The 72,089-nt window shown below is 40.4% G+C and overlaps 1 protein-coding gene across 4 annotated transcripts; it reads right to left on the bottom strand.

Moving 5' to 3' along the window:
* Positions 1–19,363: 19,363 nt before the first annotated feature.
* On the bottom strand, positions 19,364–54,048 carry DDX6 (DEAD-box helicase 6). Of its 4 annotated transcripts, none has more exons than XM_045556341.1 (14): positions 53,945–54,048; positions 50,186–50,659; positions 46,738–46,801; positions 44,738–44,842; positions 35,971–36,100; positions 34,471–34,617; positions 33,101–33,195; positions 31,013–31,135; positions 30,210–30,338; positions 28,653–28,769; positions 27,379–27,442; positions 25,471–25,572; positions 24,752–24,934; positions 19,364–23,714 (listed from the first exon to the last, which is right to left on the bottom strand). In XM_045556341.1, exons 2-13 carry the CDS (start codon positions 50,383–50,385, stop codon positions 24,759–24,761), a joined length of 1,452 nt encoding a protein of 483 aa, XP_045412297.1. In that variant the 5' UTR covers positions 50,386–50,659; positions 53,945–54,048; the 3' UTR covers positions 19,364–23,714; positions 24,752–24,758. The 4 variants fall into 4 exon arrangements, with proteins under 4 accessions (XP_045412297.1, XP_045412294.1, XP_045412296.1 ...); XM_045556338.1 differs by lacking the exon at positions 53,945–54,048 and adding an exon at positions 53,447–53,638; XM_045556340.1 differs by lacking the exon at positions 53,945–54,048 and adding an exon at positions 53,237–53,318.
* Positions 54,049–72,089: the final 18,041 nt, after the last annotated feature.

The following is a 72,089-nucleotide window of genomic DNA, read 5'->3' as shown; positions in this document are numbered from 1 at the left end:
CACCTACTGTGCTGATCGCCCAGTGCTGCAACACGACGGTGCAGGTTACAAGTGTTCTGCAATCATGAACCTGGTGTATAGTTCTTGGCACTGGAAGTACATGTGTAATGGAAGGGAACCAGGCTATGAAATGTATGGAGCCAGAAGTCAAACTATGGAAGATGCTTCCAAATCTTACAGCTCACATGTGAAAGAAACTTAATAGAAGTTTCCCTGACATTGACAACAATCCTAAAATTTCACATTTCCAATAACATTTTGGAAGCTGAAAGAAACTTTTCTAAAGTATATCTTAAGAACAATAACAGCTTTTGACTCTGCCAGAAGACTAAATTATCTTTCAATTCTTCATATAAAAAATGATGTTACAAAACTGTCACATAAAAGACAATCAACAGGGAGGCTGAGGCAGTAGGATTGCTTGAGCCCAGGAGTTTGAGGTTGCTGTGAGCTAGGCTGATGCCACGGCACTCTAGCCCGGGCAACAGAGTGAGACTCTGTCTCAAAAAAAATAATAAATAAATAAAATAAAAGACAATCAACAAATTTTACAGCCAAAAAATGTAGGAAATTTAGAGGTATGTTAGGCAGTTGATTAACAAAAATATTATGTCATTTTATGGACTTTGTGGTTTTGGTATTTGTTTTTTAAAATGTATAATTTGTTTTGAATTTTTTTTCTCAGTTTAAATAATTATTTACTTTCTTTACAATTGATTCTTTTTTTTTTTTTTTTTTTTTTTGAGACAGAGTCTCGCTGTGTTGCCCGGACTAGAGTGAGTGCCGTGGCGTCAGCCTAGCTCACAGAAACCTCAAACTCCTGGGCTTAAGCGATCCTACTGCCTCAGCCTCCCCAGTAGCTGGGACTACAGGCATGTGCCACCATGCCCGGCTAATTTTTTTTTTTTCTATGTATATTTTTTAGTTGGCCAGATAATTTCTTTCTATTTTTAGTAGAGACGGGGTCTCGCTCTTGCTGAGGCTGGTCTCGAACTCCTGAGCTCAAACAATCCGCCCGCCTCAGCCTCCCAGAGTGCTAGGATTACAGGCGTGAGCCACCGCGCCTGGCCTACAATTGATTCTTAATTTTGTGTTATTTCATTAAAAGGTGATCCCTCAGATTTTATCATTCTCAGGGGCCCAAAACTTGCCTCTGCCCCGGTCACCTGCGTGCGAAGTTGCCGTAGATCTCTGTGTAGGTATTGAGGGAGGGATCGGGGGAAGGGTTACAGTTCACCTGTGGCTGCATTTCCTAAAGGGGCCTGGCCTGTCTGTTAGGCCAGAGGCCCTGGGCGTCTACACTGGCTTAGATCTGGGACCTGGGTAAGAGATTGTATATTCCTACTTGTCAGAGGAAAAAAACACACTCAAAAGTGTTTTTTCCGCTTCTCTCACTCAACAACAACCAGCAGGGAAGGCTTATGTGACCAAATGTGTGAGGATTTCTCCCCACCAGTAGCAAGCAAGCAACCCTGCAGGGGACATCAGCTGAGTATCCTTCGATTCAATTCTGACACGAATTCCCTCACCCCCTGCCTCTGAAACATCTGATCTACTGGCTGTAAATCTGGGATCCCATGACCTCCTCTTTGGGCTCGATGAATTAGCCGGAGTGGCTCACAGCACTCAGGGAAACACATTTGCCAGTTTATTATAAAGGGTATTACAAAGGATACAGATGAAGAGATGCGTAGAGCAAGGCATGTGGCAAGGGGCACGGAGCTTCCATGGCCTCCCTGGGGGGAACCTCCCCGGGTGCAGCTGTCAGGAAGCCCTCCAAGCCCTGTCCCTCTGGGCTTTTATAGAAGCTTCATGACGTAGGCATGACTGACTAAACCACTGGCCACTAGTGATCAACTTAACCTTCAGCCCCTCTCCCCTTCCCAGGGGTTGGGGTTTGGGGCTGAAAGGCCCAATCCTCTAATCCTGCCTTGGTCTCTCCTATGACCAGCTCACATTCTGAAGCTACCTAAGGGCTGCCTGCCCTCAGTCAACCCGTTAGCATACAAGAAGACATCACTTTGGAGTTTCTTAGGATTTTAGGAATTATATGCCAGGAAACAAGGTCAAAGACCAAATATATGTTTCACAGTATCACACCACTGCAGTGGCTTGATTTAGGCTTAGTTCCACCAGACCCAGAGTGTTTCATCCTACCTAAACCTGTGTCAAGCAGCACTTCAGAAGGTTGCGGTATCTTAGCAGAGACCCAGTGAACAACGAGCCATGACCACAGACCCACATGGTTCAAAACACTCCTCATGATCATTGCGCTTTCCTTGTTTCTGATGGTCACACACCTGGCCTTTCACTCAGTGTCTCCATTGTTCCCACTGAAATTAGGGAACCTAATTCCAGCATCCCTATTGTCATCTCCAACCGCTGTCAGGAAGCTCTTCTAGGATACTGGCACCGTTTCTTATTGCCCCAGGGAAGGGGCATCTTATAGCCCTCCAGAGAAAAGGGTTAAGGGGAGGCTGGGCAGGTTGCAAGTAATGGGGCCATTCTAGCATCCTCACTTCCTGGAGCCTTAGCAGTGAGAAATAAAAATCAAATCCTAAGCCCCTCAACCAACTGAATGTACTTCTCTCTGCCAAACGGACCTCAAAGAAACCTTAAAAACAGTCTGGGCAGGGTGCGGTGTCTCACGCCTGTAATCCTAGCACTCTGGGAGGCCGAGGCAGGCGGATCGTTTGAGCTCAGGAGTTCGAGACCAGCCTGAGCACGAGCGAGACCCTGTCTCTACTATAAATAGAAAGAAATTAGCCAAACAACTAAAAATAAAAAAAATTAGCTGGGCACGGTGGCGCATGCCTGTAGTCCCAGCTACCTGGGAGGCGGAGGCAGAAGGATCACCTGAGCCCAGGATTTGAGGTTTCTGTGAGCTAGGGTGACGCCACGGCACTCTAGCCTGGGCAACAGAGTGAGACTCTGCCTCAAAAAAAAAAAAAAAAAAAACCGAACAGAGTTCTGGCATGATGGGACAGGAGGTCAGACATGCCCCTTATACCCCGTCCCTCACTATCATGAGACTTTCTTTCCTAAGGCTTACACAGAAACCAGACCTTCGGAAAGACTTGCTGGACTCCTCCCTGTTGCCATTTTGGTACAGCAACCCACCAGCATTCCTTCCTGATAAGACACCACCAACATGAACTGACCGGTTCTGGCTGGTTCACAGAGGCTGTGCATAGGATGCCTCTCTGTCCTCTGTTTCACCTCTTGCTGCCTAGAGCCTCATTTTAATGCATTTAAATGTTAGCTCTCTACCCCAAAGTGAACATGGGGCGTATGTGACATGCATTTTGCTTACTATGCATGCATGCACCCCACCTTCATGAATATTCATAGTTCCCCCATAACTTGTTAAATATGTATACATAGTTGTATACTTAGCCAACCTGTTTGGCATAAGTTCCTGTTCTTTCTCTCCCTCCAAGCGCTTGCTTTTGGTTTCTGCCAAAGGCTATGCTTCCCAGTCTGCTAGACGGCCAGCCCACGGCTGCAACACTTTATAAGAAATAAAGCTCTCTTCTCCAAATTCATGAACCTTGTGACTCTCCAGTTGACGGACGTCTTTCCTGACAACCTTATGCCAGAGAAGATCCAGCATTTCAGCCTCATCAGTCATAAACCAGCAGTTCCCAAACTTCACTGGCTTATCACCTGGAGGACTTGTTAAAACACACATTTCTGGGGTCCTCCCCTGCAGTTTCTGGTACAGTAGATCTTGGCTGGGTCTGATAATTTGCATTTCTAACTACTTCAAAGGTGCCCCTGATACTGCTAGTCCAGGGACAAAGTTCCTAAGAACCACCCCTATAGGCTACCAATAAATCCAGGATGTAATTAGCCAATTGAGCATATTACAAATGCTATTTTCGAGTGCTTCAGCCAAAATATTAAATTCTGAATTCTAAGTCACGGTACCCATGTCATTGCTTGTGGCCTGATCAAGTCTTATCCCATCGCCTTTAGTCTAACAACTGAGGATTCAGTCCTGTGTGTGTCCTTGACCCTGGTAACTCTTTGGTGTGTAAACCATCTTCTACTAAAGCAGGCCTTGTGCCTCTCTGGATGAGTTATGTTGGGGTCTGACCCTCACCGTGGCCAGTGAGAGGGACCCCGAGAGGTGGAGCCTGAGGAGAAGCGGAGTCAGCTTACGAGCTTATTTACCTCCCACGCGGTCATTTAAAAGCTTTTGCATAGAGAAACATTTATTCCTTGGCTAGTGGGATTGGGGGGTGCATTTAGGGGAATTTAGAGGCTCCAAGGTTATCTATTTATTTATGACAGACGTTAAGAGATTGTATTGGTCCTATAACATTAGAATCTGACAATGTCTCCACCCCAATGTAATTCCAAGAAAAAGGCATTTATGAGTTTTTTCCATTTTTTAAAAATAAAGTTTGGTTTGGGGCAGGCGAGGAGGGGAAAAACAGAAAGAAAAAATAGAAAAAAAACAAAAATAAACTTTTTTGTTTTAGAATAGTTTCAGGTTTACAAAAAAGTTGCAAAGACAGTACAGAGAGTTTCCATATACCTCAAACTCAGTGTACCCTATTCTTTTTTTTTTTTTTTTTTTGAGACAGTGTCTCACTTTGTTGCCCGGGCTAGAGTGAGTGCCGTGGCGTCAGCCTAGCTCACAGCAACCTCAAACTCCTGGGCTTAAGCAATCCTACTGCCTCAGCCTCCCGAGTAGCTGGGACTACAGGCGTGTGCCACCATGCCTGGCTAATTTTTTGTATATATATTTTTAGTTGTCCAGATAATGTTTTTATTTCTATTTTTAGTAGAGACGGGGTGGGGGGGGGTCTCGCTCACGCTGGTCTCGAACTCCTGACCTTGAGCGATCCACCTGCCTCGGCCTCCCAGAGGGCTAGGATTACAGGCATGAGCCACCACACTTGGCCCCCTATTCTTAATACATTAGTGTGGTACATTTTTCAAAATTAAGGAACCGATATTGATATATAATTAGTAATTAAAATCCATACTTCACTCAGATTTCCTCAGTTTTCCACTAATGCGTTTTTCTGTTCCAGGATCCCCTTGGGGTACCACATTACATTTAGTTGCCATGTCTCCTTAGGCTCCTCTTGGCGGTGACAGTTTCTCAGACTTTCCTCGTCTTTGATGGCCTTGACAGTTTTGAGGAGTAGTGGTCAGGAATTTTGTAGACTGTCCCTCAATTTGAGTTGTCTGGTGTTTTTCTCGTGGTTATAGTGGGGTTATGGATTTGGGGAAGGAAGCCCCAGACGACAGGTGCCATTCTCATCACATCACATCCAGGGTAGACACCATCAGTGTGACTTGTCACTGCTGATGTTAACTCTGACCACCTGGCTGAAGTAGTGTTTATCAGTTTTCTCTCTGTACTCTTTGGAAGGAAGTCACTACATGGAGCCCACTCTTAGGGAGTGGAGAAAGCTCAAAGTTTTTAGCCTGGTTTGTGTGTGTCCACATGCCCCATGCCATATCTCAGAGTCAGACTCCTTCCCCACCAGCATCCTGTGACGGGAGAGCGGTGGCAGGGTTGAGAATTGAGCATTGAGATCAGTGCTGGACTCTACAGCCCTTACAATCAGACCCAGGCCTTGGTCCTCAGCCATAGGTACCCTATGACTACCATACACTCCTTCAAATCTTCCCCTAAGCCCTCTGGTTCTCCCTGCATGCTCTCTTTTTTTTAAAGACTGTTTTTCTAAGGCCAGTTTTAGGTTCGCAGCAAAACTTAGAGGAAGATAAACAAATTTTCCATTACCCTCTGCCTCTAAACATGCATGGCCTCCCTCCTTGCCAACATCTCCCACTAGGATGGGACGTTTCTTACAACGGATGAACCTACATTGACACATCATCACCCGGAGTCCATAGTTTACATTACGGTTTACTCCTGGTATGTATATTCTATGGTTTTGACTCACATATAATGACATGGGTCCACCATTGTAGTATCATACGTAGTAGTTTCTCTGCCCTAAAAATCCCGTGCTCTGCCTGTTCATCTCTCCTCCACCTCTAATCCCTGGCACTACTGATCTTTTTACTGTCTCCATAGTTTTTGCCTCTTCCAGAATGTCATCTCATTGGAATCATACAGTACGTAGCTTTTTCACTTTGGCTCCTTTCACGTAGTAATATGCACTTAAGATTACTCCATGTTTGTTCATGGCATTATAGCTCATTTCTTTTTAGCATTGAATAATATTCCATTGCATGAATATACCATAGTTTAGTTGTCCATTCACCTACTGAGGGATATCTTGGTTGCTTCTCTGTTTTGGCAATTATGAATAAAGCTGCTATAAACATCTGTGCACAGGTTTTTGTGTGGACATAAGTTTTCAGCTCCTTTTAGTAAATACCAAGTAGCACAATTGCTGGATCATGGTAAAAGTATGTTCAATTTTGTAAGAAACTGTCAAACTGCCTTCCAAAGTGGCTGCACAACACTAGGATGACTATAGTTAACCATAATTTATTGTATATTTCAAAAAAGCTGGAAGAGATTTGAAATATTCCCAACACAAAGAAATGATGAATGTTTGAGGTGATGGATATGCTAATTGCCCTGATTTGATCATTATCCATTGTAGGCATGTATCAAAATATCACATGCACCCCATAAATATGTACAGTTATTATGGATCAATAAAAAATAAAATAAAAATTTAAAAATGAAATGTTTATTCCCTTCTTTTTTTCTTTCCTTTTTTTTTTTTTTTGTGACAGAGTCTCACTTTGTTGCCCAGGCTAGAGTGAGTGCCGTGGCGTCAGTCTAGCTCACAGCAACCTCAAACTCCTGGGCTCAAGCGATCCTCCTGCCTCAGCCTCCCGAGTAGCTGGGACTACAGGCATGCGCCACCATGCCCGGCTAATTTTTTCTATATATACTTTTAGTTGTCCAGATAATTTATTTCTATTTTTAGTAGAGATGGGGTCTCGCTCAGGCTGGTCTCGAACTCCTGACCTCGAGCGATCCACCCACCTCGGCCTCCCAGAGGGCTAGGATTACAGGCGTGAGCCACTGCGCCCGGCCTTTTTCTTTCCTTTTTTAAAATTTTCATCTTTACTACCATCAGGGCCAGATTCCAAAAAATAAAATGTTTAAAGAAATAAAAACATACAAACAAACAAAAAAAAAACCACAATGTGGCTGTGCCATTTTTAACTCCCACCAGCAATGGATGAGAGTTCCTGTTGTTCCACATCGTCACAGCATTTGATGTTGTCAGTATTCTGGATTTTGGTCATTCAAATAGGTGCATAGTGGTATTAGCTGCTGTTTTAATTTGCATTTTGCTGATGACATATGATGTGGAGCATCTTTCATATGGTTCTTTGTCATCTTCAGTGAGATGTCTATTAAGGTTTTGGCTCATTTTAAATTGGGTTATTTTCTCATTGTTGAATTTTAAAGGTTCTTTGTATATTTTTGGATACCAATCCTTTATCAGATGTGTCTTTTGCAAATATTTTCTCCCAGACTGTGGCTTGTCTTTTCATGCTCTTGACAGCATCTTTGGCAAAGCAGACGTTTTTAATTTTAATAGGATTCCTTCTTATCAATTCTTTCTTTCATGGGATTATGCTGTTGGTGTTGTATCTAAAAAGTCATAACCACACCCAAGGTCATCTAGATTTTCTTCTGCGTTATCCTCTAGGAGTTTTATAGTTTTGTGTTTCATATCAGGTCTGCAATCCATTTTGACTTAATGTTTGTGAAGGCTGTAAGGTTTGTATCTAGGTTCATTTTCTGCATGTGGATGTCCAGTTGTTCCAGCATCATTAATTGCAAAGCCTATCTTTTCTCCAATGCCTTTGTTTCTTTGTCAAAGATCAGTTGATTTTACTTATGTGGGTCTATTTCTGGGCTTCCTAGTCTGTTCCATTGATCTAATTGTCTGTTCTTTCACCAATACTGTACTGTCTTGATTACTGTAGCCTCGTAGTAAGTCTTGAAGTTGGGTAGTGTCATTCTGTCCTCCAACTTTGTTTTTCTCATTCAAAATTGTGACGGCTATTTTGGGTCTCTTGCCTCTCCACATAAGCTTTAGAATCAGCTTTTAAATATCCACAAAACTTGTGGGGATTTTGATTGGGATTGCATTGAATTTATAGATCAAGTTGGGAAGAACTGAAATCTTGACAATATTCAGTCTTTCTATCCATGAACATTGAATATCTCTCCAATTATTTAGTTCTTCTTTAATTTCTTTCATTAGAGTTTTGTACTTTTCCTCATATAGATCTTTTTTTTTTTTTTTTTTTTTTTGTAGAGATGGGGTCTCACTCTTGCTCAGGCTGGTCTCGAACTCCTGAGCTCAAGTGATCCTCCTGCCTTGGCCTCCCAGAGTGCTAGGATTACAGGTGTGAGCTACCACGCCCAGCCCTCATATAAATCTTATACATATTTCATTAGATGTATACCTAAGTATTTTATCTGGGGGGTGTAATGTAAATGGTATTGATTTTTAATTTCAAATGCCACTGAGTCATTGCTTATATATAGGAAATGATTGACTTTTATATATTAACCTTATAACCTGCAATCTTGTTATATTTGCTTATTAGTTTCAGGAGGCTTTTTGTCAATTCTTTAGGATTTTCTACATAGATGATCATGTCATCTGTGAACAATGACAGCTTTATTTCTTCCTTTTCTTATCTTATTGCATTAGCTAGGACTTCCAGAATGATGTTGAAAAGGAGTGGTGAGAGGGGACATTCTGGCCTTGTTCCTGATCTCAACAAGAAAGCTTCTATTTTCTCACCATTAAGTATGACGTTAGCTGTAGGGTTTTTGTAGATGTTCTTTACCAAGTTGAGGAAATTCCCATCTATTCCTGATTTGTTGAGAGTTTTATTTTATTTTTTTTATTTGAGCATATTACAGGGGTACAAATGTTTAGGTTATGTATATTGCCCTTGCCCCACCTGAGTCAGAGCTTCAAGCATGTCCATCCCCCAGATGGTGTGCACCGTATGTTGAGAGTTTTAATTTAAATGGGTGTTGAGTTTTGTCAAATGCTTTTTCTACATTTATTGACATGGTCATGTGATTTTTCTTTAGCTTATTATTAATAATATGATGAATTACATTAATTATTTTTCATATGTTGAGCCAGCATTGCATACCTGGAATAAATCCCATTTGTCACAGTATATAATTATTTTTACATGTTGTTGGATTCAGTCGCTAACATTTTGTTGAGGACTTCTTGCATCTAGATTGATGAGAGAATTAATTTTCTTTTCTTGAAGTATCTTTCTTCTCTTGTTTTGGTATTAGTGTAACGCTGGCTTCAGATGAGTTATGAAGTAGTTTCTCTGCTTCTATCCTCTGAAAGAGTTTGTAGAAAATTAGTATAATTTTTTCCTTAAATATTTGGTCGAATTTACCAGTGAACCCACTTGGGCTTGGCGCTTTCTGTTTTGGAAGGTTTATTAATTATTGATTCAATTTCTTTGATAGGTATAGACCCATTCAGATTGTCTATTTCTTCTCATATAGATTGTCTGTTTCTTCTTTTTCTCTTTCTTCCTTTAGGTATTCCCATTAATGAATATATTATACCTTTTGTAGTTGTTTCACAGTTCTTGTATATTCTGTCCTGGTTTATTCAGTATTTATTCTCTTTGCTTTTCAATTTTAGAGGTTGCTATTGATGTATCCTCAAGTTTAGCAATACCATCCTCAAGCTGTGGCTACTCTACTATGGCTGTCAAAGGCATTCTTTATTTCTGTTACAGTGTTTTTGATCTCTAGAATTTCTTTTATGTTCTTTCTTAGGATTTTCATCTCTCTGCTTACATTGTCCATCTGTTCTTGCATGCTGTTTGCTTTGTCGATTAGAACCCTTGGTATATTAATTATAATTGTTCTGAATTCCTGGTCTGATCAGTTTAACATCCTTACTATGTCTGATTCTGATGCTGCTCTGTCTCTTCAAATTGTGTTTTTTGCCTTTTAGTATGACTTGTAATTTTTTATTGATAGCCAGACATGATATAGCAGGTAAAAAGATTGCTGCTGTAAATAGGCCATTAGTAACGTGGTGGTAAGAGTATGGGGGAGGCATAGAGCTCTCGATTTCTATGATTAGGTCTCAATATTTTAGGGAGCCTAAGCCTTTGGACTACGAACATAACAAATGCGTCTCGTTTTGTTCTCCTCCCTTAGATGGGACGGGATGACTAGAGTGGGCTAGAGTTGGGTACAGTATGTTTCCCTTCTCCCACGTGGAATGCTAGAGTGGGCTGCAGCTGGGGATTTCCCTTCCGTTTGTCTGTCTAATATTTTCCATCTCTTTACTTATTTTTTGACCATCTGGGATACAGTTAAAACTGTTTTTATGTCTTTGTCTGCTAATTCTAGTATCTCGATCAGCCCTGACTGATTGCTTATTTTCCTTATTATGGGTCATGTTTTCCTGCGTCTTTGTAAGCCAGCTAGTTGTTTTTTTTTTTTTTTTTGAGACAGAGTCTCGCTCTGTTGCCCGGCTAGAGTGAGAGTGAGTGCCGTGGCGTCAGCCTAGCTCACAGCAACCTCAAACTCCTGGGCTTAAGCGATCCTACTGCTTCAGCCTCCCCAGTAGCTGGGACTACAGGCATGCGCCACCATGCCCGGCTAATTTTTTCTATATATATTTTTAGTTGGCCAGATAATTTCTTTCTATTTTTAGTAGAGATGGGGTCTCGCTCTTACTCAGGCTTGTCTCAAACTCCTGACGTTGAGCGATCCACCCGCCTCGGCCTCCCAGAGTGCTAGGATTACAGGTGTGAACCACCGCGCCCAGTCTAGCCAGCTAGTTTTTAATTGGCTGCCGGACATTGTGTGAATTGGACCTTTTTGGGTGCTGGATTTTTTATATTGCTATAAATATTCTTGAATTTTGTTCTGGGATGCAGTTAGGTAACTTGGAAAGGGTTTGATCCTTGTAAGTCTTTCTTTTTAAGATTTATTAGGTTGGACCCTATCAGTGTCCATTTGAGGCCTAATTATTCCTCATTACTGAGGCAAGACCCTTCCAAGTAGTCTGCTCTATTCCCTATCGATCATGCGGTTTTCTAGTCTGGCTGGTGTAAATAGGTACTACTCCCAGATGTGTGTTAGTGTTGGGCGTTGTTCCCCATAATCCTTTTGGGTGTTTTTTCCCTGGCCTCAAATAGTTTCCACACATGTGTGGGCTGATCAATGCTTAGCCAAATACTCAAGGGCCCTCTTCACATCTCTGGAGCTCTTTTGCTGTGCAGCTGTTTTCTCTCGGGCACACTGCCCTGTAAAGTCTAACCATTTGAATCTCCTCCTTAGAATCTCAACTCTGTTTTCTCAACTCAGGTAGTTTGGGCTGCACCTGTGTTCTCCCTCCCTGCATCATGGCTTGAAAACTCTCAAAGAGGTAAGCTGAGTAATCATAATCAGACAGTTTATCTCATTTGTTTCCCATCCTCAGGGTTTACTGCCTTTCATTGCCTGGCATCCAGTGTCCTGAAAACAGGACATATGTTTGGTTGTTTCAGGAAGTGGTTAAATCTGTTATGATGTGGGTGCTTCCTAGAAGTGCAAATGTCCAGGCCCCAGCACAGTCTCTGGGGATGAGACTCAGCAAACTGGTTTTAATAAGCCCTCGGATGATGCAGATGCATGCTGAAGTTCGGGAACCACAGTGAAGCATTTCTAGCAAGCTTGATGGTATTGGTCCAGAGGTCATGCTTTGAGAACCATTATTTCTAGAATAAACTTCTTATTCCATAATATCCATCATGGTTCTGCTTCTTTGATTTAACTCTGCCCTAGAGCACATAGAGGAATAAAAGAAATTAAAAACTAAATACGCAATTAAGAACATGCCACTGGGGGTGGGGAGGTGAGGAGGAAGACTTCTCTGCCTTCCACTTCCTGCCAAGATAGAATAACACATGGGGGACAGACTGGGGAACTAGTGGTCCAGTGGGGTGCTGGAAGCCAGGGAAATAGCACTGTGGCTCTTGTGAAACAGTAGCTTGAGTAAACAATGCAGTGCTTTCAGGGAAATCTGCAAGGGAGACACACCCAGAGGCCAACATGGGATGGGGTGGGAGGAGGAGACAACAGGGAAAGGCTGTTTTCTCTGCATATCTTCAGTCTCTGAATTCGCAGCCAAGTGGCCTGGCAGGAGGTCTGGGGTTGCTGCTGGTCAGCAGAGCTAGCAATCAAAAAGAAGAGCTGGACGTGGGGCAAGAATGAGGACACGGAGCAGCGCAAAAGAGCAAGGAGGAACTGGAAACTTCTGCCGCTTCTGTGTCTGTCGCTCACTGGTGACCGCCAGCCATGATGGTCTTCAGACTGCAGCGCCAGCTGCATCAATTTGTAGGGGAGGAAAAAAGTTTCCTTTCTCCCATCTTAGGTTCATTTGTTGAAGCCCTGTAAACTAGATTGACAAAAGACAGATGAACAAGAGAAAAACAGTTTGTCAACACATGCAGCCTCCAACACATACATCATGAGGCCAAAAACTCAGTGATGAGCAACTCAGGGATGGTTAGAACTTGGACTTATATGGCACCTTGGCAAAGAACAGTAAACTTGCAGACAAGGGACAAGCAAAAGAAAAGGTTTTAGGCTTCCAAGGGTGGTGAATTATGGGAAGATAAATACATGGGGGTAACTAATAGAAGATGAGGGTTATTTATGGAGGTCCATCTCCACACCAACTTCCTCGTGGCCATGAAACTTCCGTAGAACAGGGAATTTATGGAAGTTCTCATTTCTCAGAAGTTTTTGCTTTTAGTCAGCTAGGGAAGCTCTGGGAAGGCCTCTTTCTGCATCTCTTGATCCCATTTGCCTCCAGCTCAAAATAATCTTTATACCAAAGTGGCATATTTTGATTTCCTATAAGTTTTACCTCCTATCTTGTGCACATTTTCTTTTGGCCAACTCTGATCCAGAACCAAACCAGGAAGAAAATTCTAGGAAATGTATTTCCAGATTAGCTAAGTGGACAAATTACAAAACCACCACATCCCACTCATTGTTGTTGTTTTTTTTTTTTGAAACAGAGTCTCCCTCTGTCCCCCGGGCTAGAATGCCGTGGCATCAGCCTAGCTCACCTCAACCTCAAACTCCTGGGCTCAAGCCATCCTTCTGCCTCAGCCTCCCGAGTAGCTTAGACTACAGGCATGCGCCACCATGCCCGGCTAATTATGTGTGTGTGTGTGTGTGTGTGTATTTAGTTGTCCATATAATTTATTTCTATTTTTAGTAGAGACAGGGTGTTGCCCTTGCTCAGGCTGGTCTCGAACTCCTGAGCTCAAACGATCCACCTGCCTCGGCCTCCCAGAGTGCTAGGATTACAGGCATGAGCCACTACGTCCAGCCCCACTCATTGTTAACCAGCATTCCATCACACCTTTTTTTTCCTTCTTGAGACAATGTCTTGCTCTGACTTCCCGGCTAGAGTGCAGCAGAGTCATCATAGCTCACTGCAACCTCACACTCCTGCACAAGTGATCTTCCAGCCTCAGCCACTCCAGTAGCTGGGACTACAATTGCACACAACCATGTATGGCTAATTTTTTTATTTTTTGTAAAGATGGGGTCTCATTATGTTGCCCAGGTTGGTCTTGTACTCCTGTCTTGGCCTCTCAAAGTGCTGGAATTACAGGCATGAGCCACCAGGTCCAGCCTCTTTTAAACCATATTAAAATTTAATCTAATTTAAATTAAACCATATTTAATTTCTAAATAAAGTCAGTAGCAAAATCTTGCTTCTGATTAACATACTCCACTGTTCATCAAAAAATCAAAAACATGCTAACCCTCTCCCCAGAGGAGGATACATATTCCATATGTCACTTTACCTTCAGGTGATGTTCAAGCCTATTTGAGCTGGGTCAAAACCCCCTTTGACTAAGAAACGAAGTTAATCTCTGTTAGTACATCTTATCTTAGATGGCAGGAGAATGGGAGGGGAGAAAAAGAGAATTGGTTAATATATACTTAATAGAGGCCAGGCGTGGTGGCTCTGGGAGCCTGAGGCAGGAGTATTGCTTGAGCTCAGGAGTTCGAGACCAGCCTCAGCAATAGTGAGACCCTATCTCTACTAAAAAATAGAAAGGAATTAGCTGGGCAACTAAAAATAGAAAAAGTTAACCGGGCATGGTGGCTCGTGCTTATAGTCCCAGGTACTCAGGAGGCTGAGGCAGGAGGATCACTTAAACCCAGGAGTTTGAGGTTGCTGTGAGCTAGGCTGATGCCATGGCACTCTAGCCTGGGCAACAGAGTGAGACTCTGTTTCAAAAAAAAAAAAAAATATATATATATATGTATATGCACACACACACATATATACATAACACACTCTTAATAGATTTATAATTAAATAAGGAAAAATACTCATCACTGTAATAGTCCTCATTTCTGCAACTGGTCATGTAGTCATAAATAGTATCTATAACTTCCTCCATCCACTACCCATTCCACATTTCCTTTGCTTTTTGCAAATACCTTGACTAGTTCTGATTCCTTGCCTGGTGGAATGACCCAAAACTTCATTTCTGAAGGGTCTAGGCTGTTAGTAGTCCAGCTTATCCTAAATTGTTGACATTTTCCATTAACTTTTATCACATTTATGGTAGTCCCAGGAGATCTACTGCATTTCAGATATATTCTTCCTTATTCTGTGTGGTCACAATCCAATTTAACCTTTTAAATCAGGATCAATCACCACAACAGCGTTTTGCCTGTTGGTTTATTAGCATGAGCAGCTCAAAATAGACACATGGCAATCTCAATTTCCAGTTTATTGAGGGCACTGCTGAGTTCCCTGATGAAGGCATTCCTCCCTTGGAAACTAACGACCTCTGGACGAGCAGAACCCAAAGTAACCTTATGGCTTGATGAGCCAGGCAACTCCCAGGTCATGATGGGCAGCTCAAGTCATATGGTAACTTGGTAACTCCTGCTGGTCAAGTGTTCAGGCTCTACCAAGGCCAGATAACAAGCCAGAAGCTGCTTCTCAAAAGGGGAATAGTTACCTGCAGAAGATGGCATTGCTTTTCTTCAAAATCCTAAAGGTTTGTGCTGCCGTTCACCTAAAGGAGCCTTTCAAAGGCATTCCTATCTGCCACAGACACTTCAAGATCATTTTATCTGCTGGATCAATAAAGACCCAAGCGGCAGAGAAACCTGTAATGCAGCCTGGACCTGTTGCAGAGCCTTCTCTTGTTCTGGGCCAGGCTAAAAAATGGCGGTGATTCAGATTTCTCAGCAAATTGGTTGAAGTACTACACCCAAATAAAGTATATATTATTCACTAGGCATTGTGCCTCTTTCTTGGTGGCAAGAGGGGCCAGATGCAGCAATTTGTCGTTCACCTTGAAAGGGATATCGCAACATGCCCCAGTCCATTTGATCCCTGGAAATTTCACTGAGGAGGCAGGTCCATGATTTTTTGTGGGATTTCCTACCCTTTGGTATGCTTGAGTTTTACTAAAGTATCCAGAGTAACTACTACATCCTGCCCACCACATCCGTGACATATTGGACAGGATATATATCCATGGGATTCAGAGGTGATTGAAGTCTCTGTAGACTAGAGGGGTAACAGAGCCCGGAGATAGGACAATGAAGTTGTATTTCTGGTCCTGCTCGCTAAAAAAACCCTGCTTTGGGCAGTCTTTACTATCAGATCTGAAGATAAAATCCTTCACTACATCAATAGCTACATACCAGGAGGCAGGGGATGTTGATTTGCTTTGTAAAAAGACAAACAAAACACACTATCTGCAATTGCAACTGCAACTGGAGTCACCACTTGATTAAGTTTATGATAATCCACTGTCCTCCCCATTCCCTTTATATTCTAGACAAACCAAATGTGTGTGGTGAATGGAGATACAGTAGAAGCCACCAATCCTGCATCTTTCACGTCTTTGTTGATGGCACTAATCTCTTCAATCTTTTTGGGAATGTGATATTGTTTTGGGTTTACTATTTTGATAGTTAGAGGCAGTTCCAGTGGCTTCCATTTAGCCTTTTCTATAATAGTCCTTGTTCCATGGGCCAGGGAGGTAATGTGGGGATTCCGACAGTTGCCAAGGCTGTCAATTCCTACTATGTTGTCTGGACCTGGGTTCAGGGACCCACTAGGCCAGCTGTGAGATGCACCCAAGCCAAAACTCCATGGATCATCACTTGACCTGCACAGTCTTTACTCTGACCTATAGTTTGGGTCTACACTACTCCTCAAACGTCTAGTTATTTCCTCTTCCCTGGTCACCCTGGTAAATGCTAACAAGCCCCTTTTAGGAAGGATAGAAGGAGAACCCAGATTCCCTTTTACTCCAGGGACTCTGTGTTGGTGAACTGGCTCAAGCCTTGTTGAAGGGAGTTCAACTGGCTCAAGTCAGAATTCTGTTCATCAGATCTGAAGCTTTTCTGTTTATACAATTCAAGTTAAACTTTCAAAGGCTGCCATCTAGTATATTTCAGTCCGAGGGACACTAATCAATTAGCTAACGCCAAAGATATCTACAGATGACTGCCCTTCTTCGAACATCCCAAGGCCTTCTTGTTCCCTTTGAATGTTAATTGTGTGTTTATAATTTTTCTCTTATTGTTCTGTATGTACTTGAGGGCCTATTGTTGCTATAGTAATTGTCACAGCCCAGTTTCCCCATGCCTTGCCCTATACCTGCACTTCATCCCATGGTGTGACCAAAATTTGAATTGTGACACCACTGTATGCCATGGATTACTCATGTCTCATCTCCTGCCTGCCCTCTGCCACCCCCCATAGAGATTATCACTGAGTTCATTGAATACGACTAACCCAATCCCAGAATCTCATTTTAAGAGTCTGTTTCCCGGGGCCACTTCTGGTACCAATTACTCTATCAGTCTGGATCCCAACAAGCAACAGATGGCACACTTGTAATAGGGTGATGTGAAGAGGGCTTATTATATAGGGCCTATTTACATCTATGTACAAAGGTATGGTCCAGGGGAACCTTACATAGGGAGGAGACAGTTACCAGAAAATGAAGGAGAGTCACGTAGACTCAGCTTTGGTAAGAACAAAGACCTTCAGTTGAAGGACAGAGCAGCTAGAGGCAATCTTGAAGGGAGGAATTAGAGGAATACAAACTCTAATTAGGGAATTAGAGGACCTTACTCTCTTCCCTCTCTCTGATTTCCTGTGGGGAAATCCCTGCTGAGCAAACCCAAATGGAAGCCAGAGAATAGAGGAAATATTAGTGTGGTTCATACAGGTCAATCTCTGGAGACAGTGAGCTTAGAAAGCAGACCCGAGGAGGCAAACAGTTACCTGGTACACTCTGTATTCCACAATTAGACTAATGGAATAATAGAAATGGAACTGAAGATCTAGGAACCAGTACGTGTCCACACAGCATCTATAAGGAAATTTGGCCTTAGATCAGACCGTACTGAAATATTGAGTGATTTTCACATCTGTTCTTTGCACCTTAGACAGGATGGCATGGTCCCCCTACATGTCTTCACAGTGTAGTTCAGTCAAAGAATTAAATTTGGAGACAGGTTACTTTAGATTTGATTTTTCCACGTGCAATCTTTAAAGAGACAGGGTCTTACTATGTTGCCAACCTGGATTTGAATTTCTGGGCTCAAGCAATCCTCCAGCTTAAGTTTGTGTTTCTCCTAAGTAAGCAATCCTCCAGCCTCAGCCTCTGAGTAGCTGGGACTACAGGAGTGCCACCATGCCCAGCTTTCTCCTTAACTGCTGAATTTGCTTGAACTAAATTCTAATTTCTATTATTCTAAGACACTACTTATGCTATATCCACCACATCTCACTCAGTTGATAAGAATGCTTAACAACTGGTCATCAATCTTCTCCATAACATGTTTAGTTTTCTGCCAAACCCAATCAAGGTCATGTATTACAGATTCCCTCCTGTTTTCTTCTAGAAATTTTAGTATCATGTTTCACATTTATGTCTATGACCCATTTTGAGTTAATTTTTGTATAAGGCACAGCGAATGATTTCTGGTTTTGAAATACGGAAATTCAATTGTCCAATATCATTTGTTGAAAACACTATCCTCCATTGAATTGACTTTGCATTGTCAGAAATCAATCATAACTATCTGTGTGTGTCTATTTTGGGGCTATTCTGTTCCATCAATATGTGTCTATCTTTTTGCCAGTAACATCATGTTCTTGATTACTGTAGCTTTACAGTTTTCAAATCAGGTAGTGAGTCTTCCAATTTTGCTCTATTACAAAATTGTCAAGTCATAATTTGCCTTCCCACATAAAATTTTTAGAGACCAGGGTCTCCCTATGTTGCCAGGGTGGCCTTGAACTTCTGGGCTCAAGCAATCCTCCCACCTCACCCTTTCGAGTAGCTAGGACTACAGGTGAGCACCCCCATGCCTGATATTCCACATAAATTTTACATAATCAGCTTGTGGATATGTACAAAAAAGCCTGAGATTGATTAGGAAATGCATTGTTCTACACCAAATTGGCGAAACTCACAGAGCAAGTCTTCCAATCCATCTCATTTAGGTCAGACTTCTTTGATCATTTTGTACCTTTCAGCATATAGGCATCACAGTCATCCCTAGGTATCTGTAGGGAATTGGTTCCAATTGCCACCACCCTGCAACTACCAAAATCCTCGGATGCTCAAGTCCCTTACATAAAAGGGACTTGAGTAGTATTTGCACGTAACTTATGCACATCCTCATATGCTTTAAATCATCTGTAGATTACACATCTAAAGCAATGTAAATACTATGCAGTTATACTGTATTGTTTAGGGAATGACAAAAAGTCTGTACATGTTCAGTATAGATGCAATCATTGTAGGCCCAAATACATTTTCCATCCGAGGTTGGTTTAATCTGTGGATGTGGAACTCATGGACAGAGGGCCAACTGTATCTTATTATACGGAACTATTTCTTTGGGGGGAGAGGCAGTGAGGGTGCCATATTCAGCTTAAGTGTCTGAATTTTTCTATTTAGAACTTTTGATTTCTTTCATCAGTGTTCTGTAGTTCTCAGCATAGGAATTCCATATGTTGTAGTATCGTTTTTGTGCGTGTGTTCCGCTTTACATGTGAGATCAATTCTTATGGGAGGTGATCGTTACTGAAAATAGATCATGGACCAACATCTCTCCTTCCCAACTGAGTATCTTCAGTTCTCTAGGCTTTGAAAACTTACAGTGTATGGTGGGACATCTAGGCTAGATGGACCAAGACTTTTATTTAACCGTGCTCACAGGAATAATGTTGAGAATGCTACACCATTGTACTTTAGTAAAATGCTTTCAAACTCAGATTCCTATATACACAGGCTGCTGCTAAAGACATACCACACACACATATTTGGAGTTCCAGTGGGCTTTTATTGAGATAAATTAACAAAAACCAAGATTTTACCAACCATCTTTTCTGAACCTTATAAACTCAGCAGAAGACTCTGGTCCATATATGTGTACATATAACATAACACATCCCAACAAAAACAGAGCCCTACTGGAACATTTGCCAATTAACAGAAAGCCAATTTTCCCTTTCCCCAAATGTTTTCAAAATTTTGAGTTCCCACTGTTCACTTCTCAGTGGAACTTGTCCCTTGTGGCTAGGGACATTGGAATTCTCTCCTATTTTTCCTGAACAAAAAATAAATTTTTTCCGTTGTTTTGTTTCAAAAAAGGGAACAGTGACTTTGTTTTCTCCAAGCACCCCTCCCCCGAAACCAATGGTTAAAATACAGCAGCCTGTATCTTAATAACCCAGCCCTACCCCCTCCCTTTCCCTGCCCAGCATGTCTACTGGAGAATTTAAATACACTTCTGCTGGAATCTGTCAGCTGTGGAGGGGCAGAGTCCACGTGCCAGGTTAGCTCCCTCTGACCTCATGAACTATGACAACCTTTGGACACTTAACTCTTTACCCCAAAGATGAGTTTTTAGATCAGAAAACAGTAGATTTTCTTTGGGAGTTTTTAAAAAACTACCTTTAAGGATATAAAGTAGAACTGCAAGCTCACCAAAGTCCACTGAAGTTCACCAAAAAGCTGACTTATTTTAGCTCCCATGTGGCCAATAATTTTGCTTGACAAAGGTATTTGGCAAAAAAATGATTCCACAACAAATTTAAAGATACAAAGAATGCTGAAAAAAGTAGCAAATTAAAACAACATGGCTTAATTCCCAAGAACTTATTTCATCTTTCTGTTACTCATCTAGAAGGTCAGAAGTGTGGCTAAAGGCAGTTTCTTATGAGGTTATGAGCTTCCAAAGTGTTTCTAAATCCTTAGTGCAGACAACACCCTCCCTTTTGGGGCAAAGTACCCTCCCTCCCACCCCTATTAAAAAAAAAAAAAAGAAAAGAAAAAAATTAAAACAAATGATCAGAATGAGATGTTTTGATTCCAACAGTTTACACTCAAGCTTTGTGCTAAGTTGTCTTGTTCTAACCAAACGTGATGGTATCAAACACAAAGCACATGACATAGGAAAGATGCTCTCATCTCATTCTGAAAACAAATACTGATAACCATCCCGCCCCCCTTTGGGCCAACCCATTTTATGATGCTGGGACCGACTTGAAAATAATTTAGAGGTATATTCAGGTTTCCCTCTCCTTTACTTCTTTCTATGAAAGGTAATTTTAGAATGAATTTATTCCACTCCTCAGAGAAAAAGGTAAAAAAGCTTCTATCCCCATCAGAACATATGGGAAGAGAAAAAAATATAGGTCTAGAGTGGCAAGGTGTGTAACAGTCCATAACCCATTACACAACTAGACAACCACAGCTAAACCATGAGTTGGATGCCATTATAAAATAGGGACTAGTTCTCATCCAAATGAACCACTGGAAAGACATTACCATTACTTTAAAAAAACCAAAAATACCACCTGATATTGGAAAGAATCTGAAAATGATTTCCAGTAGTAACAATGCTCCTTATAATGGTATTAGGAGGGATTTAAAAAAAAAAAAAAAAAGACCAGGCTTTGACCTAGTCCTTAGAGCATCTTTCCATCTTAACAATTCCTATTCAAGAGTCAAGCACCAACACTGGACACCTGCCTCTATAAGACTGTGTCCAATAGTGGTGTCCCAGATAGTTTAAGTGCCACTCCTCATCAGAGGCTGTACTTCAGTAATACTTTCAATTTTAAGTCTGTGCTTTAAGAGGGACCCACAGGCATGTGGCACTAGGCAGAGCAGTCTAAGGTTGGCAAAGACTGCGCTTCTTCTTTAGTCACCCACACGCTCTCTAGCAAGATACAAAATTGCATTTATGCTCCTTTTCTGCTATATGAATGATCCCTCTTATCTCACAAAAGGTGGGGGAGAAAGAGAGCTGCATCAGTACAAGGGCAAGATTTTTTTTTTGGTCAAAAGTTGATGCCTTTTAAATTCCCTCCCACCCTCCCTGGAAAAAGTTACTTCCTTAATTAGGGTTTGTATTTAGTAACCAATATAGACTGGTCAGAACATATGTGACTTGAATTCCAAATAAATGAGCTTGGTTTTTTTTTTTGGGTTTGTACTGTGCAGCCCTTGCTACAGTTGTTAAAGGAGTTAGGGCTATGTCTAATCAGGAGGCATCTGCAGGATTTTGATTCCCACGGAATTATGCATGAGTCACAAATAGTTTTGCTTAGAACTAGGCAGAGTCAAAAAAGCAACTTCAAGTAACTGCTTTTTGTCCAGATGAGTTAAAGCTTGAAAGCATATGTAGGACTTATTGTGTAGTATCTTAGGGTTTTGAAAAACAATGGGATATGGAAATCAATTCTTAAAAAATTTTGCTTTTTGCTCCCCCCATGCCTCCTGATTGACCTAGTATACTGGGTTAAAAGGGAATTAAAAACATTTAAAAAAAAAGTTCACTGGTTTTGATTCGTCTCACTCCTTTTGCCTGGAGATCAGGCCAAACATCAAGCATGTTGGGAGGGGCACAATTTAAAGCAACACTATCAACTGTAAAGCATTTGCCAGCAATTTACAGTGCAAAATGACAGATAATTCTTTTCACAACGCAAGAGGATGGCAAGCAGCTTTCTGTAGCACGAAAGTTAACAGCTCTCAGGGGTTGCCCATTTCTGCATAAGTTTACGTATCCAGGTAGGCAGAGGGCAACACATTTACACACTGAAGGAGACAATCCACAGAAAATCAAGTTCCAGAACTGCTAACGTTACCAAAGCTGGTACTGGCTAAATATTCTGAAATGCAAATCCATGCTTTATACATATACTGTTCAAAGACACTGCCACTCAATAGAATTCCATACTGCAAGGTAGATTAATCTTTGCCCCCTTTTGCAGAGCTTGAAAAATTCCTCAAGCATTTAGTTAAGGGGGAAGAAGCAAAATCAGAGAGCTTCTCAAAAAAAACATCTTGAATTATAGATTTTTTTGAAGTTTCCTTGTTTTCTCTGGTAAGCCTCTTCTAAAGGTACTAAATAAGACAGTGTAGCAGCAAACAGTACATCCCAGACTTCTGAGTCCCTTTTCTAACACAGGGTCCCGTAGAATCTGCTCTCTATAGCAAGAGGCCAAAGTACTTTTTAGAATTTAGTGTTGCGGAAAACTGAGCCCCTCTCATCTTTAGCTGCTCCCATAATCACTCTAATCCCCTTAATCCCAGCAACCTTCATCCAAAAAAAAATATATATATGTATATATATATATATGAACCCAGAAAAAAACTTATTTACAAAGTTTATACAAGTATACACACCCAATTTTCTATGGGACAACACTTTGCCACAGAGGAAAGAGGGTCAAGGCTCTGACATGTCTACACATCAAGTGCCATACTGCTAAAGGAGGCGTATGTAAACCAGTCTTTAGTGTTCTGCTATAGAGCACAAAGGCTTGTCATATGGCTCCTGCAATGATAGACTGCTCTTTCCTTTGGGAGTGATGATGTTTTATCTACTCAGCCCAGAAGAAATTTTACTTGGGATTTTTTTTTAAATACATGTATTTACAGTGCGGATGAACTGCAATTGCATATCAACTCCTCCACATAAAGAAAAAGAAAATGATGTTTAACATTAATAAGTTTCATCTTCCAGCCCTGGGCTTGAGTATTGGGTAGAAAGGGGAGAGAGAGACTTCAACTTGAAACCAAAATGAAAAGACAAAATTTCTAAAAGAAAAAAAAGAAAGTAAAAAGGAAAGAATTACTATTGTTGATTCCTTGGGCTGTGTCTAAAAGATGATATTCTGAATGGTCTCATAGCATAAGGCACTTCGCACAAATAAGTAATAAGCTCTTCAGGCTTAAAAAACGGATGAGTAATCAGGGAGAAGTTGAAATGCACTCGAGAGTCAGCTGTTGGAGAATTTTGAAATCGCAGACAAGCTTGTGTGTTCATCAAGATTCTTCTCTTTTTAGGGTTTCTCCCCTTCTCTTCTTTCTCCTCCTTCCTTGTCCCCTTTCCCCAGAAAACATTTTTTAAAAAACCAGCAGTTAGTGCAACTAATGTTCAGTCAGCACACAGTGCAAACAAGTGGAACAAAAAAGGTATATTCCTTCTTTTCAGCTTTTTTTCTCTTCACCAGTTAAAAAAAGAAAAAAATGTCTGAGCTCTTTTAAGTTTTCATAGTTCCAAAATAAAAGAAGATGAAAAACCCACAAAGAGAAGAGCATCCCCCCCACAAACGATGTGTCACAGATCCAACGATCCTCCTGTAGTTTGTCAAAGCCTGAAGAAAGAGGGAAGAAATCTAACATTAACATGCGTGAAAGCAATACAAACTAGGATAAATGGTTTCACAATCCTTACATCAAATGCTCTTTCTACTAATAGTAGTGTCTACTGAACCTTTGCCTACTATAGAATCTAATGGTTAGGATTAAGCAATTTCTGCTAGGCATCCCTGAGATAGAATAAGAGCCTGAATGTTCTGGTAGCAGGCAGCCCTCATACATAAGAACTAAATCAAGGGGGAAAAAAATTACCTTACACAAACCGAACACTCTGCCAAAGTACTAGTAAACACTGGCTAGGTTTTGTGTTTGTTCAAGGGTTTTGTGTATGACACTTCACTTAGGAAAAAAAAGTTAAAGTGAAATGAATAATTTAAAAATTCTTTAAGCAACAATAATTGGTAAGATGTTCACTGTAATTTGGAAACTATCATTTGTCAGATCAAATTTTCCTTAGGAAAAACTTTGAAATAGCCTACCTTACTTAAGTTGAGGCTTGTTTTGCACATTTCTAACCAGAGCCCAACAGTCATCAAAAGATCAAAGGCAAGGGTGTGCAGAAAATCAGAGTATGCATTTTAAAAATGTAGCCATCCTCATAACCTGATTACACATTTGGTAATAGGGTATTATAGGTAATCTTACCTGATTTAACCTACCCATTAGAAATTAAAAGGAAATGTCAAATATAGAGGGATGACTGAGTGAAAAAGGAAAAGGCAACAGCAGAAAATATTTTTATATTCAAAACTGCTTAAGATTCTTTTTTGCTTTCATTATTTTAGGGGCTGAATTTATCTTAAGTATCACTCACTCATCACATTACTCAGGAAGCTGCATTCAAGAACAGCATTTAGATTCTTTAATGAGACTATAACCTCACCCAAGAGATATCTGTTATTTACACCAATGGGTGTTTTTACCCTATACTACCATCATATATGGTCGACACTGTATTTCCCCCTAGGGAAGAGGATCTTGATTTCCTTCCTTTATTTACAGGTTCCACTTAGCTATTCTGTCAGGTACGCACATGCTTGTTAAGGTTTCTCATCTTCTACAGGCTCGCTGTGGTATTCTGCCACATATAGGCTCTTGTCAATGTTGCTTGGGATAGGTTTAATTTCTGTTCCCAGCTGCTCCTCAATACTTTTCAGGTTGAAGCGATCATCGTATGTGATCAAGTTGATGGCTAAGCCAAGATGACCAAAGCGACCTAACAAAAAAATTTTTTAGAAATTTAAAAGATGAGTTAAATATGAAAATCAATGTGCATGTGCACGTCTATTAGTGGCAAAACCACACAGGATTGATATTTCTGTTCAGTACCATTCTGAGTATACAAAACCACTTCTTAGGGTCTCTCTTCATGCACAAATTACCCTACAACTTCCAGTTTCACAGCCCAAAGTAGTGCTTTATTTTACCTTTTCAAATGACAAAATGGATGCTCACCTGCATCAACAGCTGCCTAGATACATACACTAAATAATATAGTTACAGACTGTACTACCTAATGAGTAGACAGACGTTCTCCTGTGTTAATTTCATCTCAAATTAAGAACAAAGTTATTTTTAACTTTTCTTAATAAATGTCTTAGAAGAATTAGAAATTAGTCTTAAACACCAAACTGAATTAGTGTTAATTCACTTTTCTCATAGCTATCAAACTGTATTTCACAAAGGAAATTTAGTGGTTACACATCTCAAAAAACAACTTCTACCAAGAACATCTCCCTCCTTTTTCCTCACCTGATCTTCCAATACGATGGAGATAGGTCTCTGCCAGCTTTGGGAAGTCGAAGTTTATTACCACATTCACAGCTTGAATATCAATACCTCGGGTAAACAGATCTTTAAAAAAAAGAAAAGAAAAGAAAATTTTCACTGTATCTTTGAATTTGGACATGCTTCTTGATGCCACAATACTCTAATGTATATTTCTAGTGTAACCTAAATTTACTAATTTCCTTCAGTTATTCAAATGCATATATAACATATACTTTTAAAAATTATGGTATGATATACATAAAATTGGAGAGTATAGATATTTTTGTAGCATCTAAGTATCTAGCAAAGAGTAAATATTTGTTGCATATTAACAAATATCTCCTGAATGAATTGACTGTAACATATTTACAAGTTAATTTATAAAGCATGCCACTTTACAGACCACAGAAACAGCATAAAATAGAAAATATGACTTACCAAAAGTCACATGATTAGAGGTTAAAAAAAAAAATGAGGACTTGGATGCTAATCTTAAAGCCCTAAGAGTCTAGTATCCTTTCCACTAAATCAGATATTTTGAGTACCTCAACATATTTAAAGGTCAGGTCTGTTGATAAAATAAATGTAAACATACAAATTCACATCTATATTAGTTATCCTTTCAGATATAAGGCAGAAAGGCAAGATAAACTAGAATTATGTAAGATATTTTATAGCTCTTGATTTTTATAAATTAGCCAATTTAATATTCTGCTAGAAAATTTTGGAGTATATTCCTAGAACACGTTTTTTTTTTTTTTTTTTTGAGACAGAGTCTCACTCTGTTGCCCGGGCTAGAGTGCCATGGCGTCAACCTAGCTCACAGGAACCTCCAATTCCTGGGCTCAAGCAATCCTTCTGCCTCAGCCTCCCAAGTAGCTGGGTCTACAGGCATGTGCCACCATGCCCGGCTAATTTTTTCTATATGTTTTCACTGTCCAGCTAATTTCTTTCTATTTTTAGTAGAGATAGGTTCTCGCTCTTGCTCAGGCTGATCTCAAGCTCCTGAGCTCAAACAATCCGCCCGCCTCGGCCTCCCAGAGTGCTAGGATTACAGGCATGAGCCACTGCGCCCGGCTAGAACAGTATGTTTATAAAAATCTGTTATATAAAAATAGATTCTGAAATAGAATTCTAAATCTTGGTCTGGGTGGTTACTCATATGGGTATATACATGCAAAAATTCATCAAATAATACACATAAGGTTAGTATATTTATCTACATTGTACCTCCATTAAGCCACAATTCTTCTCTTTACTCAGAAGCCTAATGAGATTAATAAGATTATTAATCTCATACCATTAACAAGATTATAAGTGCAGCAATGGGAAGGTACTGAATCCATTTGGTTTGTCTGATCTGTCTATTCGACCCATTTGTTGTTCTTTATGTGATAAAATAAACCAAAATATAGATTAGTCATCTAAGAAAAAAATTAAAAGGCCACAATAAACAACTTCCAAAACACAGGCAGAGTCTTATTACAATTCATTTTGTTTTAGCTCATTCCTGTATACTAAAACTATTCAGAAAACAAATCCCAAAGCTACTTTAATGTTTTTTTTTTTTAAAGGCCAAGTGAAGCAGTGGGAGCAGAGAAGAAACAAAGGAATCTGTAACTGGTTGTGATCAATTACTTGTAAATATCACTGCACTGGGACGAGCCCCAAAACTACTTTAAAGGACAGAGTTGAGGCATGAGTGTGAGAAAAAGTCTTCTGCGGTTTCAGATATGGAACCCAATTTCAGGAGTTTAACTAGAGTTCATTCTCAACTTCAGGAATTCTGAAAGTGGTGGTGTCATAGGCTGCACTATGTGATAGGGACAGAGAAAGCAAAGCAGAACTAGGAAGAAAACCAATGGGTAAAGAAAATACAAAAATACTTACCAGTGCAAACAAGATTGCGGCATAAGCCATTTCGGAAATCATGAAATACACGATTTCGATGTTCCTAGGAAAAAAGCAATGTATTCCATTTGGTTAATACTTATACATAGCCTCAAATTTTCCCCATTAGTTTGTCCTATCCAATCAGTTCTCTATACCCCAAATCTGCTTATATAAATGACCCATGACATAAGATTCTTTCAAAACCAAGTATGAATTGGTTAAATTCTTAATCTATTAGTCTAGAAACCGTTTTCTTATAAAATTTCACAATGTTGTAGTTGGAAAAAAAAAGTTGTCATGTTATAGTTTTGAATTATTTTCTATTAAATAAAATTCTGAAATTTAGAGATTGCATCCTTTTCTAAAGGCGAATAGTAAAAAAGATTGTCAGCTGAGGGGCCATGTAGGTAAGTTAAAAATCCAGCAGTGCTGTCCAACACAAACTTCTGTAATAAAGGAAATGTTCAGTATCTGTACTTTCAACACAGTAGCAAGTCACTACAGGTGGCTAATAGAGCACGTGAAATGTGGCTGTGACTGAAGAACTAAACTTTTCACTTTATTTCATTTTAACTAATTTAAATTACTACAATGTGGTAATTGTATCAAATAATACACAAACTGAGAGGTTACCTGAAGAAGGGAAGAATAAAATTTCACTTCTATACCATGTTTGACAGCTTACAAAGTACTCATTCATACATTATCTCAATCTTCCTAACAACCTTATGAGGTATGAATATCCCTATTTTGTTTTTTTTTGAGACAGAGTCTTACTCTGTTGCCCAGGCTAGAGTGAGTGCTGTGGCGTCAGCCTAGCTCACAGCATGCTCAAACTCCTGGGCTCAAGCGATCCTACTGCCTCAGCCTCCCAAGTAGCTGGGACTACAGGCATGCGCCACCATGCCTGGCTAATTTTTTCTATATATATTTTTAGTTGGCCAGATAATTTCTTTCTATTTTTAGTAGAGACGGGATCTCGCTCTTGCTCAGGCTAGTCTTGAACTCCTGACCTCGAGCGATCCACTCGCCTCGGCCTCCCAGAGTGCTAGGATTTACAGGCATGAGCCACCACGCCCGGGCTATCCCTATTTTATTGTTAGAAAATTAAACCTCAGAGGAGTCTAAACTGAAGGGTCCTTTGGCTACTAAGAAATAGTTTATTCTTAAACTTAGGACATTTAGAGGATCATTAAAACAAAACAAAATCGAAGAAATACTTGGAAAAAGATTTTTTGTTACATCTGTGCAAGTCTTAGTTTTACACTTACCTGCCTCATTTTAGCATGAATATAGAAGCAAGAATAACCCAGTTGAGAGATCTTCTTGGCTAGCAATTCAACTCGCTGAGAGGAGTTACAGAAAATGATTGACTGGTTTATTTGAAGCTGAGCATAGAAAAAATAGGAATGAGAAGGAAAAACAAAAACCTTCATTTAGTTTGCCAAATCTTAAAAATACTGACTAGCAAACAAGAAATGTTAATGTGGCCTAAAACTCAGAATCTCATAATACAAGAGAGATAGAATGTTGTAAATATTTTTCTTATTAGTTGCAAATAATAATTTATAAGTTTTACTGTAGAAAAGTATATTTCATAAGGGCCACATAATTGCAACGAGCAAAGTACAGTTGATTCTAATTATTCAAAGTAGTTACGGTCTACAAAGTCACTGTAAATACCAAACTAGCAAATACAGAACAATTGCTGCTAGGGGAAATACAGGGATAGGCTCCTAATTAGCCTCTGATCACAACTTTTTTTGTCAACAGATCAATACACAACTCTGTTTTACATGTTTCAGCTCAAGAACACCTTATTTAATATACTCAGACTCAACACCACTATAACCCATGCCTGCATGAAGCCTATGTAACACACATTCTCTCTGCAAGGCACATCAGCATTCCTGTGCATAGGAACATCAGGCAGCATGTCAATCAGCACCATGTGTAGGGGCCATTTACAGCGAAATCATCAACAAAAAGCACACAAACTTGAAAAACATGGCACAGACTGTGAAAAGGACATTTGTTCACAGTATGAGAGCTAAAACAATAAGGCACAGTGCTGTGTTCTTCGACCTCAACTGGGAAATGTGCATGTCAAGTGACTCAATTCTTTAACACAAGTCAAATGTCCACATATGGCTATGAAACTACTTAGAGTATTGATTTCTGGATTATAAATAAATTCTAGTGACTAGGCAAATTCACAAATACAGAATCTGTGAATAATGAGGATCAACTGTAATTAAGGTCAAAGTATTTCAGAAAAGTTAAAAGTGCCTGTTATTTGTCAACTATATGATATTAACTCCAGATAAACAACTCAAACTGCCTTTTAGGAAACACTAAGAATTGCTTGCTTGCTTGCTTTTTTTTTGAGACAGAGTCTCGCTCTGTTGCCGGGGTTAAAGTGTCATGGCATCAGCCTAGCTCACAGCAACTTCAAACTCCTAGGTTTAAGCAATCCTTCTGCCTCAGCCTCCCAAGTAGCTGGGACTACAGGCATGTGCCACCATGCCCAGCTAATTTTTTTCTATATATATTTTTAGCTGTCCAGATCATTTCTTTTTATTTTTAGTAGAGACAGGGTCTCGCTCTTGCTCAGGGTGGTCACGAGCTCCTGACCTTGAGCGATCCTCCCGCCTTGGCCTCCCAGAGTGCTAGGATTACAGGCATAAGCCACCACGCCCGGCCAAGAATTTCTTTCCTTTCTTTTTTTTTTTTACAGTGAAAATGGTGTGGAAATTGATGAAAATAGTCTGTTTTACTGGGATTAAGTAATGGACGATACTTAGCAGCAGAAGCCTTCTGCTACTTACCCTGGAGAAAAGCGTGTTGAGGCAGTGTACTTTTTGGCGCTCAGTTACATATGCGTAGTACTGGGTTACTCCCTTCAGAGTTAGTTCCTCCATCAGGTTAATCTCATAAGGTTTCTGCAAATGGGAATTCTGAGAAAAAAGAATAGAATCCTATACTTGTATGAAAGCAGTATTTTATCTCTTGAACTCGAAATATATCCTATACATTTCTGTCTGACAAAACACTTGCTTATAAGAGAAGTATCTCTCTTCAAAACAAAACATATGATCTGTCATGATAGAAATCAATTACCCTAATGTTTCAGATTCAGAAATACAGCTATTAATAATTTACTACTACAGGCTGAGTATCCCTTATCCGAAATCCTTGGGACCAGAAGAAGTCTTTCAGGTTTTGGAATATTTGCATTCATTATATTTGCTCCCATGAACATTTCTTTCTTTTAAGCATCACATTGGTGCACTAAAGTTTCGAATGTTGGAGAATGTCTGATTTCACATTAGGGATACTCAACCTGCATTTTGCATATAGAATGATGCTATAATTTACCTAAGCATCAATGGCTATGTCATCCTGACACCAAAAATAAGTGAAAAATGAGGAATTTAATCATATTACTATTACAGTTAAAAAAAAAAACAGTTAATTTACTGACAACAAATCTTGGTCAGCTGAAGAAAAAGCCAAAAACTTTAAATAATTAGAATAAAACAGATTCACTGACAATAAGATGTCATTATAGATAAAAGCACACTCATAGGCAAATGGATAATATTGATTCCAAGTACAGATTTATACTCACCATGAACTTCTGTACACTAAGAGGGAAAGTAGCAGAATATAGTAAAATCTGCCTGTTTTTAGGTAGCGTGAGAATAATATCCTCCATTATCTGCACAAAATCCTGTGATAGCAACTTATCTGCCTGTAGTACAAAGAGAAGACAACTTTAAAAACGATGCCTAAGGTCTTTGGGTTAACATATGGTCAAAGAATAGGTATAATCTAATAAGAGCATCCACAGAATTCTCCTGGCTGTAAACAGTAAATTCTCTCCAACACTGCATAGAGTCCAATGGTACCAAGATAAATTCCCAGTGATTCAGAAGAGGAAAAAAAATCTATAATCTTCTAGGGAAAAAAAATCTATAATCTTCTAGGGAAAAAAAATTCTAGGCAGATAAAACCCCTGCTCCCATAACAGAATTTTAATGTGATTCCCATTAAACAGGTTAAGTATGGTATAGGAGTTAAAAGTTCTGGAGTTAAACTAAATGGGTTGAAATCTTATCTCCTTCATTTATCAGCTGTATTCAGCTGTTACTTACATACTGTAGCAACTACTTTATTAGATAACTACCTTAAAAGGTTACTGTAAAACTTAAATGAAAAAACACATAAACCACTTAGTGCTGGCACAGTGATTGACTGATTGATTCATTCATTTTTAGAGACAGGGTCTCACTCTGTCACCCAGGCTGGCATGCAGTGACCTAATCATAGCTCACTGCAATCTCAAACTCCTGGGCTCAAGCGATCCTGTCCACTTCATCTCCCAATGAGCTAGCACTACAGGCATGTACTAGCACGCCCAACTCTTTTTTAAAATTTTTCGTACAGCTGGAATCTCATTTTGTTGCCCAGGCTGGTCTCAAATTCCTACCATCAAGCAATCCTCCCACCCTGGCTTCCTAAAATGCTGGGATTACAGGCGTGAGCGACCATGCCCAAACTCACACCATGATTAATAAATGTTATCTCTCATTACTCAAAGATAAAAGCTTGATTTGAATTAGACCACGATCAACGAACTAGTTATCTAAAAACACAAACCAAATAGGAAAGGAACTTTTATGTCAAAATATTAATAATACTGATGTTCCTTAACTTATGAGATTCTGTCCTGATAAAATACATCAAGAGTTAATATAAAAAAGTGCATTTAATACAACTAACCTACCAAACATCATAGCTTAGCTTAGCCTACCTTGAACATGCTCACAAACTTATACTAGCTTATGGTTTGGCAAAATCATCTAACATAGTACACTGTAAGGTATCAGTTGTTTACTCTCATGATCCTGTGGCTGACTGGGAGCTGTGGTTTGCTGCCACTGCCTAGCATCATGAGACAGCCTACTGCTAGCCAGGGAAAATATCGAAATTAAAAATCTGAAGTAGTTTCTGCTGAATGCATATTACTTTCACATGATCGATTTTGTCAAAAAATCATTAATTGAACTATCTGAAGTCAGGGACCATCTGTACATGTACAAAACATTGCTAGATCCCAAGGATACAAAGTTCTTAAAAGGCATCTATAACCAAACTGGTGAGATAACACATGTAACGGAGACCAAAAACCAAACAATACAAAGCAGTATACACAAAATGATATCCTCCATTATCTGCACAAAATCTTGTGACAGCAACTTATCTGCCTGCAGTACAAAGAGAAGACAACTTTAAAAACAATGCCTAAGGCCTTTGGGTTAATATATGGTTAAAGAATAGGTATAATTTAACAAGAGCATCCATGGAATCTATCCATATATCCATACAGAAACATCATATGTTTTGTAAAATGTATCACTGAAAAGAGACTTAGAATGAACTTAGCTTTGAGTTTATTCAGTAACTCCTCTCCTTGAAAAAATAAAAATAAAACCTAAACTATCTAGCATCCCCAAGAAAAAGACACAAGGCTGAACTCTTATGAGTATCATCTACTGCCTCTGAGGGGTAAAACATGTTTTACAAGCAAATTAATTTAAACTGACTCATTATATGTTTATTACAAGGTCATAAATACAAAAAGCTTTTGTTTTGTTCACTGGCAATTATAAGCAAAGCACAGTAAGTATAGAACAGTATAATGAAGACACATTACCTCATCCAATACTATCATCTGGACATGATCAACTTTTGCTACTCCTTTCTTAATAAGATCCAGGATTCTCCCAGGGGTAGCGATCACCACGTGAACTATGTAAGATTTAGAAAACATATTCTCATTAATTTTAACTTGGGCAAAAAGGATATTGTAAAGGCTTATCATATACAGTCAGGCACCAATTAATGACAGGGGTCCATTCTGAGAAATGCATCGTTAGGAAACATAAAGTATACTTATATAAACCTAGACTGTACAGCCTATTCCATCATATAGCTTCATTATAATCTATACATGGTCCATTGTTCACCCAAAAGTCATTATGCAGTACATGACCATTTATCTTTTATCAGAAACACAGTTGTAGACGTAGAAATAATACAAAAAGATACAAAATGTGTTTTAGGATAGAGACTTCCATTTTGCCTCAGGATGGCAAGAGAATATTCATTTGTTTCACTTCTGCACTGGGTGGGCTACAGCTTCCCAAATCACCTGCTCCAAACAGGAGGCATACTTTCTTGTCTTAGGACAATGTCCAATGAATAACAGAAGGCCTACCAGGCTTCTGACATAGCAGGTCTAATCTAGAGCCATGGTCTTCAAAAAACTGTTATAAGGATCGAACAAGATAATCACTGTCAAAAACTATGCAGTATAAAGAATGTATCACTTAATCACATGATAATTATATATAAAATTCTGACTAAAATCTATACATAATTTTACATAAATAATCTCATTCTTCCTGTTATCTTTTTTCACTCAGTAATGTATCATGGAAATCTCTTCATAAAAATGAATATAGATCAGCTTCACTCTTTAACAGCTATATGGAATTCCATTCAGACTATACCCCAGTGTATTTAGCCAATCTCCTCTGACATTTAGTTGGTCCAATTTTTCAGTAATACAAACCACCCCATAGTACTTAACCTTAAACATACATCCTTGCATTTTTCCAATTATTTCTTCAGGAAAGATTCTTGAAAACATACATTTATAATTTTAAAATATATTACCAAATTTTCCACAATAGCGATTGTATCAATTTGCACCCCCATAATGCAATCCAGCCTATTTCTCACATTGACTACTAATATTTAGCATTACCAATTAAACAGGTACAATTAATATTAACTTGCTATTTTCATTTATAGTTTTAAAAATTACTAATAAACTTGAATATCTTTTTCAATTACTATAAATTTGTCTTTTTAAAAATGGTCATTTCCTTTATTCATTTTTTTACTGCAGTGTTTCTACTCCTTAATTCTTAAAAAAAAGAATTTTTAATAATTTACTGGAAGAAATAAACCGTGACTATAATTACAGAGAGCTATTACCTTATATTAATCATTACCTACCTGTGTCATCAAGCCTCATTATGTCATCTCGTAAATTGGTTCCTCCTGTGGTTGCCATCACTTTGGCCCCTCCCATGTGTTTGCTGACCTGGATGCAAATTTGACTGACCTGTAGAGCAAGTTCTCTAGTGGGAACAATCACCATTGCTGGAAAACATCAAGGAACAGAGAAAGTAGCAAGGTGGGCAGGGAGAGAGAAAAGAATATTTATATTTAAAGAATTTAAGAAACTACAGATATACTGCCTTTATAATCTAGATACTAAGATGTACTAAAAAGTTGCATCATTACAGGCCTGATACTATAAAAAAGTCAAATGAATAAAACTTTTAAAAGAGAACCTAGTATAGTGTTCCAGAATTAGACTTTTGCCTAGCAATACTACTATATCAATACTGAATCCTTCTTAATTACAAACCTTTAAAGGGTTGAGTTGGCAACCATTAGCTCAAAGTTTATTAACTTAATATTTCTTTTCTTTCCTTTTTTTTTTTAAATTTTTGAGGCAGGGTCTTGCTCTGTCATCTGGGCTAGAGAGCAGTGGCACGATCATATCTCACTGCAACCTCAAACTTTTGGGCTCAAAGGATCCTCCTGCCTCAGCTTCCCGAGTAGCTGAGACTAACAGGTGTCCAGCTAATTTTATCTATTTTTGGTAGAGATCAGGGTCTTATTCTTGCTCAGGCTGGTCTCAAACTCCTGGCCTCAAGGGATCCTTCTGCCACGGCCCCTCAGAGTGCTAGGATTATAGGTGTAAAGCCACTGTGCCTGACCTTAACTTAACATTTCTGAGAGTCCTAACTACATCTGACAGATTCACTCGTCTAAACACCCTAGTATGAAACTCCTGGTACCCAGGTTCATTATGCAGAAGTAGAGAGAAACAATAATTATAGATCAAGGAAAGCTAAAAAGTTATAAAACCTTTAGAGGTAAAATGTTAATTCTATCATCTTATCCTGTGTACAACTATGGAAATGTTTCTTCCCTACCACCTAAGCTCTTAAAATCCCAAAACCATAAGCTTTTAAACAAAAGTTTATGTTTCTACAAGGAATTCTGCTGACACACATCTGCCAAAAGAAACAATTCAGTTCTATAGTTTATAAGAAGCAATGTCAACTAATTTATCCTCTCATAGATTTAGTTTTCCCATCATTAGAGCGATAATACTTACTTTGCCTATCTCACTGGAATGTTTCCAAAACAGTATCATTTAAAAGTACTTTGAAAACTAGAAATTGCTTTAAAAAGTTGGGAATCATTTTTACAAGACAATTAGACCAAAAACTATATAAGGAACAGGATTGGGGGTCGGGGGAAGAAATCCAAAGGAAAGAATTACGCCAAAAACTATGAAAAGACAGAGAATAAAGAATTCCAGATTATGTAAATTATGACTAAAAAAAAAAAAAAAGACAGGAATATCCTCTACATAGTTCCATGGTTTAAAAGGCCATTCTTAGTTTAAAAACAAACACAAACTTTTCTCCAACTAACCTTGTATATTGTCCTTCTTCAGGTCTAGCCGTTCAAGTAAGGGAATGAGGTAGGCACCGCTCTTGCCTGTTCCATTTTTTGCTCTAGCTAAGATATCCCTACCAGATAAAGCAATGGGAATGCTTTCCTCCTAAAAGAGACAAGATAATGCAAAATACTTGTGAATAAAAACAATACACAAGAAATTCTGCTCTAAAATACACTGAAGGATACCTCTTTTGGCATTGCTTTGAAGTGTCCTACATTTGCATTTTACATGAATAACAGAGACCCAGGTAAATTGAATTAGCAGAACCAGTCAACATCATCATCATTACAAACCAGTACTTATCAGAACTGTATAAAATCAGAAAAAACAGTACAAACAATTCTCAGGAAAGACTATATATGGTATTTTCCTACCAGGAGCTGGGTGTAATAAGGTAGGGATCCATCTCTCAATAATTCATAATCACAACTTAAAAACTGCACTCTTTGCAATATTATGCAACCATCAGTAAGAAGGCTATGGAGACAATGGGAGATTTAAATGTGTGTGGCATATTAAACTTAAAAAGCTCAATACAAACATTATATTCACCACAAAATTTTGGGGGTGGGAAAGCATATGAAAAACCCACAATAAAGCAAAATGGTAACAATGGGGGAAAAAAAGACTATATATGGTGTTTTGAATCTAGTAAACCATTTGGTAAAAAACTATAGCTTGGACACCTTATCCTTGCACAAAACGGGAATAGGCTGGGAACTTTTAACCTCAGGTCCTATACAGCATTTATTTATATATTACATCAACTTCCAATATCTGTGTCTCACAGCCTACTTCTCTATCTTGAGGTATGCTCTAGTAGAGGGTTAATTCTATTTCAGTTATCTCAATCTATGCTCATATCACTGAGGGTGACTTTTTTAGTAGAGACGGGGTCTCGCTCTTGCTCAGGCTGGTCTCAAACTCCTGAGCTAAAGCAATCCTCCCGCCTCAGCCTCCCAGAGTGCTAAGATTACAGATGTGAGCCACCACGCCTGGCCGATAACATTTCTTATTAACTTAAATTTCCCAGATGATGGCAAAGGATTTCCATAAGTTACTTAAAATTAAATACACATATACAGGGAAAAATTAAAATAACAGGTACAAACAAGGAGAAAGCAGAACACATAGACAATGCTTAGCTAAAAAATCTCTACTGCTACAAATAACAGTAAAATGTGGTCCCACAGACACTCTAGTCACTGAATGGGCTCTTAGCTTGACAAAGGTATCAGAATACAATGTACGTTTGGAAAATATTTCATGTGAAAAGAACTGAGGTTCCAAACCTCTGAAAATTGTTTTTTAAAAAAGTCTCTATAAATCTCTACTTGAAGGCAAGTATTAAGAAAAAAAAAACATTCTGCCTAAATTTAACTTTATAGGACAGCTAGCTAGGCAGTATTTGCCTCTCACTTCTAACTCTAAAATCTAATATACTGATCCAATGACATCATTTACATTTCAGATACAAAAAGTAACTATCAGACTCTAAGTGGTTCAAGTTTTACAAATTAGCTCCAAATAGAAAATAGCAGTTCAAATTCAGACTTCTATTAAAGGACAAACAGATCTGCCGGTGTTAGGGTAAATTATTAGGCACTAACCCAAACGAGTAATTTTGAAAGCACATGCTCGTCATAAAAGACTAGAAAAGACAATGTCAACAGCTTAGTATAAGCAGCAATGGCAGCAACTTACATCAGATGTATTTAGGCCCGGAAACTACTCTTCACAGATTTTGGAAAAAGAAACCCATTTTTCCACGTAAGGCCTTCTCCTTCTTGTCTTAAAAACTAAAAGCATTTAGGATTTTCCTTTTTAGATGAAAATGCTTTGGAATGTTATAGAAATGTTCATATATTGTTTCAAGGCCTTTACCAAATAAATTCCCATAAGTAATAAGGTTTTTGTATTATAAAAGTTTATGTTCTTAATTTGTGATTCCCATGCAATGAGAACAAAGTTAACCATAATTACATGAAAGAACTAAGCACATTTCTGCTCCCAGAGAAGTATTATCATTCCCTGTCACAAAAGAAGAGAAAAACAGATTTAGGGTCTTATTTCCCATGGTTTTACTTATGGTGGGTAAATTCTAAAGAAAGACTAAAAGGACGAGGAGTGTGATGTAGACATGAAACTAGCAGTCAAATACCTAGCAAAGAGTTTATTTCACTACTTACTTAAAAGACTCAGAAAAGAAATCAAAGAATTTAGAACCTAGTTCTTGGTTCTAGAGCTTTGAATTTTAAATGGAAATCAACATATCATTTCTTTAATAAAAGGCCAAATATAATTCAGTAACATACACCTAATACATTTTACATATCTAAATTCAAAAGGTGACTGTCCACCTGTAAAGGTTATTTTAAAAACGTTAGAAATACTTTTAAAAGGCTAGTTTTTCTATAAAATCTTCCATATAATTTATACTAAAAGGAAAGACTTCCTTCCAACTTCAAAACTATAGAACGCTTCATTAATCGTTATGCAAATTAAAGCATATGCCCTAGAGATGTTAGATTGGTACTGTATTTGTGAAAAGAACTTACTGAATGGTTCAGTTTGCTACTTAAAAACACTACATCCTCTTATCACGTGGCAAAATATTACCATGCCACTGTAAAACAGAATTCTCATACTAATAGTTGTTGAGAAAAGAACCAGAATCTTTAGTCTTAAAAATAAGAGCCATTTTAACAAGCTTTCTTAAAAGCTAAAATTGCTATTCACTGAATAGCACTACACGTGTCCTGTTGACACCGACAAAATAGTGAGGAAAGTCCATTCATCTGTGTGATCTGGACATTAAAACACAATTATACAATAAATGGCTGAAAATGTTCAACTAGTTTTTCAATTGTTAAAAACAGATGATATGCAATTTTTAATTTCTAAAACTGAAAAATTAGAAAAATAAATTAGGAAACATTCACAATCACTGACATAATTTGCTCCTTCTATACCTGGGCTAATGACCAAAAGAAGTATCTCTAGCACTTTAACACTCTTACTGTATCAATAAGTAATAGGCAACATTGACTTCCATTTCCCACCATGACACACTTTCTACCTAGAACCCCAATCACAGGGGTAAATAGGTTCCATGTGATCATAATAACATAGCTGCCAGAATAACTGTGAAAATGGTCCAGTGACAATATCATTATCTTGTTCTTACAGCTAGCATTAAACAGTCTGCTTATTACGATAAAACAGCCAAAGAAGAAAACCTTGGCTTTAACCCTTTGATGTAAATCTCTTCCTTCCTACTTTAAGTCAACTCTGTTAATCTTCAGTTGTTCCAGAAGCTCCCATTACTCTCTCATACCTCAGGTTTTCTCTTCTGTGGTGCCAGTAGCCTGGTTTTTAACAGACTATTTGCTAATTACTTAGTTTTGTAGCAATTAAAAAAGGTAAGATAGGTGGTATTATCTATCTAACTGCATCAGGTACCTTAAAGTATAAAATTTTTGAATGAAGTGAGGCAAGGCGGAATTAAATTGAGGGCATCTGCATTCCCATTTTTAGTTCGACTTTTGACTGATTTGGATTAAGGCCACTGACTTCTATTCCTTTGCCCTCTTTGACAGGTACTATACCCTACAAAAACTGTTTAAGGATAAAACTTAAAGTACATATGGATAGTCTGTAAGTTAAGATACATTTATATATTGTCGCATATTATGGCTATGATGATTAGCAATCAGAGAATTCAACATATCCATTCTACTGGGCACAGTATCCAGACATAGAACTAGTCACAAATCTACACCAATGGAAGATGTGTGGGAGCAATCTGTAATGAGTATATCTGGTGCTAGCCTCTCAATGTAAAACCTCTTTTGAGAGCATATAATTTTAAGTGCCTAATTCTCCAACAATGTTACAGCCAAACTGTGACTAAATTCCATCTCTCTCTCTCTTTTTTTAAGAGACAAGGTCTCACTCTGTCGCCCAGGGTTGAGTGCAGTGGCACAATCATAGCTCACTGCAGCCTCAAATTCCTGGCTCACGCAAGCTTCCTGCCTCAGCCTCCTGCCTCCTGCCTCACCATACTTGGCTAATTTTTTTGTTTTGTAGAGATGGGGTCTTGCTATGTTCAGGCTGGTCCTGAACTCCTGGCCTCAAGTGATCCTCCTACCTCAGCTCCCAAAGTGCTGGGATTACAGTCATGAGCCACCACGCCTAACTATAAATTCTATCTCTTAAAAAAGATTCAAATGCAGAAGACTCACTCATCAAGAAGGGTTTAATATTTGGAAAAAATTGCTCGGATAAAACTATAAAACCAAGCACTATAGAATAGATATATTTTGGAAAGGAGAAAGAGCAGATAAGAATGGAAAGGAGAGTAGAGGGCAGTGCACGAGAGGTTAAATTTTAGTAGGGAATTTGTAAATTTCTTTTTAGTAAAATACTATTTATGGTCTTACTCTGAATTATTCTAAGTGAAACATCATCTTGTGCTTTCTGTGGATCCTCAAAACAAAACAATAGGGAAGAAAAAGGCAATACAAATGGCAGTCTTAGGTATCTAAAACAGTAGTTTATATTTATACAATATGTTTATGTTGCTATCTCAAAATACTTTGGTTATACACTACATTTGATCTTCACAATAAAAATCCTGTGAGGGAGATTACTTTAGCTAGATGTCAGACTGGTGAAGTGGCTGAGAGTTAACTGCCTATATGCTACATCAACCCTGGCAGTGCAAGTAACAAAGTCAACTTTAAATTTTAATACAAAGTGAGAAATAGGAGTTAGCAAGTGTTCATTAATAATTAGTTCTGCCAAAATTAACTAATTTCGTTTTTAAATAAAACTACTATGTGAAATAACCTGTAACATTTACTGAGTGTTTATCATGTACTAGGCACTGTACTACATGTATGAATGAGCTCACTTAATCTTCACAACCCTATTATATACACTATTATTTGGTTGGTGCAAAAGTAACCATGGTTTTAGCATTGTTGAAATTTGCTGTTTGATATTGGAATACATTCTTAAATAAATGTGGTTATGTTACACATCATTTTAATGCACATTTCTTGCTTTATGTTTTTTTGCTAACGATTTATTACTTGCTGTTTATATTTATTGTAGACTATGGAAATGATGTTAGACAAAAAGCAAATTTAAGTGATTTTCTTATTCTGAGTTCAAAATGGGTCCACATTTGGCCCAGGAACTGCTAATGAACATCCAGTGCAGAGATGGTTCAAGAAGTTTTGCAAAGGAGACGAGAACTTTGAAGATGAGGAGTATAGCGGCAGGCCATCAGAAGTTGACAATAACCAATTGAGACCAATTGTCGAAGCTGATCCTCTTACAACTACATAAGAAGCCGCCGAAGAACTCAACATTGACCATTCTATGGTCCTTCAGCATTTGAAGCAAATTGCAAAGGTGAACAAAATTGGTAAGCAGGTGCCTCATGAGCTGACCAAAAATCAAAAAAATTGTCATTCTGAAGTGTCATCTTCTCTTCTTGTACGCAACAAGGAACCATTTCTCAATCAGATTGTGACATGCAGACAAAAAGTGGATTTCATCCGACAACCGGCGATGACCAGCTCAGTGGCTGGACCGAGAAGAAGCTCCAAAGCACTTCCCAAAGAAATATTTGCACCAAAAAAAGGTCACAGTCACTGTTTGATGGTCTGCTGCCGGTCTAATCCACTACAGCTTTCTGAATCCCTGCAAAACTATTCCATCTGAGAAGTACGCTCAGCAAATTGATGAGATGCACCGAAAACTGCAACACTTGCAGCCGGCATTGGTCAACAGAAAGGGCCCAATTCTCCACGACAATGCCCAACCACATGTTGCAAAACTAACACTTCAAAAGTTGAATGCATTGGGCTACGAAGTTTTGCCTTATCTGCCATATTCACCTGACCTCTCGCCAACTGACTACCACTTCTTCAAGCATCTCGAAAACTTTTTGCAGGGAAAACGTTTCCAAAACCAGCAGGACGCAGAAAATGCTTTCCAAGAATTCGTGGAATCCCAAAGCAGATTTTTATGCTACAAGAATAAACAAACTTATTTCTGTTGGCAAAAATGTGTTGATTATAATGGTTCCTATTTTGATTAATAAAGCTGTGTTTGAGCCTAGTTATAATAATTTAAAATTCATGGTCCAGGCTGGGTGTGGTGGCTCACACCTGTAATCCTCACACTCTGGGAGGCTGAGGTGGGAGGATCACTTGAGGTCAGGAGTTCAAGACCAGACTGAGCAAGAGCCAGACCCCATCTCTACTAAAAAAAAAAAAAAAAAAAGGAATAAGTTAACCGGACAACTAAAAATATATAGAAAAAGACAGCCAGGCATGGTGGCGCATGCCTGTAGTCTCAGCTACTTGGGAGGCTGAGGCAGCAGGATTGCTGGAGCCCAGGAGTTTGAGGTTGCTGTGAGCTAGGCTGATGCCATGGCACTCTAGCTTGGGCAACAGAGTGAGACTCTGTCTAAAAAAAAAAAAAAAAAAAAATTCATGGTCCAAAACCACAATTACTTTTGCATTAACCTAATACCTCAATTGTATAGGTCAGGAATCCAAGGCTTATAGAGATCCGAAATAACCAACTTATGAAGAAGTGGAGTTGGGATTCAACCTGAGCAGTTCCCTAGACCAAGTTTACCTATAGAGTAGGTTATCTTAATTTCATCAGACCATTCTAAATAAGCAGACACTGTGCTAGTTACTGGAGATAAAAGTTGAACGACAAAGTCCATACGGTAAAAGAGCTTTCGTTAATACTTCTTTACTCATGTAGATAAAATGGATTAACATGAACTACATCAAAGTAGATTCCTAGATATTTCTCATATTTATACCCAAACTGCCTATCTGATAATGCAAACCCTTGTCTTGATGCTTTCTCCAGCCAAAAGTATACTCTCACCTCTGGGCAATCAGTACCCCAGTTTTCTCTTCGTACAACACGGATCACTTCTTCCAGACTGTCCCATCTTCCCCAATGGCTACATACAAATGCCATCCACACTACAAAGGCATCCATCATAACGTATAGAAATTATTTGTACAATTACTGTCCTTTCCACCAAACTGTAGGACAGGACCCTTATCTGTCTTGTTCATTACAGAATCCCAGTGTCTATACTAGGTCACTCAATACATGTTTGCTCTATAAAAAAGTACTCAGTGATATCAGAATGTTTGTTTATACCATGGCTGGGATTCAACAGTTTCATCAACTTAAACAATTATCAAACTGGCATATGTATAACATGTGTTTATATATACATGTATATGTATGTATGCATGTATATGTGTACGTATCTATACATATGCATTTATTTCTTGCTCTTTCCACTGAAAGGGCCAGGGAGTGAAATAGCAAACTTAGTACCTAATGCCTGGGTTTTGGTCCCTAACACTACTCCCCACTAAAAGGAATCAGGGCCTCATTAAATTCCAAGGCTGGGGCAGGGTAGGTATAAGATAAGCCTGGTGAGTATGATTTGCACCGTCTAGGGAATGAACACGCTTGAAGCTCTGATTGGGGGTGGGGGGCAAGGGCAATATACATAATCTAAACTTTTGTACCCCCATAATATGCTGAAATAAATAAATAAATAAGTAAGTAAAGTTTTCCAATCTGGGGGGGAAAAAAAAAAAGATAAGCCTGGCATCATGTTATGCCAAAAAGTAAGAAAGTGCTCAAGAAAAATGAAGGGGACACATCACAAAAACACAGGAACCAGCTTGAAGGAGTTTACACTGACCAAACCTTGTATAATTTTAACACAACAAACACCATTAAAAAAAAAAAAGAAATTCATAAATCCACACTCAGATGAGAATAAGGAGGCTGTAAGGTTCTTCTTTATAAGGGCCAAATGAGGAGGGAGTGCTAGAGCTGGAAACTCATCATAATCCATCAGAGTAAAGATGAGAGCAAGCAAAAATCATCAATGGGTACTAACACTAGGGGAAAATTTTGATGAAGAGCAGGATATTTACATGGTCTTAAAATGCTCCCCAGACTGCTTATCAGTTTCAAGCGGAGGGAAAAAGCAGTTAATTAAACAGTAGAAAAATTAAACAACACCTTGACAGGGTAATCAAAATTAATAGCACCACTGAGGAATAGAGGACATTATATATACCTTCAAATGTGATACCCTGAGAAGGCCATAACATGACTTCTGCAGTATTCTGGCTCAGAAGCATAACTTGAGACTAAGTACTTGGGAAAGTCAGACAAACCCAAAATGAGAAATGTTCTATCAAAAAGAGGAGGAGCTGTATTTTTAATATGTCAATGTCATAAAAGAGAAAAAAAAGATTAGGGAAATGCTCATGATTGAAAGAGGTTCAAGAGACATAATAACCACGTGTAATACCTGACCCTAGACTGGATCCTGTATAGAAGGGGGAAAAAAACTGGCTCAAAGGCCATTTTTGGGTCAATTAATAATTAGAACGCAAATTACAGATGAGATAGAAATATTGTAACAATGCTAAATTGATTGAAGATAACTACTGTGGTTAAAGAACATCCCTATTCTTAGGAAATGCACACTGAAATATTTAGAGGTAAAAAGCCATGATTTTGTAATTTACCCATAAGAAGCTCAGAAAAATGTATACATGAGAGAGAAATGCTGGTTCACTATACCACCCCCACAGAGCAAAAAGGAAAGTATGTAATGTTTGACACATAAACTTATATATCTGATAAAACGGGTGAACATACCTGAATAGGAGATGGCTTTTCCCAGCCCATTTCAAAAATTCCCATCAGTAACTCCCGTTTCAAACAGTAATCTTCAAACTCATTTCCTTTTGTGGAGGTCACATCCTACTCAAACAAACCAAAGAAAAAATAAAAAAAAAAAAAAAAAAAAAAAAGCATGGTAGTTAGCATGCTCAATAAAATTTGTCTGAGAGACTTTAATTCTTTACCTACCCAATCTTAATATAAATATACGCAGATTGTTTTAATCTATATTTCAGCTTTCCCTGGAGAATAACCACTTTCCCTTCAACATACTACTCGCCACTAAAAGGAATCAGGGCTCATTAGATTTCAAGGCTGGGGCAGGGTAGCTGTAAGATAAGCCAGACGTCACGTTATGCCAAAAAGTAAGAAAGTGCTCAAGAAAAATGAAGAGGACACATCACAAAAACACAGGAACCAGCTTGAAGGAGTTTACACTGGCCAAGTATGGTACAATTTGAGCACAAGCCATTTTAAAAACTATGTTTTGGAGAAAGGCTACCCTGCTCACAGTCTTATAAGGTCTGGTGAAATACTGTTATTTCTACAAAAGTATCATGCCACAAATTGCAAATCATAAGATATAGAGTCAAACCCCAGCTCCACCATTCATTAGCTACAAATATCCTTGGCTAAATCATTATTTCTCAGGCTTAGCATTATTGCCATTTTGGGCCAGAAAATTAACCAAAATGTCTCTAGCTATTGCTAAATATCCCTGGAGGACAAAATCATCCCTGGTTGAGAACACTGGGCTGAGAAAACTTACTTCTCTGAACTTTCCTTTTCTCATCCACAAAATGGGGATAATATCTAGCTTGAATATCTACCTTACTGGCTTGCTGGGAGCAAAAGAAATTGAGAAAATGCCTTGAAAATCATTAAAGTATTCCATTTACACATTACTTAATATACGCACACTTATGATATATACCTCCACCAAAGAATGGAGGAAAATTCTGGCAATCTAAGATACCTGACCTACACAATTTCAATGATTTTAACTTAAGAGTAAACAGCCAGCCTGAGCAAGAGCGAGACCCCATCTCTACTAAAAATAGAAAGACATTATCTGGACAACTAAAAATACATAGAAAAAAATTAGCCGGGCATGGTGGCACATGCCTGTAGTCCCAGCTACTCAGGAGGCTGAGGCAGAAGGATTGCTTAAGCCCAGGAGTCTGAAGTTGCTGTGAGCTAGGCTGATGCCACGGCACTCTAGCCCAGGCAACAGAGCGAGACTCTGTCTCAAAAAAAAAGAAAAAAAGAGTAAAATAAGTAACTACAGTTGACCCCTGTACAACTGTGTAGACCCATTTATACGTAGAGGTTTTTTTTTTTTTGGTTGTTTTTTTTTTCCCTATAAATACAATGCAGCCTCCAAGTCTGTGGGTTCCACACCCGAATCAAAACCAAATGAGGCCCGGGCATGGTGGCTCACACCTGTAATCCTGGCATTCTAGGAGGCCAAGGCGGGAGGATCACTTGAGCTCAGGAGTTTGAGACCAGCCTGAGCAAGAGTGAGACGCCGTCTCTACTAAAAATAAAAAAAATTAGCCAGGTGTCGTAGTGTGTGCCTGTAGTCCCAGCTACTTGGGAGGCTGAGGCAGGAGGATCACTTGAGCCTGGGAGTTGGAGGTTGCTGTGAGCTAGGCTGACACCAAGGCACTCTACTCAGGACAACAGAGTGAGACTGTCTCAAAAAAAAAAAAAAAAAAACCACAAAAAAACCCACCAAATGAGGATAGAAAATACAGTACAGGCAGGATGCAAACCCACAAGGATACAGAGGGCCAACTTTTCCTATATGTGGGTTCAGCAGGAAGGACTTTAGGACTTGAGGATATAAGGATACTTCTGGTATCTGCAGGGAGGGGAAGTGGAAGCAAGTCCTGGAACCAATCCCCTGCAGATACTGAGAGATTATTGCTTCACTTTGAGAGCTTTTCCATTACACAATTGTACAACCAACTCACCGAAGTTTTGATTCTTAGATCCTTTGGAGGGAGTTTTAAAGTCTTTTTCCAGTCATCACCAGGTCTAGAAAGAATACAGTAAATTTGAAGTATTCATTGCATCCTACTTAATAAAGAAGATGACTCATCTCAATTATAATTAATTTCTAAACATCACAGTAAGTTTCATATATTGCCATTTACGTAAGAATATAGTTAACAAGACAGTTAAACCACTTTAGACACAAAGAGTAACAATCTAGGGAGGATCAAAAACCAAGAACAGAAAGGATTAAGGAATCTATACCCTTAAGAGAAGCAGTGTAGTAAACAGTGCAACTGTTGTAAAAAACATGCCTTGTTTGACTTACAAAGTGTGTGCTTTAATTTAAATTAGTTGCCAACATTTAAAAATCACGACATTTCACATAACATTCAGATTTTGGCTTTTCTTGAAATACTGGGAGCTTTAGCAACACTGTTCCAGATTTCTGCATGGCAACAGCTTGGTAGAGACTTAGTAATGAAGAGTTTAAAATTAAGCAGCTGCCCCCTTTAGGCAGAACAAGTACCCTCTAATTTGACACAGTGCCCTGCAGGCATCTGAATTTGTAACTTGTAGTGGTAGTTAAAACCATCGCCTCTGAAATTTCAGACCTGAGTTCAAGTCCCCACTCTACTTACTAATTTTGTGACTTGCACCAGTTACTTTTCTAAACCTCTATTCTTTCATATATAAAATGCGTTAACAATTCTATCAAATATTTACGTAAAGCACTCAGCACAGCACCTGGCAAAATGAACTCAACATTAGCTCTTAATGAACATCTCTATTAATCTTTCTTACTGGAGACGCTTGAAACCATGAAAGAATAAAAACAAGGAAAACATAAATAAATAAAATTCTCTTTTTCATCAGGTAAAAACCTCAAACAATAAAATAAATATTCAAAAGCAACTAATAAAAAAAGATCATCAGGAAACATTTGTAGACAATGCTTTCAACTGTGTCATCTTTAAAATAACATCTTCACTGATTTCACTGTAGCTCTTCTTACATAACCAGAGTCTCCAAAACCGCTCAAAGGCTTGATTTCAAAATGTTCATAGCACTTATTTTACTTAAAGCTAGGTTCCACATAATGCAAATATTCTAACAGTTAACTCTTTGCTACCAATTCCAAAGCCACTGTCATCTCAGCCTAAAGCATCAAGTTTCCGATCACAAATGTCATTTTAACATCCTAGGTCAGCTTGCCAGACTGTCAAATTCAACAAATCGTGAATAATAACGCATAAGACACAATGCAACCTGCCCACAAGGAATTTATAATGAGGTAAAAAAAACTATTTAAAATGAGAAAGTGATAGAGATAAATATTAAAAGAGTTCTGAGACAGTTTGATGGGATCTAGACAGCTTCATGGAAGAATGACATATAAACAGATCTGAAGAATTGACAGAACTTAAAAGAAACCATTAATCCTAGGAAAAGCAAAAAAGAAAAAGCAAAACCCACCGTTAACTCAAATCAGAATTTTTCTTTTTTTTTTATTTTTTTTATTTTTTTTTATTTTTTTGAGACAGAGTCTCACTTTTGTTGCCCGGGCTAGAGTGAGTGCCGTGGTGTCAGCCTAGCTCACAGCAACCTCAGACTCCTGGGCTTAAGCGATCCTACTGCCTCAGCCTCCCGAGTAGCTGGGACTACAGGCATGAGCCACCATGCCCGGCTAATTTTTTTTTTTTGTATATATATTTTTTAGTTGGCCAGATAATTTCTTTCTATTTTTAGTAGAGACGGGGTCTCACTCTTGCTCAGGCTGGTCTCGAACTCCTGACCTCGAGCGATCCACCCGCCTCGGCCTCCCAGAGCTAGGATTACAGGCGTGAGCCACCGCGCCCGGCCTAAATCAGAATTTTTCAAACAGAAAATACTCCCATAATGAAGTAACACAAGTTTATATATTTCAATCCTTAAGAATTAAAAATATAATGCCAACTTGTTTGAGTGACAAAAAAAGAATTAAAATAGCCCAATTTTGCTAGTCTATTTATTTTTGTCAAGACAAACTACAATTTAGAAAATATCCTTAATTTCTATACCAACTAAACCATTTGCCTTAAAAATAATAGAATTTGCACTAATGCCAGTTCTCCCAGTGACCAAACTAATTCTGTTGGGAATTAATTCTCACAGGTCACTACTGAACCTAATAGCAGTAATCACCTATCATATTCTGGTAGCTTAGGGCTATTTTTCTCTAGGAAGTGAAAAGATCTAAGTTGTAATAAAACATTACAGTAAACCACAGTATTATCACCTTACAAAGATTTCTAGAGGTTAAATCATTTTCTATGGCTAGTTCTTAACAAAAGCCAAACCTAAATTGGGGTCAAGAGTCTTAAATATCAATTTCCTACAAATGAACTTATAGTTACCATTCAAATACTGTAATTTAAAGTCTGCACTTACAGATGACAAATAGCCTACACACATTCAGCTTCAAAAAAAATACTCTGTAGTAAGATGAGACTCTTAAATTTTGGAATTAACAAAGGGTTTTGGGACTACGCAGAAATATGTCTAACAGTTCAAGATCCTGAGTTCCTTATGATTTACTTTCGTGTGTAAAATGAGAAAAAGCTTTTCTGAAAAAGTAAAAAAGCAATTTTCCATAAACTAAAAAAAGTTATGGGTAAACTTTTGATGAATGAATATGCTTGAACTATTCTGGGCAAGTCTTTAAAGACTCTGAAGATTCGACTGAGTCTTTAAATTTAAAATTTGAGATTGAGGCTGGGTGAGGTGGCTCACGCCTGTATTCCTAGCACTCTGGGAAGCTGAGGCAGGAGTATCGCTTGAAGTCAGGAAACCCAGTCTCCACTAAAAATAGAAAAAATTAGCCGGGTGTGGTGGCATGTGCCTCTATAGTCCCAGCAACTCTGAAGGCTGAGGCAGAAGGGTTCACTTGAGCCCAGAGTCTGGGACTGCAGCAAGCTACGATGATGCCACTGCACTCTAGCCAGGGCTACAGAGCAGGACTCTGACTCAAAAAAAAAAAAAAAAAAAAAAAGGCTTTAACTGCCATTTTAACTAGGGTAAGGTATAGTTACAATACTAGGGAAAACTTTATTGCCAAAAACAAAATGAATCTGATCATTTCATTAATGTATACACTCAGGTAGTAACTTCTACAGTGAGCTAATTACAAATGGAAGAAATGTTTCAAAAAATAATCTACATAAAACTGATACATACCATCTGTGCCTATTTTCATTACTTGCTGAATGAATTATAGCATAAATACATTAGTTTATTGCAAATACCTACTGACCATAAAACAAAGTCATCTGTCCTCTATTTGCAATCAAAATGGTTAAACTAAGGTATACATAAAGCAGTCAACAATAAAGTAACAAAAATTTCCTTGGTTCCCCAAATGTGTTTATTATTTATTCTAACACTTACTTAATAGTGGTGGTCATACTCTGTGCTTGCTGCTGAGTGCCATTATTGATTGTGTTGGTGTTTTTCAGCTGGTTCATCTGTTGCTGTGTCTGCGTGCCCCCTCCTCCGGGGCCACCACTGGGTTTCACAGGGCCCCTCAGCTGACCATTTTGACTGGACAGACCCATTATAACAGGGTTCTCTGTTCTGGCCGTGCTCATGCTGTGTTAACTGCAAAGGTGTCTCTTTCAAACTTCAAAACTTTTGAAAGTCAGTAGAGAAACTGTAATAACAGTTTATTAGGCTCTCCAAAACGAAGAGATAAATATAAGTCTTGCTCAAAATATGAGTCCTTTATTGCAATGCAGGCAAGCACCTGTAAGTCTCTGAACGGTAAGCAGCAGTAGTAACTTGCTCTCATGCACCGAATCAACTTTTTATTTTTAAAAAGCCCTCTATCAAACTTGAATTATATCTGAATTCACTCACTTCAATCTGAAACAAACAAACAAAAAAACAAATTAGCAAATACAGGAAAGTTACAGAAAAACTTTTTTGTTTCCCCTATAAAAGAATCCTTTTAGAAGAACTGTCATCTTATAAATTAAACAATTTGGTGGGAAAAAAGAATTAAGAACACAGCTACACTTAGACTAAATCACTAGTGAAGCTAGGAAAGACACGATGAACTGCTTCAAAAAGAAACCTACAGCAAGAACAATCTCAAACATTTAAAACTGTGAGTTCAAAGCAGCCCAGAGATTAGGCAGAAAAACACTGATTAAATTAGCATTAGTTGTCAAATGGCAATCTCTTCCCTTCAGTTACCTCCCTGATGAATTCTCTAAAAGTCTCTGACATCTCTAAAAGTCAATGATTCATTATACTTAATTGCATTACAACTCAGTGAAGTATCACATAATTTACTTAAAGTAAACGTAGATTTGAACAAGACAATTCATTAATTTTGTTTTCCATTTCTGGGTGCAACTGAGAGTCCTTGAAGAGTTAAGTGACCTTTTGACTTGAACTTTATACTTTCAGAAAAAAAACTTTTGTGCCCTTATGAATTTCAACTACAAAGTTAAACTTTATGAAGAAAAATGTATTTTTCTCCCTTGCTTTTTCCTTTAAACAATAAATGAAGCAGTCAAGGGACATGGACACATCCACATGTTAAAATCTTTTGCTTCAAAAACAGCCAAACAGCCACATAAATATTTAGCTACCTTAAAATGTGAATACCAAAAAACTATGAGATATCTTTCAATATAAAAATTTCTCAAAAATGTATCCTAGTTTAAAAGAGCATTATTTAAACACACACACACACACACACACACACACACACAAAGGAAATTTCCTGTGTTACAAAATCTGTGAAAGACCAACACACTAGTAATTTTAGTAAAACTTTCCAAGAAACCCAAAGTATTAAATCTAATAAAAACTGGTCAACCTCTATTTTTAAATTGTTCCCTAAATGGAAATCTTATTAAAAATTTTTAAAATTTAATAAATACAAACTTAAAATACAAACACGAGAAAACAAAGCACTATTGTTGGCTTTTTATTTTTTAAACATCTTAATTTCTTACCAAAAAAAAAAAATAGCTTATCAGTGCTGATTATTTTTGCCACACAAGTCAGCATCTCAGACTCAAAATTTTAAAGTCAATTAGAAAATGCTCATGTCTTCCTTTAACAAAAAAAAAAAATTGAACAAGTTGCTCACAAGCAAATCCTAATTATCACATACACAAAGCTGTTTATTTTGAAGTCTTCCTGACTCTGACCGACCTCTTAAACAGATATGGTCAACAGCTACTTTCCTGTATTGACAGGTTTATATTATGATCAACGATATCATGGAGTTCACACGGGGAGAATTATGTTTGCAAACCACTAAGAGGATGAAAAGTGCAACCTCTAAAGACTGAACGATATCATCATGTCTGTCCATCACGCACAGTTAAGACCTCCCATCTCCGTAAACCCAAAATGAGACGATGTGATAACTGCACCCTTCTTAAACTGAAACCTGCACTGCAGCGTTCTGTCTCAGAGAAGGAAATATTCCTCCTACCCCTTCCCAATTTAGATTTGCAAGTTATATTTCTACATTATCAAAAAGAAAAAAAAAAACCGAAGAAACGTAGTTGGGAGGAGCCCCTGGCTAAGTTAATTACAGCACTTCCCAGATCGTAGTTAGCAATTGACAGTTTCACACCCAAAACAGTATCGTCATCGCCAACAAGAGCTTTTGTTTGCAAATGCAGCGCAGTTTCCCTAAGCTTTGGCTGCAAGTTGGAGTGCCTGGGTTTTATTCTGAAGGGAAAAGGGGACCGTGGAAGAGAAAAGAGAGTGAGAGATAAGGGAAAGAGACAAGCCAATGATTGCAGCCCACTGACTGAGGGCTCCCCCCCACCCACCCAACCACACACAAGTCAGCTCCCCCTGACCATAAACACAAAAGGGTTGGGGCCCTGCAATCCTATCTGCGCAACAAGAGCCCGGGGCCAGGTCTTCCGGTAGGAAACAATAGGAACTCCCCCCCTCATAAGGCCCCGAAGGTACTACCCCAACCCAGAAATCCCCTTTTCCTCCACAAATCTAGGACTCTACAAACACCCTCGTTATCGACCTACAAGGCCTACCGCAATCAAGCAACTGCCGGCCCTCTCCTAAACCGAGCCCTCCAGTACAGCATATCCCTGCCGCCCCCTATAGGGCCGCCTCGTACCCTATTAACCTCCACCACCATCCCCCTCGGTCCTTGCCGCCTGCCTTGGCCCCACATTCCCTCATCTTCTATAAAACTCCTCCGAGCACTTGGCCCACTCCTCCTCCCGACCCCGCCGCGCACCACATTCCTATATTCGACTCCTCTCCGCCGCCCGTACCCCACACAGCTGCCGCCCGCCTTGCTCCTCAGGCCGGGGCCAGGCCTTAGGCCTCCGCCCCAGAGCGCCCCCCACGCCGGCCCGAGAGGCTCCCCTGAACCCCCACGGCACCGCCGCCCTCGACCCCACCACCTCACCCCACGCCCCGCAGCTTCGGCCCGACTCCTACCACCGAGGCCACTCCGCTCGGCACCCTCGGTCCTTTATTGTTGACTCGAAGCTCCCAAAATGGCGGCGGCTCCTTCCTCCTCAGAAACCTCCGCCCGCCCCCACCCGGCCCAGTCGCTGCGGCCGCCTCCCGCCCCCGCCCCCGCCCCGCTCCGGGGGCCACGCCGCCCGGTCGCTCGCGCCGCCGGCTCCCGGAGCTGTCCGGCCCTACCTCCTCCGCTGCCCGCTCTCATGGCGCCGCCGAAGTCGCCGCCGGGCTGGGCTTACTCGCTCCTCTGCCCCCTCCCTCGCTTGCCCGCCCGCTGCCTCCTCCCTCTTTCACTGCCTCTCCGCATGGCGGCGGCCGCGGCTCCTCCTCCACTCAAGATGGCGAGAGCTCGGCCGCCGCGTCCGCCTCGGCGTCACGGCAGGGGAAAGCAGGGCCGCGGAAGCCCCCTGAGGAGAAAATAGGGGACCGTTCTCACACACTAACGAGAGAAAAATTCAAGGGGGAAATACGGGTTCCTTTCTGAAGGAACAGGAGGGCTGCATTTTCCTCAACGGAGGAGAAATGATGGGGAAAAATGGTGGCTGGCAAGAGTCGCCCTGCCTTCGCCCCTCCAAAGTGAAAACCGGGGGTTGAGACCAGACGAGGATCTACTTATTTCTGATCGAGGACACGTTCTGGGAACTGCCCGGTGGGGCAGCTGCTCAGGGACAGGAAGCTGACCTGACTTCTCCCGTGGCCCACGGAGGATGCTGCCGGGCCGAGGGGGCCGCGTCCGAGCCCCCCAGGGCGCGCCTCCATCCAGGGACGCGCGGAACTAGTGGCCCCGGGACGCCGGCGCGCGACGGAGTGCGGGGGCCGGAAGGGGGCCTGGCCGGGACCGACGGCGCACCCACAGGGAGGGCAGGACTCCGCAGAGCTCGCGGGGGGCGCTGCGGGGGGTCCGTGAGGGCGCGCCAGGGGAAACCTGAGGGGAGAGGGACCGGGCCATGAGGGTGGCCTGAGGGGAGCTGCTCCGGAGCCCTCGGGGCTGGGGGTGCTGCGGGGTACCAAGTCGAGGGGGTGGGCCAGTGGGGGGGTTGGGAGGCGACACCAGGCTGTGAGGGCGGGGGTCGGGCCTCCCCCTAAGCGGGTAAGCTGCCGAGGACTCAGTTGGGATTGAAATAAATAGTTCTGTAAGGAAGTGGGGAACCGAAGGCAGAGAGTGATTCTTTCTGCTGCCTGACCCTCAGTATAAAGAGATTTATGCATTTGTTCCCATAATTACCTTTCAGATCCTAATGTCTCTGTTTATCCTTAACAGAAATAGAACTGCTGTCTCCTTCCAAGTAAAACAAAAATTAGGAACTAAAACATAACTAGGTCAAGGGAAAATGAAAACCTGGGTCTCACCCAGCTGAGACTGAATATACAACAGGCCATGGTCAAACCTACGTGATAGTGGAATTCCCACCCATGACCTCTGGAGCAGTCAGCCCATCATGGTGAGGACTTGGTTGTTAACTGGCAGCTTCCTTATTTTTTGCCGCTGCTTCCAGCTCAGGACCAATCAGAGAAAGCCAAATATGCTCCCCAAACCAATCACACAAGATGCCTGCCTTCTAGTTAGCCCTTCTCCAGCTTCCCGGTGCCAACAACCTCCAATGAGGGCAGACCTGAAGTTTCCCCCCCTTTTTTGCTAAAAAGCTTTTCCACTCCTCTGCCTGCCTATGAGTCTCTACCAAACTGATAGATGGTGGCTGACTCCCTTGCTATAGCAAGCTCTGAATAAGTAGCCTGTTCTCATTTGGTGATCTGTTTGTTTCTACACAGCCAATGGGCAGGTGGTGAATAGTCAAAAGACTGTTATTGAGATTAAAAAGAAAGTTCTCCTTAAATTTTTTAAAATTAATAACATGGCATCTCCCACCCAGATTTTATTTTATATTTATATATATTTTTTAATTGTTAAGGTTACATAATAGTTGTATATCCCGCCTAGATTTTAAAATGCCTACTTATGGGAGGAATAGCCTTGTACCTTGTGGCCACCCTAGAGAAAAGATGGCTAAGTGGTTTCTTAATAAAGTGATGATGTATGAGGCCTTGTTTGCCCCATTATCTTTCCAAGCAGCAGGAATCTGAAGTGGGGGGGCAAGAAGTGAGTGGGAGGAAGAGGAGTCTAAGGATTTGAAACAGGCCACTGCCCTGTGAGGTCTCTTTCCTAGACCACTCAAGAAATGGGACCAAGCAAAGAAAAGGGGTTCACATCCAGAAATAAACTGTAACATTCAAATGGAGCCTGCCTGGTTGAGGAGATGACAACAACAAAAAAAAAAAAAGCAAGAAGGCAACCAAAAGTGGAATATTAAATAGGTGCCCCTTCTCACCTAGGAATCTTTCCTGGGCTAAAACCTTTAAAGATTCTGCTTGATGTTCTTTTAAGGGAGTCACGACTCACTTATGTCAGCCCTTCTCAGTTTCTAGTGAGAAGCCTAAAGGGTTTTGAATTAAGCTATGAACCCTTGGATCTTCTGAGTTCAATTTTATGGGTTGATAGGTCCAGTCAAGCTACCTCAATACATTTTTTTCTCCCTAGTTCAAACAGATTAGCAGGAATCATACAAAATATGACACTTTAGGAATACAGAGGAATTATTTGCTAATGTAAATGGTATCATTACATTTGTAAAATTATGTATTTAAATATTATATAAATCCAATCCTTTGGCCTTTTAGTTAATACTGAATGTAATAGTTGTGGGTGATCTGTAGTAAATATGGTTTCTAGAAGGTGTGTTATCCCCAGTGAAGTCACCTATTACTTGGAGTAAACAGTTTCCCAAGATGTATTGGCCATTTTCATGTTGTTTTAATCACCCTTGATTCACCTCCTTCATAATTCCCCACCCTACTTTTTGGACTTTGAAATATGAGTTGTTAGCTAAAGTGTTAGGACTTCATTGTCAGCTCCTACAGAATCTGTCTATAGGAGGGACATTTTAAAAAAAGAAAAAGATTCACAAATGGATTGGAGTTTTTTAATATCTCTGTTTAAAACACAACAGAATTTTATTTATTCATTTTTTTGTAAGAATGAGATGGGACTAAAAATGCTACCTGGAACTAAGTTACAATAATGGGTCCTCTCAGTAAATATTCTTGCCAGTCTCACATCTTGACCTCATTTATTTACCTAAAAATAGCTAGAAGGAAAAAAAAATCACAGGTTAATTTACACTTGATTTCATTTTTAACTTCAATTTAAAATATTTAGAATCTAGAATTTCAAGTAATTTGAACCTGGAATATGTAGATCTGTGACAATATCTTAAATATCCAAATGTTTTCAACATGCTAAAATGGATTTCACACTTTTAACATTCTGGGTTTTTATCTGAAGGAAACATAATAGTTTAACTCAAATTATAAGCAAATGTGTTCATTACCTAGAAGAAAAAAGTTTTACCCATATCATATCCTCAATAAAATGGTTATATCACACCTGGCTAAGCTTTATAGTATGGTATTTTCCCCTCTTTCAAATGATTTGCAGTATAATATTTTGATTTTCCAAAGGAAGGTTCAACATACAAAGTTCTTTTCCAAATATGCTTGAGCAACATCTGGTAGTCACTAACAAGACTAAAGGCTAATGAGCCCAAGGAGCCAAGTCCTGTTTTCTTTGGACTTCAGAGCAAGTAAAAATTGCCTTTTCAATTTATACACCTGAAAAAGTGAAGCAGCATCAGTCACTGAGGGCTTAGCAGAGAGATCCTCTGAGGTATGCATACTGCGCTGAAGCTAATGCATACTAAGCAGGTGTCTTTAATCACTGAGAGATCACATCAGGCACATTTTGTTGGAATAAATGTTCCACCCCCAGAGTAAACTCAAGTTGAAAAGTGGGAAAGCAATAGTACAAACGAGGAGGGAGTGGGTGGGTTAAACACATTTTCCCCAAACTGCCAGGTTTAGCTTGCAGAATTTATATTCTCTTTGACAGATAACATCCCCCCATTCCCAGGGCACCACAACCAGCTAGCTAGCTCAGCTCACCAGGTGTCTTTCAGCCTCATCAGGACTCAGCATTGCATATGTTCCGGTCATCACCCCAAGAACTTTAGGTATTCATTTTGCCTCTTCAGTTTTCTAAGATTACTGTCCACCAGCAATTTCAATGTATTTATTAATTTGAACACAATATGTGGCTGGCAAGACACTGAAATATGGAAACTAGCTCTTTAGGTGTAAATTTCCTTTGGTCTACTCAGATCAAGAAAGAATTGATGCTGTCCCCATCTAAGATGCCTTGTTCTCTTGGGTACTTTCTGAGTTAGTTCAGGGGCAGTTGCTGATGAGTAACGTTGATGGAGGTCCACAGTCTGGTCATCTTGTTGACTTGCCATCGTGTTGGAATATGTAACATGCCCCCTTTGTACCCAAGACCATGTAACAAGATTTTTTTTTTTTGAGACAGGGTCTCGCTCTGTTTCCCAGACTACAGTGCAGTGGCCTCATCATAGCTCACTGCAGCCTCAAACTCCTGGGCTCAAGCGATCCTCCTTGTGGCAGCCTCCCAAATAACTGCGACTATAGGAGTGTGCAACTGCACCCAGCTAATTTTTCTGTTTTTTGTTGGGGGGGGCTCTCGATATGTTGCTCAGGCTGGTCTTGAACTCCTGGCCTCAAACAATCCTCCCATCTCAGCCTCCCTAAATGCTGGGATTATAGGCATGAGCCATCATGCATGCCAAGATTCTATTTCTGAATAACCTTCTCCGCAGGGGTAGCAATAGGAGCCTTAACGATCATGAAAAGTGCCTAGCCCTGGTTTTCCACTGCTAGTCCATCTGCAGAGCCTTTTATTGGTCCTTGAAAATAGAACTGATCATAGGTTTGAGCCGTGGGAAGGTAATTTATAGCTAAGGCGTGGACAATCTCTTCTATGCAAAGTGCCATGATTGGATTAAGTAATGTCTGTGGCTACCAGGACAAGAAACAAAAGGAGAGAAAAGTATTTGAGTACAAATGTCTCCTCAGTGACCCTCTTAGCTCTTCATCTGCCTGATAAATTATAAAGACTCCTTTTTGTCATGTCCCTCACACCCTAAACAATCCCCTCATTGGCTCCCAGTTTCTTATTGCCACATCAAGTCTACACTCCATGGACACATTGAGACTGCTAATATGCCTTCCCAATCCGATTTCCTGCTCTTCCCCAACCCCCAGACATTTGCTGCTCTGGTCTCCTGGTAGGACACATTCCCTCGAGTCTCATTATAACCTGTAGTTAGAAACCCTCTCACTTCCTTTCCTCTGGGTCTATCTAAATTCCATTCAAAACCCCAGATATATTACCATAAACCCCTATCCTCCCACCTTCCCAGTCCTTTGCTTCTGCCCTACCAGAGCTCAGGCCCTGGAATCAGGTCTGGCTTCATAATCCCAGTTCTGCCACTTATCAACTCCATGAATTTGGAAGTTTCTTACCTTCTGAGCCTCAACTTCCCCATTTACAAAATGGGGATAATAGGACCTAGAGTTCTTATGAGGGTAAATGAGAATTTGTATAAATCACTTGTTTTGGTAGCTGGCAGATCACACTCAAAAAATTAGTTGGTGTTGCTATTGCTATTTTATTGACTTTTGTCTTATCCTCTTCTTATTCTATCAGATTACAGCCTGTGGTTGGCCAATTCAATTCTATGTATACTAGCCTCTGTAATCTCCTGCTTCTTCAGCTTTGTGTCCTACCAACCTTAATAAACAAGTGCTGAGCTCTAATTTCACAGCCTCTGCTCTAGGAATGTCGATGCTGGGGAAGCCCTGTGAGCAGGATGATTAGTTCAACAACAAATTCTCGCTCCTGCACCTCAGCTGAGCTCTTTCTGTTGCTGCACAAGCCTCTTACTGGTGGCTCTCAATCATGGATGCTCATTAGAGTCAATAAAGGCACTTTTTTTTTTTTTTTTTTGAGATAGAGTCTCACTCTGTTGCCTGGGCTAGAGTGCCATGGCGTCAGCCTAGCTCACAGCAACCTCAAACTCCTGGGCTTAAGCAATCCTCCTGCCTCAGCCTCCTGAGTAGCTGGGACTACACGCATGCGCCACCATGCCCAGCTAATTTTTTCTACATATTTTTAGTTGTCCAGCTAATTTCTTTCTATTTATTTAGTAGAGACGGGGTCTTGCTCTTGCTCAGACTGGTCTCAAACTCCTGAGCTCGAACGATCCACCCGCCTCGGCCTCCCGGAGTGCTAGGATTACAGGGGTGAGCCACCGTGCCCAGCCAATAAAGGCACTTTTAACAACACTGATGCCTGGGCCCCACCCCAGAAGAATGAAATTACAATCCTTGGGACTGGGGTCCAGCATCATTTTTTGTTCTAAGGCTACCCAAATGATCTTAATGTGCAGCCAAGAATGAGGACCACTTAATTATTCTTAAAGGACAATGATTTCCTAAAGCAGCATTCCAGATCTTTTCTTCATAAGCCCACCTTCAAATCAAATAGAAGTTTCATACACTTTCCCCCTTCATTAATCCATAGAAGCTTCATAAACTTTCCACCTCCCTCCCACAGACTTCAGTTTGTTCCTGTCTTGAAGGATAGAACATCACACCTCCTAAGGCTAACCTATCCCTTTTTAAAATAAAATTTCCATCGGTTACTTCCTTTCCTTTATATTTTTAGTATTGGTCTCCCTCTCTGTTGATTCTTCTCCTCAACATGGATTTGTGCCTGAGTTTTTCTCTATTCTAAACAACAATCAAAAACAATCTGTCCTTACTCTCATTGCCAGCTGAGGAGAGGAGGGAGGAACTAGCATTCACTGCTGGGCTCCTAAGGACAGGCACAATGCTATATGGCATCCCACTGCAAAATCCTGTCCATTCTTACCCTAGAGTGTCACTTCCATCTCTGCCTCTTCATGATTACTGCCACACTGTCCCAAGCTAGTTTTTTCTCTTGCTTGAACTATTTCAGTAGCTTCTTAGACGTCCTGCTTCAACCTGTTTCCCTCACTAACCCACCTGTACATTAATGCCAGAGTAATTTTCCCAGTCAGATCACTAGCCTGCTCAAGAGTCTTTAATGATTTTCGATTATCTACCCAATAACGTTTAAATCCCCCATGTGTCTTCAGAATATATAGGAGGCCCTTGGAACCTCCTCTCATTAAACCCTGGGAGCCGGAGATTGGGTCTACTGACATTTTTAGATCACTACGGAGATAAGACTATTCTTGTGATTTCTTTTTTGTCTTTGAATTTCTTGATCTTCCATAATTTGTCTCAGCTTAGATATTACCTTCTCCTAGATCACTGGTCCCTAACCTTTTTGGCACCAGGGACTGTTTTCATAGAAACAATTTTTCCATGGACCAGGGAGGGAGAGGATGCTTTTGGGATGATTCAAGCACATTACATTTATTGTGCACTTTGTTTCTATTATTATTGCATTGTAATACATAAAGAAATAATTATACAACCATAGGTTGGGGACCCCTGTCCTAGATGACTTGCCTGACGATACTATTAAAAGTAGCACCCTTCCCCCTCACTCTGTACTCCATTAAATTATCTTATTTATATGTTTATTGCCTGTGCCTTCCAAAGCAGCAAGTCCAATGCAAATCTGCTAGAAGCAGATTCATCCCAAATGATTCATCCCAAATGCCCCTTTGTGCTCCCACCCTTTTGAGATCTTTCATTGCTAAGGTGTTACAAATAGGTTTGTTCAGAACAGTCTGAGTTTTGCCAGGGTGATGATTAATACTGCTCTTGTTTATGCTCAAAAGTATCCCAACTTGGACAATAAATTAGATAATCACTGTATTTATAGCTATTTGTAAACATCTTATTTCTAAGCTCATTGAGGACAGGAACAAAGTCATGTTCATCTTTCTTTCACCAATAACACCTAATATTTTGTATACATATAGTAGAAGCTCAGGAAGTGTTTGTTGAATGGGATTGGATAATAGATTAAAATAGAGAATATATGTAAAGAAACTAACACAATATCTAACACATAGTAAATGTGTTAAATTTTTTTTAAGTTCAATTAATGGTACTTTCCCTTCACTCAGATGACTTTTCTCAGTATGTATTGGGTTGGTTGTCTTTATTTTTTGTGGTCTTGTCTTTTATATTCAACTGGAAGCTATTTTTTTTTCTTAAGAGACAGGCTGTCACTCTGTCACCCAGGCTGGAGTACAGCGGTGCAATCATAGCTCACTGCAGCCTCAAACTCTTGGGCTCAAGTGATCCTCCTACCTTAGCCTCCCAAGTAACTGGGACTACAGGCATGGGCCACCATGCCCTGCTAATTCTTTTTTTTAATGTTCTGTAGAGATGGGGTCTCACTATCTTGCCCAGGCTGGTCTTGAACTCCTGGCCTCAAGCGATCCTCCTGTCTTGGCTTCCCAAAATGCTGGTATTCCAGGCATGAGCCACTGTGCCCACCCTGGAAGCTTTTTTAAGGCAGGTATCATGTCTTGTAATTCTCCATTCCACATAGTAGAACTAGTTCTTTTTTGTAAATTGATTGATACTGAGATGTTCAATACTTATTGGCTGGCTAATTTATAGGACAAATTGAAATAACAGAAATTGACATCAGGTGAGGCGCCCACAGTCAGTGGCACAAGTATAAAAGATCACCTTCCCTATTCAAAGATCCAAGTCCAGCAAAAGTAGGAGATTCAGATATATCCACTCCTTCCACTTCTAACACTTTTTTTTTTTCTGAGGCAGAGTCTCACTCTGTTGCCTGCCTAGAGTGCCACGGCATCAGCCTAGCCCACAGCAACCTCAAACTCCTGGGCTCAAGTGATCCTCCTGCCTTAGCCTCCTCAGTGGCTGGGACTACAGGCATGCACTGCCACACCTGGCTGGTTTTTCTATTTTTAGTAGAGACAGGGTCTCACTGTTGCTCAGGCTGGTCTTGAACTCCTGACCTCAAGTGATCTTCCTGCCTCGGCTTCCTGGAGTGTTAGGATTACAGGCATGAACCACCGTGTCCAGCCTACTCCTAACATTTTTAGTAACTGAAGATAACATCTGTATCTTTTATTACTCTTTATGTGAGATTAAGCAATCTTATGTGAGAACACAATGTCTTTTGGCAATAAGGGAAGAATGAAAAATATGCCTAGTGTTGAGATATGACTGTGGAATAATTAAGACCTGGGTATGAATTCCTAAGTTATTTAACTTCCCTATACCTGTTTTCTCATTTGTAAAATAATATGGTACGTCTGCCTCTGGGGAGGTTGTAAGAGGAATAAGTGAAAAATAGTATATGTAAAATGCTTAGCATATGGCCTGACTCATTACAAGCCTCAATAGGCAATAGCTATTTTTATAGTAGGCAATCTAGGCAGCTTCAAAGCCTATTTTGATGCTAAAGGTGAAGCTAGCTAGTGTAATTAAGTTCTCAAATTTTAAGTTAAATCTTGTTTTTAGTGTCAATGACAAACTATTTATTATTCTTGTTCATTCATTTATTCTATATCAAGCATACAATAAATGCTTATTAAATGCTATTGAATAATAGAGCAATAATAAGTAATTTGGAGGAAATTAAGACTTAAGATTGCCCTCAGTGATATTTCTGTATGAGCATAAAATGCCCTGTGACCAGGACATCATGTTGGATGCTGAAGGTGCAAATCCAGTTGCGTCACCTGTCTGGAAGCCAGCCAGAGATATATAGCATTCTTTCAAGCCTTTTAACCTATTACCTACTCGCAGCGTATGACTGCCTCATACTCAATGGAAAAAATCAAGGTCATAGAGCTCACTGTCCCTCAATTTCTCTTCTCCACCTGCAAACTTTTCTTCCACAGAATCTAGCCTTACCTCCTTCCCTGTTATCTCTTCCCTCTAGTACCCCAAGCAGAGTTAATCACTCCCACCTCTGTGCCACCATTGTACAAGTCTCTCTTACTGTGCAAAGTAGCAGAGTTAATTTGGTTGTAGGCTTGCCTTCCACAAAGATTGGATCTATGTTCCTATTCTTCTTTGTATGTCGAACACCTCGTCTGGCATATGGTAGGCGCTCAGTACATCTTTACTGAAGGGGCTCTTGAAGCAACTACTTCTCCCCTTCAGTCTCTTTCAAAAATAACCCTTCCAAAAGACCTATACATTATCTCAATCTCCACTTCCTTAGATCTTTCCCTCATCTTCCACATCCAATCCATCACCAACTCCTATGGGTTGAATCTCTAAATTACTTTCTGAATCTGTCCCCTCCTGATCACCCCATTGCCTCCACCCACATTCAGACAGAATTGTCTTTCATTGGCCTGTTTACTGCTGTAGTGTCCTAGCTTAGGCTCCCTATTTGCCCTCTTGCCTTACACCAATCTATTCTGCACACAGCCTTAGTGATATTTTTAAAATGCAAATGAGCTGGACCAGGTGGCTCTTGCTTGTAATCCTAGCACTCTGGGAGGCCAAGGTGGAAGGACTGCCTGCAGCCAGGAGTTCAAGACCAGCCTGAGCAAGAGCAAGACCGCATAGAAAAAATTAGCCGTACATGGTGGCGGATGCCTGTAGTCCCAGCTACTCGGGAGGCTGAGGCAGGAGGATCCCTTGAGCCCAGGAGTTTGAGGTTGCTGTGAGCTAGGCTGATCCCGTGGCACTCTAGCCCAGGCAACAGGCTTTTTCTGTCTCAAAAAAAAAAAAAAAGTTTATGAGTGACTTACCTGAGAAAATGTAAGTTCTTAAGGGCAGGAACCCTGTTTTGTTACCATACTACCCCTATAGTTCTAGGCACCTAGAAGATGTTTGATATTTGTTAGAATGAATAAATGAGTGAATGGGTGTGTTTCTCTCTGGGGAATTCACAATGTGAATTACTATATTAAATGTAAATTCCTGGTGGGGCACGGTGGCTCACGCCTGTAATCCTAGCACTCTGGGAAGCCGAGGAGGGCGGATTGTTTGAGCTCAGGAGTTTGAGACCAGCCTGAGCAAGAGCGAGACCCCATCTCTACTAAAAATGGAAAGAAATCATATGGACAGCTAAAAATATATATAGAAAAATTAGCCAGGCATGGTGGCACATACCTGTAGTTCCAGCTACTCCAGAGGCTCAGGCCGGAGGATTGCTTGAGCCCAGGAGTTTGAGGTTGCTGTGAGCTAGGCTGATGCCACAGCACTCTAGCCTGGGCAACAGAACAAGACTCTGTCTCAAAAAAAGTTTTTTTTAATTAAGGGTCTCTGGGAGGCCAAGGCGGGAGGATCGCTTGAGGTCAGGAGTTCAAGACCAGCCTGAGCAAGAGCGAGACCCTGTTTCTACTAAAAAAATAGAAAAAAATTAACCGGACAACTAAAAACATATAGAAAAAGTTAGCCAGGCATGGTGGCGCATGCCTGTGTTCCCAGCTACTCAGGAGGCTCAGGCAGGAGGATTGCTTGAGCCCAGGAGTTTGAGGTTGCTGTGAGCTAGGCTGACGCCACGGCACTTTAGCCTGGGCAACAGAATGAGACTGTGTCTCAAAAAAAAAAAAAGTAAATTCCTACATGAAAGAAATTTGTTTGCCGCAGGATTTCCCAAATTTAATTGCCCATAACTCTCTTTGCTCTTCTGCACCTCCCAGTAGAATACTACTAAGCATCCTGAGGGATTTTATAAAATACACATCAAACATATTACTCTCTTCCATATTCAATTGCTAATCACACAAAAAAAGAAAAAATACAACAAAATAAACCAGATCACTCTCCAGCATTTGGCATTGTCAAGTGCCCACTATTTCTCCATATTTTCCTCCCTTGGCTCCCAGGACTCCACCTTTCTGGTTCTTTCTTCCTGTGAAGGTCATCTCACCCCTCCTCACCAGGCATTAGTGTGTGGACAACCACCAAGTTGCTTATCCTCAAGTGTGGGTTCCCGTCTTGTGACTTCATATACTGTATCTATTCTGACTATCTTACTAGCCCTCCATTCTGGCAGTGTCCAAGCCCCCAACACCACCACCTTCTGCCGCCTTTCTCGTATTATGAATCCTGGTTAATGGTATCACCAGCCACCAAGCCAGAGACCTGGAGGTCTTATCCTTGATTCTTTATCTTACTGCTCTGAATTAAATTGATCAACTTCTTTTCAGAAATATTGTTTACAACTTAGCACTTTTGTCTAGACCCACTGCCATTACCTTTTTGTTTTCCACAAAGCCCTCTTAAATTCAGATGCCATTACCTTAATGTACACATTTGTTATCTATTGCCTACATCAGATGTCTCACCATTATGTATTAATATATCACTTGCATTGTCATATATTGTCAATATATGTTATATATTGCCTGCAACAGCCCTCAGAATGCTCTCTCATCCACTAATCCTTTCCCCATTCCAACCTACCCTTCACATTGGTATTAGAACTGGCTTCTTCAAACAAATTTATCTGTATCACTCCCCAGCTTGAAGACCCTTCTGGTTCCAGTTTTCCATAAGGTGAAATCCAGACTTCATAGATTGGCAAACAAGGTGTCTTCTCCCAACCTTAGTTCTCGCCTACCTCCTCTCTCTCAGCATCCTCTTTCCCCTCCCCCTTCATGCCTCGCCTGTACATTAACTGGACACCCACTGTGTGCCAGCCACTGTACTTGCCTCCAGAGGAGCAAATATGAATGAAAACAGCTGATCTCAGGAAGTTTATATTCTAGTAGTAGCAGAGATAGACATATAAACATATAAACATATATATCACAATGAGGCATTCCATAATGAAAATATGTACTAAGCCTGGAAGGAGTACTCAGGAAAGAGTAATTCTGCAAGGGGTCAAGGGTGTGATGTTTCAGGGAGGGTTTCAAGATGAGATTCTGAGCAGGATTTGGAAGGTTGAGTAGGAGCTGATAAGGTGGAACAAGGATGAAAGAATGTTAGTGGCAGAGTCAACAGGAGGCTGACTAGGATCAGCTGTGGGGTCCCACAGTAGCTTAGGTGTGTGTGTATGTGCTGGGGAGAGAAGTGGCAATAGCTGAGGCTGGAGAGCCAGTCAGGAGTCACACTACCAACAGCCTGTGCTAAGAAGTTTGGACAATATCCTATAGGTGAAGGAGAACCATTGAAGATTTTGAAAATGAGGATGACTTAATGGGACTCTAGGAATATTACTCTGACAACCCAGTAGAGATAGATTAGAGGTGCCAAGAAGATCAGTTAGGAGGTTCCCCACCATGTCTCACTTGGACTATTGAAAGTGGCTCCTAACTGATCTCCTTGGGCCCTCTAATCCATCCTCTACCTAGCAAGAGGAGAGAGAAGAAGAGAGGGCAGAACTTACTAACTGACAATAGTAAGTTAAATGACAGTACATGGGGATAGGCTGGATTCAGGGAGGAGGAAGGTGAAGAAGGTGGAAAGAATGATGTCTAGGTTTCTAGGCCTGTGGAATTGGTGAGGCTGGAGGCAACAGCAGCTGTCAGAGGGAATCTAAGAGAAAGAACAGGTTTCATGGTGGGGATGGTAAATACTGCTTTCAGAGATGGATACGTTGAGTACTGAGTTGGAGGTGCCTCTAGGGGATCTACCTGGAGATATGGGACTCGGGGTCAGGGGAGAAGTCAGAAGTGGAGGTAGGGAAGGTGTCTTCTGCATAAAGATGACAGTTAGGACCACAGGAGTGGATGTGAAATTTCCCAGGAAAGGTGGGTGGAGCAGGGGCACAGGGAGAAAGGGTGAACTCAGGTAAGAGCATCATCAGGCAGAGTCAGACAGAGGAAGAGGATCTGGCCAAGGAGGCTGAGAAGGGAGAGACAGGCAGAGGACAAGGAGAGAGTTTGCTCCAGCAGCCAGAGGGAAAGTGGACATCAGAAAGAATGAGTGGCCAGGAATGTCAAGGAAATAAGATAAGGGCTGAAAACTACCCTTAGATGTGGCAACTGGAAGGTCACTGATACCTGGGAAAGAGCATTTTCAGTAGAGTACTGAGGCAGAAGACAGATTTTAGTAGGATTATTGATACTGGTAATAATACCTAATGTTTATTGGCTGCTTATTATATACCAGGCATGTGCTAAGTATTTTATATGAATGATCTCATTTAATCCTCACCACAACTCTCTGAAGTGAGGCTGGTGCAGTTATTATCCCTTTTTATAGGTAAAGATACTGAGCCTTAATAGTAATCAGTTGGGATATAAACACAGGTATATCTGACAACAAAATCCATACTCTTTTTTTTTTTTGCTTATACACCGTGGAATACTAAAAATCCATACTCTTAATCACTATTCTTTATCCTGTCTTTCAAGTGAATGGAAGGCAAGGAAGTGGAGACATACTCTTTTAAGAATCTTGCTGAGTAGAGAGGGAGAAACAAGGTGATTGTGAGAAGGGAGAATAGGGTTGACAATTATTTTAAGGTGTGAAAGGTTAGAGCATGTTTATGTGCTCAAAATAGTATTACTTAAAAAAATAGTAATAAGACTAAATATTAAATACTTATAAAGAAGTGATGTCTCTGTATCCCTGTAGGGCACGCGCTGTTGCATCACTTAGTGCCCGGCTTTTCGGTGAGTGTGTGTTGAATGAATGATCAACAGATGACGGTGAGCAGGACAGGTCAAAAGTGGGAGGGTTTTCAGAGAAGGTAGAAGGGCAGTGGTGCAGGGTTGCCAGATAACATGCAGGACTCCCAGTTAAAGTAGAAGTTCATAAATGATAAAGAATAATTTTTAGTATAAATATGTCTCAAATATTGCATTTGGAACATACTTATACTAAAAAATTATCGTTTACATAAAATTCTAATTTAACTGGGCTTCCTGTATTTTTATTTATTCCCTACATCCGACAACCGTATCTGGGAGAAGCTGTGGCATGCCACCAGAATGCTGCCAGCCTCTGGGCCTTGTGCACCATGGGGCATGGAAGAATGAATAGTCTTCTTGTTAGGAGACTCTGAGAGAGCAAGTTCCTGGGGGAGGCCAGGTCCCAGTCCAGGAAGGAGGGCATGGTTGTTTCCTGAACTAGATTAAAGTGGTGATGGCCAGGTGTGGTGGCTCATAATCCCAGCACTTTGAGAGGCCAAGGTGGGAGGATTGCTTGAGGACTGGAGCTTGAGGCCAGCCTAGGCAACATAGCAAGACCCTATCTCTACAAAATATAAATAAATGAAATAAAATAAAATAAATAAAGTGGTGAGGGAATCAGTAGTTACCTAAACAGCTGGGAGCACAGAGGTAAAGGGCAGACAGACTTGTATTTGAATCCTGCATCTGTCATTTAACAGCTATCTGATTTTGGGCAAGTGGCCTTATATTTCTGACACTAAATTTTCTCACATAGAAAACAGGTTTTGCAATAATAGTACCTATGTCCAGAGTTATTGTGAGGATAAAAGGAGATAATATATACATAAAAGCTTATCCCAGGGCCTGACCCAAGCTATTTAATAAACACAGTTGTTAATTAAAAATATCTATTGAGGCTATCCTGTATGTCAAATACTGAGGTAAGTTATGAGGATACAAAAATAAAACAATGAACAGTAATATAGTACTTATAATACTGTGTGATAAGTGCTATTATAGAGGAAGTACCATGCCCCAAGAGAGCCTGTAGGAGGGGCACATAACTGGCATGGCTTCCCAAAGGAAATTGCATCTAAATTGAGACATGAAGCGTGAGCCAGAGTTAGCCCAGATGAATGGCAGAATGAGAATAGCGTATAAAAAAGCCCTGAGGCAAGAGGGAATTTGGTAGATTTGAAATAAAGGTGGTTCAGGTTGGCTGGAGGCTGGACTTATGGGAAAGATGAGGCTGGAGGGAGGTGTGCAAAGGCCAGATCATTAAGAGCCTTATGGGTCAGTTAAAGGTTTGTATTTTGCCCCATGACAATGGAGAGTCACTAAAGCTGGTGGTCGGAAGCTCCAATGCCCTTGGGGGCAAGGCAGGTGTCATAAAGGGATGTAAAACAAGATGGAGTGGTGGGGATTGAAAAGATTTCAAGAGCTCACTCCCACCTGGAAGCAATCAAATTAAAATGTTAAAACCAAGACTCTGGGAAAGAGTTTTAGACAGTGGAGTGCTGTGATCACACTATATTTTAGAAAAGGAAATTAGAGCACACAGGAAGGGAGCTAAACCAGAGGCAAGAAAGTAGAAGGTGATGCAGGTGAGAAATGAAGATCTGAGCTAAGATCAAGTGTGGCTGAAGAGGGGGCAGATTCCAGATTTATTTAGGAGGAAGAATCAACAGGCCTTGGAAATAAATTTTATGTGAGGCTAAGGGAGAAGTCAAGATTGCCTTGTTATTGTTGCTATTGTTATTGCAATGGGGATTCTTTAGGACACAGTGAAGGAGATGGCCAAAAGGTTGCTAAGGTTTGGATATGGTTTGTTTGCTACCCCCTCTTACCTCCCTCCCCCAGTCTCATGTTGAAATTTGATACCCAGTGTTGGAGGTGGGGCCTAGTGGGTGTTTAGGTTGTCGGGGCAGATCCCTTTTGAATGGCTGGCTGGTGCCATTCTCTCCAGAGTGAGTGAGTTCTCACTCTTGGTTCCGGAGAGAACTGGTTGTTGAAAACAGCCTGGCACCACTTCTGCTCTTGCCATGTGATTCTGCACACTCCGGCTCCCCTTCACCTTCCAGCCTGAGGCCCTCACAGAAAGCCAAGCAGATGCCAGCACCATGCTTCCTGTGCAGCCTGCAGACCATGAGCCAAATAAACCTTTTTCTTTATAAATTACCCAGCTTCGGTATTCCTTTATAAAATCACAGAAATAGATTAAGACAGAGGTCAATGCAATGGTAAGAGAAGCTAAATGGAAGGAAATACAACGAAGTGAAAGGATGAGGAATTAAAAGAATACGTGGCTGAAAACAATTGCATTTTGGGTCTTTGACCCTGGATGCTGGGGACAGAGGTGTAAGGCTGGTGGTGGGCACCCCTCCCCTCCCTAATGGAAAAAGAAGCCCCTCCTACTTCTCCATACCCACCCTAAAGCTGAAACAAAGAAAGTCCTCACTCTTCCCTTGGAAACCTTCCCTCCAGAGAAACTCCCATCCCCCACCCCTAAAAAGGTATATAAGCCCACCCAGACTTCTGGGCGGGGCGCCTTTTCTGGTTCCACTCGTGGGACCATGACGCTCGCCCGGGCCCCTCTCTTGGGACCCGTTACCCTCACCCAGGAGCTCCCCAATAAAGCCTCTTTACTTATCCCTTTTAACTCTGCTTGTCTTTCTTTCTCTGGCACCGGCCACTCTGGTCTTAAAACCTTACATTTGGTGCCGAAACCCGGGAAGGCTGTTTGGCTGCGCCGGCCAGCTCTGGGGTCTTGGCTGCGCCACCCCTTTCCGAGAACTCTCGCATTCTGGACCGGGACCTCTGCTGACTACCTTCGAGTCCGTAATTGACGACCTCGGCCTGGGTGAGTCACCCAGTGTTATCTCAACCCGGATTGCCCACCGGGAGCCTTCGTTCCCTCCGGGAAACTGTTCCCTGTCCGTTAAACTGTAGTCCTTCTGGAGACCTCTGTTTCCGTCCAGGATCCTGGATCCCTCGGGAAATCGTGGGGCTCGAGTCAGAGGTACTCCCCGGCTCTGGCCTGGGATTGAGGAATTTGGGGACGCCTGATTCCTCTCTTCCCTTTTAGTCTGTGGCAGTGTAATCTGAGTGGAGACATCCCTCCATTTGCACTCACCATCCAACCTCGGGCTCGTTCCTGGAACGTCTCGTTGGTTCTTGGGATCTTGGATCCCTTCTCTTTGCCCACGTCGGAGGCTCCCCCATTCCAGGGGCTGAGGCTCTTCGGGGACGCCTGAATTCTTCTCACCCCTCTCCGTACTGGCACACTAGTCTCGGGTGGAGATGTCCCCCCGGTCTTTTGCTGCCTCTGTAGCCAGGAAGCTGTTCCTGGCTGTTTCCCCATGCGGGTTGAGGTGATATGGGTAGCCAAAATTCCAAAATTCCTGGTGAGATGCCCCTGGGGTGTCTGCTGGCCAATCTGAAGGCCCTGGATTTAGACATCCGGCCCAAGCGCCCCATTCTTTACTGCAACACTGCCTGGCCAATGTATAAATTGGACAATGGCTCCCAATGGTCTGAAAATGGGACTTTTGATTTCAATATTCTGCAAGACCTTGATAATTTTTGTCATAGGACTGGCAAATGGTCGGAGATCCCGTATGTCCAAGCCTTTTTCTGTTTGTGCTCCCATCCTTCTCTCTGTCTGACCTGTCACCCCGCACAGGTCCTCCTTGCGCAGGGTCCTCCACCACCCTCCACCTCTTCTCCCTATAACTCTCCACCAGGCGTCTCCTCAGATGCCCCTTCTGCTTTCTCTGATTCACCTGACTCAGCTCTCCCCTCCACTCACCTCCACCATACCCGGATGCACCCTCTCACCCTTCCGCACCACCCAGCTGCTCGCCGCTGATGTCTCCCATCAGCCATCACACTCGCTGTCGTGCAAACCCCTCTGATCAGTCTCTCCCCTGTCCCTTACAGGAGGTGGTGGGTGCCGAGGGTGTCTTATGGGTGCATGTTCCCTTCTCCCTTTCTGACCTCTCCCAGATTGAAAAGCGCCTAGGTTCATTTTCTAATGACCCTGTAGCCTATACCAAAGAGTTCTGTTACTTGACACAGGCATATGACCTTACCTGGCATGATATTTTTGTTATACTATTCTCTACCCTTGCTACTGATGAAAGGGAGCTTGTCTGGACAGAGGCTCAGGAACATGCTGACAGTGTCCATCTTACAGACCGATCTATGCCAGTAGGGGCCGAGGTTGTCCCTTGCAAAGAGCTGGAGTGGGAATACCAACTCGACACCCCGGCCGGCCAGGAGGGCAGGAAACGGCGGGACTGCATGTTGCAGTGTGTCCTTGCCGGCCTCCAGGCTGTGGCAGATCG

The sequence above is a fragment of the Lemur catta genome, chromosome 7 (assembly GCF_020740605.2).
Source record: "Lemur catta isolate mLemCat1 chromosome 7, mLemCat1.pri, whole genome shotgun sequence".
In the NCBI taxonomy this organism is placed as follows: domain Eukaryota; kingdom Metazoa; phylum Chordata; class Mammalia; order Primates; family Lemuridae; genus Lemur; species Lemur catta.
The sequence above is the reverse complement of the archived record's forward strand: the minus strand, read 5'-3'. Positions and strand labels throughout refer to the sequence as shown.

What these genes read in the sequence shown, in the direction of transcription:
- DDX6 (XM_045556341.1), bottom strand. Translation starts at nt 50,385, where the DNA reads ATGAGCACGGCCAGAACAGAGAACCCTGTTATAATGGGTCTGTCCAGT. An exon ending in AAAAGCCATCTCCTATTCAG is followed by an intron (nt 36,101 to 44,737) that starts GTATGTTCACCC and finishes TGTCTCTTTTAG; the next exon opens with GAGGAAAGCATTCCCATTGC. An exon ending in AATGAGGCTTGATGACACAG is followed by an intron (nt 33,196 to 34,470) that starts GTAGGTAATGAT and finishes AATCTTACATAG; the next exon opens with TTCACGTGGTGATCGCTACC.